The 70,812-nt window shown below is 48.7% G+C and overlaps 2 protein-coding genes and 1 long non-coding RNA gene across 6 annotated transcripts; 1 reads left to right on the plus strand and 2 right to left on the minus strand.

The window, feature by feature from the left end:
- Positions 1-1,786: 1,786 nt before the first annotated feature.
- On the minus strand, positions 1,787-28,172 carry UBE2V1 (ubiquitin conjugating enzyme E2 V1). Of its 4 annotated transcripts, none has more exons than XM_090286556.1 (4): positions 28,096-28,172; positions 13,034-13,182; positions 4,503-4,628; positions 1,787-3,274 (listed from the first exon to the last, which is right to left on the minus strand). In XM_090286556.1, the coding sequence occupies exons 1-4, from the start codon at positions 28,115-28,117 to the stop codon at positions 3,128-3,130; spliced, it is 444 nt and encodes a 147-aa protein (XP_090142682.1). In that variant the 5' UTR covers positions 28,118-28,172; the 3' UTR covers positions 1,787-3,127. The 4 variants fall into 4 exon arrangements, with proteins under 4 accessions (XP_090142682.1, XP_090142684.1, XP_090142683.1 ...); XM_090286558.1 differs by lacking the exon at positions 13,034-13,182 and adding an exon at positions 24,010-24,201 and having other exon boundaries at positions 28,096-28,150; XM_090286557.1 differs by lacking the exon at positions 13,034-13,182 and adding an exon at positions 24,010-24,204 and having other exon boundaries at positions 28,096-28,148.
- A 6,891-nt stretch (positions 28,173-35,063) lies between these two features.
- LOC150003697 (uncharacterized) lies at positions 35,064-43,955 on the plus strand. The gene is made up of 3 exons (XR_016512795.1): positions 35,064-35,230; positions 35,670-35,752; positions 43,671-43,955. It is a non-coding gene; the product is annotated as an uncharacterized LOC150003697 (long non-coding RNA).
- PEDS1 (plasmanylethanolamine desaturase 1) lies at positions 37,840-59,703 on the minus strand. Its single transcript, XM_090286555.1, has 6 exons — positions 59,464-59,703; positions 52,503-52,622; positions 43,833-43,924; positions 42,488-42,632; positions 40,916-41,128; positions 37,840-38,900 (listed from the first exon to the last, which is right to left on the minus strand). Exons 1-6 carry the CDS (start codon positions 59,585-59,587, stop codon positions 38,779-38,781), a joined length of 816 nt encoding a protein of 271 aa, XP_090142681.1. The 5' UTR covers positions 59,588-59,703; the 3' UTR covers positions 37,840-38,778.
- Between the last annotated feature and the right edge of the window lie 11,109 nt (positions 59,704-70,812).

Genomic DNA, 70,812 nt, shown 5'->3' on the forward strand with positions numbered 1-70,812 from the left:
TGATCATAGATACAGGGAGATACAAGCTCAAGGGACCTGCCCTCACTCCAAGAGCATGGTCAGAGGTCTCAGATGTCACAGGGCTGGGAGACCCATCACTGGTTTGCTATTGGTCAATAGAGAGGGAGCTTTACCCCTAACTTTGTCAGGTCACTAAGGAGACCTCTGCATCCTCACACCCCCTAGTTCTACAAGGAGTAGTAACAACAGCACAAGTATCTTCTCTCAGGAGCAGAAACTAGGGACTGGAGTGTGATCCAGGGAGGCCACCACCTTCTTCTCAACTCCCAGTTTCGGCCTAAACTTCAGCCATAAACTTTACCACCTGTGAACCACCACACGACCGTGGGAGACAGTAACCACAGCATGCACATTCAAATGGTTATCCCAGGGAAGTTGTAGTTGTGTTCTGAAACGCTAAGCCCAGGTCCCTGAAGCCCACTCGGACTGCAGATAGGACTTGCCTACTCTCCGAAGGTCACTCGACACAGAAGAGCTGCCACCTTTAGATTTAGCCAACTTGCTTTGGGGGTTTTCCAGCAGCATTTTGAAATAATTTTAGATCCTCTCTGTCCTTTCTCCCTTTGGAGAGTTGACTGAGGGTAAAGAACCCACAAATGTCCCTGGCCCAGTCCCCTTGCAGGGAAGCTGAAAGGCAGCGATTCACACCAGAGGGCTCAGAGAGAGGCCGTTGGGCAGAAATTCAGGCAGTGCTTTCTGGAGGGTGGCCTATTAGGAACAACCTGGCTCTTTCCAGACAGCCAGGTTCTGACATCTGAGCTGGATCCAACAGCCACAAGGGAATGGCCTGGCTCCTGCCACAGGACACCAAGGCGTGCCCGTTGGCGGTTGGGACCACAGCAGGAAGTTCAAATCCTGGGTACAAACAGCTGCAGATGTTTCCACCCCTCACATAGTGAATGGGGGACAAACTGTCAATCATCAGGTCGAAAGTCTCTTCACAGACCAGAAGTACGTGTGAAAACCCTTCCCGCCTTCCAATCCAGCCAACAGCTTCTAGTGGAGACTTACTGAGTCCCACAGTTACTTACATCAAAGGGCGCCACCTCCTTTGTTTATTACGATCTTTTACGACAGGGGTTGGCAAACTATGGTGCATGGGACAAATCTGGCCCACTGCCTGTTTTTGTATGATCCTTTGAATGAAGAGCGAGTTTTACAGATGAACACTTGCAATTCATTTGATAATAGGGACCACTTTGTATTCCAGGTAAGCAAAATGTTCTCCCCTAAAAAACACAATTCCCATTAGTAGGCCTGTAACATTACAAAAAAATTGTTCTCAATTATTACACTTTGAATTTCATCAATAAAAACTTTTGTGGAAATTTTCTGTCATTATAAATATCTATATACTACCTCCGATTTTGCCTTTTGGCAAAGAAAGCTCAATATTTACTCGGGCCCTTTGTATAGTTTGCCAACCCCAGCACCAGAACACCAACTGGAATCCCAAAGCATCTAAAACATTAAATTCCGTTCCTAAGTTACACGCCAAGAGGAAGAAGAGCACAGCTTCTTAAATATTAACGCACACTTTTTTTTTATTATATTAAAATCAGGCAACGGTCTGACAATAAAAAGGCTGCTTATGGAATACTGTTATGTTAAACTTTACTTACAGGATGTTAAATCCTTACAACTTAGGTTTTCCCCAGAAAAAGATTAATGGAAACATCAGATGCTTTTCAGACTTGATAGTTGCTGCTTTTAAAAGGTGATTTTACACAAACACTAAATTACAAAAACAAAACAAAAAAACCCCTTTAGAACACAATGAACTGCTTTTATTTCAGTATGCACCCACATCTCAGCGTTTAGTGGTCCTGAACAGAAAAGTGGAAAATCGTAGCAATTAGCTAGGAATCAAGCCCGCCAATTTTGGGGTTCTGCCGTGCACACCAAGTTCTTTCTCAATCCCTGCTGAGGACCGCGAGAGGCTGCAGCACCAAAACCAAAGTATGCACCGAATTCAAGGTTCTTTTTGTTCCAGTTGTCAGATTCCAAACTAGACCCAAATGGATTGCAAAGATGACCAAATAAGAGTCCTGTTTTAAACTTCAATTTGTAAAAGCACAAGCTATTAGAGGAACAGAAAGTAATTCATTCAGAGGGATCACGTGTGCTCACAATGTCTTCTGTGGCCTTCCTGAGCTAAAAAAAAACAACGCATCAGCTGACAATGACAGCAGGGGGCGGGCAGGGCTGAGGACCCATTTCCTAGGCTGGTGGAGAGGAAATCACTGTGGTTCCAAAACTGAACAAGGGAGATCAGAGACTCTTTCCAACCTTACCTGATGGCTTCTGGCCAAAGCAAGGGAGTGTCGTGGAAAGTGTTGGGTGGTGACGATGAAGAAAGGGACTTGAGGAGGAGTAAGGAGAAAGCAGCACCCCTCAATATAAAGGTGGGGGAGGGGGAAGAAGATATGGGGAAAGCCCTGAATTCCTCACCAAAGGCCAATTTCAGAGGGGAGCAGAGGGGGTTACAATCTATGCTTCGGCCAAGGGTGGTGGTGGAGAGCGGGGAAAGGATGATGGCTTGGAAGGGGGGAGGGACATCATTTAAGACTTAAAAAAAGAAACCAGGGGTGCAGACGAAGCACCCCCACACACCCAGCAGTAGTCCCACAGGCTGTGACCTGAAACCTTCACATCTACTCTAGTAAGCCACCCCAAGCTGGAGGGCTGTTGCAGGGAAGGAGGGCGGGGGGAGGGGAGGGGGAGAAGGCAGAGACCCCAGGCCATGTAATCAGCAGCAAGGTGATTGTGTGATGTGTCTTTTCACAGTTGAGTTAGATGTGCCCCACCGGTTATGATGGGAATCAATTTAAATATACTTTTTTGATCCCAGAAGTTCAACTATGTGGATAGTGGTTACACCTGACAGGATGATTTGTTATAGCACAACTTATATATTTCAAATGGACAAAATTAGTATCATTTACAGTATCTTAAGATAAATTGCCTTTGAATGGGAGCTTCCTTTCCAGTACTTTGAGGTCTACAAGACGTATCTAGAAAATTTACTACTGTGGAAAATGAAGACTGCTTAAATCGAACGGGGGAAAGGGTGGGCCTGTGGTTTTTTTTTTTTTTTTTTTTTTAATTAATTGCTGTAACACTGTCCTTCAGGTGGCTGAGGGAGTTTCATATTTTCTTTAGACATCATTAGGCGCCGAAGCTCCTGCAGGACAACTTTGATACTATATGAATTCTGCCATTTTGCTAGCACTGATATGGCTCTTGGGTCCACCTGTAAAAAGGCAAACAAAAACAAATCACAGTCAGGCTCGCAAACAAAGGGACAGCTGAGCGCTGGAGTTAAACTCCAGTATAAACTTGAGTAACATGCATTTTTCAAGTTGAACATGTTGATTACACAATGATATCTGACATGCAGAATACCTGCAAGATACTTCCTGCCCATCTACCTTGCCCTTTTAATGTCCCACACCCTCACTCTTTGGGAGTAGGAAATGATGGATAAGAGAAGCCATCTTTAGAGAAATGGCCCTGATACTTGGCAAGACCCAACCTAACCAGCTCTACAACAGTGATCTGCTCCTGGGCCAGCAGCTGCGCTGCTCAGGGCCTGTGCTTTCTGGACTCCACGCCCAGGTGGTGGATGACACACATGTGCAGGGTAGTCGGGAGAGCAAAGACAATGGGTGGCCTGGACCCAAGCTCTAGTGACAAGGGCCTGCCTCAGCATCATACTCCATCAAGTTAACACAGCACTCCCTAAAAGAAATTTCTCAAAGTGTGGGTTGAGTTCTGGGTTCTGGATCATAGATGGAACTCAAGACACAATATTAAACACTGAACATAGAGTAACAAGGCTCATCTCTTTTCACTTTCCCCCCCAAGTCTTCAGAATACCTCAAAATAAAGGCTTAGCTCCCATGATGCTAACATGAGCAATACCCTTGAACACCTGCTGATCCCTTGTGAACAGAGAACAGGCCCCAAAGACTCCATGCCTTTGGCAAGCAACAGGAGGAGGAAGAATTTATTAACTTTGCTCTGGCTTTGTGGTATCTCTTGTTGCCATTACTGCCTTATGACAAGGGAGACCGGTCTCCGTTTATGGTAGTAAAAATAAGTAAAAAAAAAATAGCAAAGCCATTAGATTAAAAGTATATATTGTATACCAGTGGCCCACGAGTCAGGCCCAAGAGGTAAAAGTGTGCCCCTGAGCAAGATCTACCTCTGCGCCTCGGTGTCCTTTCTCCCTCACGAGGACCGCGTGAGCTCCTGTCTCACAGTGCTGGTCCAGAGCAAGTGCTGGATGAGTGATGGTCAAAGACAATTGGGAAAGAGGCCCCCAACCCCAAATCTGCACATGTTTATGCTGCAATATATTTTATTTTACCATCAAAGAACCAAGGAACACATGGGTTCAGGCCGAAAGCGTCCCTGGTTAAAGTACAAAGTGTTTCTCAACCCCGAGGAACAAGCAGGGGCAGAAAAAAACAACTTACCACTCCATTAGAACTATTAACTCCATTCATATTAATTTTTGTTACAAATCTTACAAAGGGGGGTGCTTCCGGGTATTTAGGTCCACATTCTATTTTAAGGCTGTATATTCGGTTTTCATAAATTGTCTGGAAAAGAAGGGTACAGAGATGTCAGGTAATTACAAAGAATTTAAAAAGGCAGACCTTCTGAAACCCCATTACCCCTGACTGCAGAATGGGCACATCTGCTTCCATTACACAAAGTCTACCTATTATATTCGATAAGTCAGGGGTAATTAGTCCCTACACTACTCTCTGTGAATTCCGGCCTCGGGAGAATAAAGACAAAAAAATTAACATCGCTAAGATTTTAAGTTAGTATTATCAAGTCCAAGCAGATGAACCTGTTTTTATGTTAATTTCTCTACTTTACGGAGCTGCCCTACAATCTGGGGATGGTGTGTAAGAGGCATTTTCTATTCGGGGGAGCCACACTGAATGTCTGTGCACGCCAGGATCATCAGTCAATGCAACAGACGTCACTATGTCCAAAGCACAGAACAGGCATCTGATTAGAGAACTTCATAATTAAGCAGAAGGTAGGGATGGGGTGTAGTAGATATGGGAGCTGCTTCCCTCTTCATCACTCTGGGGCTGTGCACTGCGCAAGGGACCTCAGCAGGTGGGCACAACCCCCCTTGCTGTCTTTACGATGGCCCAAGACTGGCATCCAGTGTGTGAGGCGGGCATGGTGGGGCACCAAGGACAGCAGGCCCACATAAGATATATTCCTTCTTCAAACACCAGCTGTGCCCTTTTTGGGAAACACTGGAAAAGCCCGATCCCCATGTCAATGAACTTTTCACTGCAATGTCTACCCAATGAGAGCAAAGTGTGCCGCCGTTGCCAGGCTGAGCCTTCTGCCCCCAGGACGCCGCCCCCACCGGCACAGCCACACGACCTTTAAGACCACATTCAAACATCACCTCCGGTTCATATATTGTACAAGGCAGAAGACTGATCCACAGCTGCCCTATTATGAAATCGCCCTGTTATCACTTGTGTCTGAAGACCACACTGTGGTGGGTCTCCCCATCAGACCGGCATCCTCAGGGGCAGGGGCCCCCCTCCTGTGGTTCCCCTCACAGGCACCTGTGCCACTTCTCAGTGCGCGCTGCACAGATAACGGCTCCTTAGAGAACAGCGACATCTAGCGGTCGTTGGGGAAATAAATGACAGCATGTGACTTAAACCCCTGAAGACGCTAAATAGTGACCTGTCCCTAATAGTAAAACTGGAACATATTTTAAGATTCAGAGAAACCCTTCATATCCACTTAACAGAGGCCCCCAACTATAACAAAAGCAAAACTCAAATCTGGATTTCCACCTGCCCTCAACCTGCTCCACCATTTGGCAGCTAGAGCAGAAACCAGCAGCCAGCCACGATTCCCCTTCCCTGTACCCCCCCTTCTTCTGACCATCAAAGTCTTAGCTTCTACCTCCAAAAGAGACCCCACACCCACCCACTTTCCTCCACCACTGTACATCGTCTGAATCTCCCAAGTCTGCTCTCTCCAGAAACTGTCCCTCCAACAGCTTCCTAGCGACCTGAGAAGGAAGTCCAAGTTCCCGGATTGGACCCTGGGCACCTTGCCTTCCTATTTTACTGTTCTGCCTCCCCATCCAGATGCTCTGGTCTTCTTACTCGTCAAACACAAGTTCTCTCTATCCTGGGGCCCCTACGCCAGTCCCTCCTCTGCATCCTGCAGCTCACAAGTCCCCTCCGACCCCCGACCTTAAGACTGATACCCAGTCTGGTGTCAGACCTCCCCCACCAAACACAGAACAAGGAGGAAAAGGGCTCAACAGAATTGGCACTCAATGTTTGTTGAAAGAATGAATGGTGCCCTTCATGTTAATGTAAAATGAAGAGCTTGTTGCCACTGAGTTTCCTCAGAGGAAAAAAAATTGCTCAGTGAACATAACAAGCAGGAAGCAAACAGTGACACGATGTTCATACAGACTTAGGAAAAACGGAAAAGGTCTGTCCTCAAAACCCAGCAGCCTCCATAGCAGCCACACGCTAAGCGTCTGCTGACTGCGTGGACCCCAAATCCATTCCTGCGTGTGTCCTGCACCCATGCTCAATTATTTTGTCTGACACAAAATTTAAAGACAGAATTTTTCTTTTAAAAAAAATTATTTATTTTATTTTGAGAGAGAGAAGGGAGGGAGAAAGAAAGGGAGAGAAATATCTGTGTGTGATTGCCGCTTGCACGCCCTCAACTGGGGACCTGGCCTGCAACCCAGGCATGTGCCCTGAATGGGAATCAAACCGGTGACCTTTTGGTTAGCGGGCTGGGACTCAATCCCCTGAACCACAGCAGCCAGGACTAAAGACAGAATTTCTTACATAAAAAAGTCCCTGGGGTATGGGCTTGAAGTAATTGCCAGAAGCACAAAGCCTTTTAGAATATTTGATACCACATTTTGGAGGTATCACCTGCTGGTCTGTTCTGTGGCTTATCAGTGTTGATAAAAGTTCAATGATATCTATTAACAATAGCATAAATATGGTTAAGAAGGTGGGCAGCTTACTAATAGGATTCTGATTATTACGCAGATTAAGTCTTAACATTACTTTGACACTATGAAGTCTAATTTTTAAAAACATCCAAGGGATGACTAACTTCTTAGAAATAAAAAAATAAACAATAAATTCTGACCACTGATATCCAACTGGAAATTTCATTAGAACATAGTAAAAAAATGCCTCAAGTCAAATGAACAGAGACCCCTGAAGGGTCATTGAAAAGCCCAAAGTAGGACTTTTATAGAAAGCAGGGCTCTGGTCTTGTTTTATTTGTGAGTGCTCCAGGGATCTGATAAAAAGGTTTCATGGAGGAAAGGAAATGTGCCTGACGGAGAATTGCGAGAACATTCCGTCTCTGTAAAGAACACAATTCTTAAGATTCATTATTTGATCATGAAACAAACACTCCCCCCATTGCTGATGTGGCTGAGCTTCCCGGGACAGCCCGGCAGTGCCTATCCAAATAAATGTGAAGCAGGCATGCTCAGACCAGCAAGACCACGGCTAGGAATTCCCTGCAGGTGGACTCATGCTTGTACACAAAAACGCAAAAAGTACTGTCTGCCTCAGCAAAAGTAACTAAACTATCTAAATGTCTCTGCCTGCAAGGGACTGACTCAACAAACACGGCACATTCCTATAATTGGATACTCTGTAGCCTTTTCAAAGGCCGAGACAAATGCACACCCTGCCAACACAGAGCTGGTGTATAGCCAGCGAGTTGCAGTGTGTGTACGATCTATAGAAACGGATGCCTCCCTCCAACCCTGGGCACATTTCCGTGTACACAGGCTATTTCTCCACTAGGCGCAACAGGTCCAGAGCCTAGAGATTACAAGTTTTTCCTGGACCTAAAAATTATTTTTCATATGTATATATACATATGAGATAATCACAGCCTAATCATGGGGGAAAACATCAGTCAAATTCCAAGAGAGAGACATTCTGCAAAATATCCGACCAGTACTCCTCGAGGGCAACAAGAACAAGAAAAACCTGAAACTGTCACGGCCACAAGGAATCCAGGACATGAGGACAAAATATAATGTAGTATCTTGGGTAGGACTCTGGAAGGGAAAATAGATACAAAATAAAGACTAAGAACACCTGAACTATGGACATGAGTTAATAATAATGTATCAATATTTGTTCACTCGTTGTTACAAATGTACTATACTAATATAAAATATTAACAAGGGAAATGGGCGAGGGGGGGTGTAAGAAACTCTCCCTCTCTCCACCAGTGAGGGTACCCTTCCGAGTGAGCCGTCTAGGGACCACAGTAACAAAATAAAAAGCAGAAGGCACTTGCTCTGTTTCTGTCAGTGTCACCCCACCACGAGCCCCTCATCTCGGCAGCAAGAGCTGCATCTGGTCTCCAGAGCTCCCCCAACCAGTTCCTCAGTCCCTGGGGCGGGGGCGGGACCCCACCAGCCTCCAGGAGGAACAGCAGCAGAGGGCACCTGGCCTCCACCACTAGGTTCTAATGGCCCTAGCCTGTCCCCGCCCTCCCAGCCCCAAAAGGGGTGGCTGTTTTCTGTACTGTTATCTTTCCCATGGTGTACCTTTTTTGCTTTTGTCAGTCCAACATCTATTTGATCAACTTCCCATATTAAATTATTTTTGTTGAAATACCCAGTATAGTTTCTCTTTTCCTACCTGATCCCAAAGGTTAAGGGGAACAGAGTAAACTTCTTACTCCAGATACTCTGTATTGTTTTAAAAAAATTATAGAGAATATATCATACATGTAACTTAAAGCTTTTTAAAAAGATACAGGTCAATATGCCCTGATGTGGAAAGATGTCCACTATCTGTTAAGTGAAAAAAAAAAGTTGCAAAACATTATGCATAGGAAGGTCTCATTTATATTAAAAAGGGTATGTATTTGTTTATGTACCCACAGCAACAGCCAGCAAAAACACACCACACAGCAACTGACCAGTTTTCATTCTGTGGGGAATATAGTGAAATGGAGAAAGGCTCATTTTCCTTTTACTTCATACACTGCTGTAATTATCTCTTGTTCTTAAAGCACGCACACAGTACTTTTAGGTGTATGTATAATACACACCCAGGCTTTAACCCACACATACAAACACTATGTGGAGAACTCCAGAGGCATAAAAGTGCTTCTCAACCAAGATGATTTCTGCCCCTCCCCCCCCCCCCGTAGTGATGGGAATTAGGCAATATCTGGAGACATTTATGGCAGTCACAAATGGGGGAGGGGGGTGCTATTGGCATATAGCGAGTAGAGACCAGGGATGCTGCTAGACGTCCCGGTGTTCAGGGCAGCCCCACAACAAAGACTGATCCGGTCCAGTGCGTCCCTGCTGAGGCTGAGAAACCCTGCTCTCTAACCGGCTACTGCTGGCACCTCTGTGGTCAGAACAGAAAATACCCCACATCTAATGCTGTGGGACAGTTGGACACTTGCCCACATTTTGCAAGGGGTACTTGGATGGGTTTAGGTTTGGAGAACTTACTTTCCTCAAAAAAAAAAAAAAAAAAAAGAAAAAAAAAAAAGAATTCACATAGCTAACACACATAATGTATAATTAAATTATACTCAAGGAATACAAGAAGATGTATGGCAGCCCTGACCAGCGTGGCTCACTTGGTTGGGTGTCATCCCGCAAAGCTAAGGGTTGCCAGTTGGATTCCTGGGCGGGCTACATGCCTGGGCTCTGGGTTTGGTCCCCAGCTGGAACTTGTGCAGGGGGCAAATGATTGATGTTTCTCTCCCTCTCTTTTTTCCTCCCTTCCCCTCTCTCTAAAAATAAATACATAAATCTAAAAAAAACCCCAAAATGATATATATGTTAAAAAGGAAGTCTCCTGACCATCCTGGCCCCAGCCAAGCCAGCCAGCCAGCCAGATCCCTTTTGAAGGCAACCATTATCATCAATTTCTTTTATGTTCTTCCAAAAGTATTCTAAGCACACAAGAGCACAAGTATTATGTATGACTTCTTCCTTTCCCCCCACACCTTCCATCACATGTGGTAGCACATTTTGTATAATGTTTTGCACCTTACTTTTTTCACTTAAATATCATGGAGATCATCCCATTTTCAGCACACATAAATCTGTTTCATTCGTGTGGACAACTATATAATTTATATAATATCAACAATTATTATAGTATATAATACCGTCAACTGAAAGACCCCAAGGTGGTTTCCAATATTTTGCTACTATTAAAAACGCTGCATAAAAATAATTTTGTACAGATAGGGTTTTGGGCAATACATTCAAGAAAAGCTGAGTAAATTCCTAGCAGAATTTCTGGATCATATGGTACACGTCTTTTAAATGTTGATAGACCTCCTTCTGAATAATACAATAACAAAATAACAGGGAGATGAGTTACTTAAGCACTCTATTTAAATGCTTTAATAACGGCATACACCTTGTATGTTAATCTTAAAGCAGACTGGTCACGGGAAGCACCTAGAAGCAGATAGTTCCTTTAATGACTCGGCTTCTAACCTTGGGGAGCCAGGGCAATTGAACGACAGGGGTGAAAAGAGACAGACAACAGCAAGTTTGGTGAGGGTGCAGAGAAGCTGAAACCTGTTTGTGTTGCTGATGGGAATGTAAAATGGGGCAGCCACTTTGGAAAAGATTGGGCAGTTCTTTAAAATGTTAAATACAGAGTTACCAAATCATCCTATTCCATCCTAGGTATATAGACCCAGGGGAATTGAGAACGTATGTCCACACAAAACCTGTACACAAATGTTCATAGCATCTTTCATAATAGCCAAAAAGTAGAAAAAGTCCAAATGTCCATCAGCTAATTAATGGATAAACAAAATATGGTATACCACATAATGAAATGTTATTCAGTCATAAACCTTGAAAATATTATATCAAGTAAACACGACAGTCACGAAAGACTGCATATTATATGGTTCCATTTACATGAAGTGTTCAGGCAAATTCAGGGAGCTAGGAAGTAAATTATTGATTGTCAAGGGTAAGGAGTGGAGGCAGAATGGAAGTGACTGTCAGTGGCAATGGGGTTTCTTCTTCCAGGGTAATGAAAATGCTTTGAAATTAGTGATACTGCATAGTTCCGAGTATATTAAACACCATTAACTGTACATTTTAAAAGTGTATTCTATGGTAAGTGAATTCTACAGTATGTGAATTATATTTCAGTAAAGCTATTATTTTTTTTAAAAGGATGTATGGAAAGCACCTTGTATACTGAAGGTATTCATGAAAAGTTAGTCCCTTTTGGAAAGAGATAAGCTAAAACTCAAGGTGATCGAAAGTGTTTTTGGTAGAACAGAGCATTTTCAACAGAACCTCGTGGTTTATTTATTTGTTTGTTTGAGTGTGTAATTCAGTGGCATTCAGTGTATTCACAAAGTGTGCACTGGTTCATTGTTAAGCTGTCAGAACCTGAAAACCAGTCTGCTGATGAACAAATCTACTGCACAACTAACCCATTCATTCTTAGTCATTTCCAGGTGCTCTGGAGAGTAAGGAACAGGAAACAACAGTTCTCATCCTCAAGAAATCTAAACTACTCTTAGAAAGAGAAGAAAAGGAGTGAAGGAAGCCATCACCACACAATGGACTTTCAGAGACGGCAAGAAAATGATCTCCGTGAAGGAACGAGCTTTCTAGATCAGGTTTTCCCCAGTACTTAACAAATCCAGAAAATCCTAGTTTTCAGAGATTTAAAAAAAGATCAAAAAATGAGTAAAAGCAAATTAAATATGTATATATAAAAAAGCACACACCCTAAAACAAAATTATAGTGTTAAAAAAATGACTCAAGAAGTAACACTGAATGGCAAAGCCAGTTATTTGCCACGAGAGTTTATGACAGTCTAAGATCAACACTGGACTGTCCTAGCACTTTATGCACACACTTCCTGGTTTTAGGTGTGACTTGCTCCCTCCCAGAGGTGGTGCAGAGCCTCGTGTGCAGTGCGAAGAATGGACATCATCATCCTTAAGCATGAGCAGACATAGGAAAGGTACAGCTAGCTGTGTTGAGGGAGAATCTCCTACTGCTTGTCTGAAAAAAGTATCACAGTATGGGGATCTATTTCTTCATTCCTATATCACATTACTACTTAACACTGGGTAATTCTATAATGGGAACAGAGGGAAACTCAAAATATAAACAGGAAGGGACACAATGTAGCAGAGTGGTTAAGAGCACAGTTTCTGGAGTCAGACTTGGTTTGGGAATTATTAGCCGTGTGGCCAGTACTTTCACCTCTCTGAGTCAGTTTCCTCATCTGTAAAATGGAATGCGAGTACACAGTAATAACCTGACAAGAGGTTCCTGTGAGAATTAAATGTTTCTGGGGGTTTACTACGTGTCATCAAAAAAGGTTAGCTGGCATTATGAAGACCGGGAACTCTCACAAGTCACAAAGCTCTAAAAGAGGTCACTCTCCACTGTCACCTTCTTTGCAAAGGCCTCTGGGCCTAACAGTGCCTGGAACAGACCAGAGCTCATCAGGCAGGCAACGACCCTTCATCAGATGGCCCCCCAAGTTAGGATACAGATGCACAGCCAAACTGGGAAACAACGAATAAAATCCACAACCGTGAAGGCTTTCCAAGCTTTACCTGAACACTGTATTCAGGAAGGCTGGCTATAGCTGGAGTCTTGTTATTTGATAAGCCCGAGAGTTTGTTCTAAACTACATCCGAGGGTACAATTACCTCAAACCTCACTGTCTAATCTACATTGTCATGTAAATTCACACTATGAGTCTAAACAGGTTTTTGCTTACCATTTAGAGGGATTAAACTGCATCAGAGGAGGTTCAAATATATAAACTGAAACTGGTCAAAAAAGAATAGCCACATTTCAGAAAATATACCATTGGTGAGCTTTTTCCGTGACAAGGCTACTATTTTTTAAAAGGAGGCACAGTGAATTTAAGACATTGACATTTATAGCCGTAGCTCGACGCTTACTCTTGGAGGCCCAATTATCATCCCTGTCCATCTTGTAAGTGTCATGTCTTCGTCATCTTCTAGACCCCAGCTAACTGTGCCATCTCCTACTCCTTTCTGGCCTTCTTCGAGTTCTTCCAACAGTCGAAAATTGCGAGGGACTTTTACTCCTAAAATAAATGGAAAGAAATTCAAGATACTAGCAACTCCAGGGGAACGTGTGAACCTAGAGCTAGTCGCTCATTACAACTACCTGGGAATGAAGATGCTAACATGCAAATAATTTCTGAAAGTTGTACTTCAAGCTTGCTGCTTTCCAAACCTACTTGTAATTGACCAGCACAACCAGAAAGGAGCGTACGGTTTTGTTCCAGGGGAAGTGACGACCGAAGCAGGGCTACATGCCCAAACCTAGGAAGACACCCCACCCCACCCCCACAGCTTTCACAGACTCCACGTCCACTTCAGGTGGAAATGCTGATTAAGCTGAGGTGAAAACCGTCAATATCAAGTGCTAACAAAAGTGCCTTGCAAGAAAAGCAGCAATCCGTTTTGTTCTTAATGCACACTTCTGAGGAGAAGAGTGTGCTCTTTGTTGGAATTACTCTCAAACTACCTTAGGAGGAAGGGTCACCCTGGCTGTACCAGATAACAATGACGTCCTCTTGATCAAGTAGGAGTCAACCAAAGGCATCAAGGGTAATATTTTCAATTATTTCAGCCATAGTTTCTCTCTTGAGAGAGAAATCTAAAAGAGAGTAGCTGGTTCTCTGACTTACTTGTTTCCAAAAATCCCAAAGCCTGACAAGTAGCTCCTGAAAGCAAGGACCCAACCACATCTCACAGGTTTCAGGCTGCAGCCTGAGCTGCTCCTGGGTGTCTCCCAGAACAGAGGCCAGGTACTGGGGCCAGAGAGGAGACACCGCTGTGGGAGGGCACAGGGCAACTCTCCTAGGGTTGCTCTCCCAACCAGTTCTGCCTCCTCCCTCCTCCCACCTCTTTCCCTGGCAGTTGGACCACTTCCTCTGGACAAAGCTCAGGATCCAGGCAAGTTTCAAGCTTTCTTTGCCTTAGATGCTGAGCCCCCAGCTGGCTAGGATCTTGAAGGCAAGTAGCCCTTAACATATGCCTGTGAACAGAGACCCATTGGAGGCACTCAAGACTGTGGAAGGTGTTCCCAGTATATCTCAGCATTTCCCAGTGTGGGATGCATACTATTGTCAATTCAATTTGAACAAATATCTGAGCATCTGCTGTAAATACCAGGCACTTTCCTAAGCACTGGGGAATAAGCAGTGAAAAAACAAAAATGTCTTGCCCTCACGGAGCTTACATTCTAGAGGGACACACAAAATTGACAAAATAAATATGCAAACCATGTAGATAGATGGTGGTGTTCTGAAGTAGAAAGAAATGAGGGGAGGAGTTAAAATTCTAAATAGGGTGATCAAAAAAGGGTGTCATGACTAATGACCTACGAATTGCGGAGCCTGACTTATGGACAGCTGGGGGGTGGTGGTGGGGAGTCTTGCAGGCAGAGGAAACAGCTAGTGCAAGAGCGCTGAAGGGAGGACCTTGCCCACAGCGTCACAGCCCAGCAAAGACACCAATTCAGCTGCAGTAGGAAATTAGGGACTCCAACTGTTACTGAGTGACACAAAAAAGCCACTGGAGATCTAAACAGAGGAGTAACAGGACCTGACTTGTTTTTAACAAGATCCCTCTGACTACTGTGTGAAGGGAGCTGGGGCAGAAACAGCTAGGAGGCTATTGCAAGAACCCTGCAGAAGATAATACTGGCTTGGACCAGGGTGATGGCAGTGAACAGTAGCACAATTCTAGATATTGGGAGGTCTGAGCTGGTGAGATTTGCTGTCAGACTGCCTTTGAAGCATGGGAGAAAGAGAAATCAACCATGGCTCCCAGGCTTTTGGTCTGGGCATGGCATTAGATGATTTTAGGTGGCACATGAGTGAACACGTGCTTTTAGTCTGTATTTATTTTTAAGAATAACTTATTTAGGGCAAGAAATATTATACTAACTGCACATTTATGCTAATGGTAAAACTTTCCTTTTAAAATAAATGTAGGCCCGGGCTGGTGTGGCTCAGTTGGTTGGAGCATCATCCCTTAAACCATAAAGTTGTGGGTTCGATTCCTGATCAGGGAACCTAGGATGTGAGTTCGGTCTCCAGTTGGGGTGCATACGAGAGGCAGACGATTGACATTTCTCTCCTCCTCTCTAAAATCAACAAGCATGTCCTCAGGTGAGGAAATAAAGTAAAATAACTGTAAGCAAGGAAGTCAGCTGATAGAAAAAAAATCAAATAGTACAGCAGAAACCTGAAAGCATACTTGAAAGGCTTGTCTGGGAAACACCGGCATTGCTTATCCACAGAACAGCCAACTGGATTACTCAGCTATTCCAAACTCAGCTTTCACAAACACAAAACTGAAGGATGTTTGTGACATGATGAGCAAAAAGCCAGAGAGTACATCTTTTGTTCAGAAAGAGATAAGTCTACGTCTTTAATAATCCTAACTAATTTGGCTTAGGGAAAAAAATCACTGTGCACCACTATTAGTTAATTTATAAACCTAAACTAGTAAGACAGAATACTCACAGAGCACAGAGTCAGACTGACAGGAAGACTGATAAATAGGAGGCACCTGTTCGTAGACAGTGCAACGGCTGAATTGTGTTCTCTCAAATTCAAGTTGAAGCCCTAACTCCCAGCACCTTAGAATGTGACTATATTTGGAAAGAGTGCTTTCTTTCTTTCTTTTTTTTAAAGTATATTTTATTGATTATATTGTTACAATAGTTCCAAATTTTTTCCCCTTTGCTCTCCTCTGCCCAGAACCCTCCTCCCCCAGAAATCCACACCCCAAGTCTGTGCCCATGGGTCGTACATACAAGCTCTCCTGCTTCACCTTTTCATATATTTTTCTTCTTCTTTTTTAAATAATTTTTTTTAACAATAAAAAATAACAATCCCCCCTCTCAGACTTAAGACCCTTTATAATCTTATTGGAAAGAGTGCTTTCAAAGAGGTGATTAAGTTAAAGTGAGACCGTTAGGGTGGGGCCTAATCCAATTGACTGCGGTCCTCATAAAAAGAGGAAACTGGACAATTCCTGGATACACAGAACTGACAGTCGTCAGAGGGGAGGGGGTTTGGGCTAGGTGAGAAGGGTGAAGGAATTAAGCAAAGAAATTAAAAAAAAAAAGGACTCATGGACACAGACAAACAGTATGGAAACTGCCAAGAGGGACGGGGTTCAGGGGAGGTAGGAGAAGGTAAAGGGGGATAAATGGTGACTTGACATGAGATGGGGAACACACAATACAACATACAGATGATGTATTGTAGAATCGTACACCTGAAACCTATGTAATTTTATTAGCTAATGTCACCCCAATACATTCAATAAAATAATAAAATTAAGTTTAATAAAAAGAAGAGGAAATCGAGACACACAAGAGACAACAGGGATGCACACTTGCAGGGAGGAAAGACCATGTGAAGACACAGTGAGAAGGCAGCCATCTGCACTTGGATTTTTTGACTTCTAGGCTCCAGAACTCTGAGCAAATAAATTGCTGTTGTTTAAGCCACCCAGTCTGGTATTTTGTTATGGCAGCCATAGTAAACTAATACAGATGCTAAGTGACATCTTAAATTTAGGCTGGAATGGACAGAGATCATCTCTGGGTACAAAGATTATGTATAATTCTTTCTCCTTTTCTATATTTTTCTGATTTATTTTACCTCTTGTTATTTGCACAGCAAACAAAACAGTAACAACACACTTAGGACCCACATCAACCACATGATAGGGAAGGCCCTACTTCTGGGCCTTTGCTCTTGCTATTCCCTCTGCCCACTCTTCCCCCAGATACCCATCAGCCACGCTCCCTCACCTTCTCCAGGGCTTCAGCTGTATGACCCCTGATTGCAATAAGGATCACAGATTCTCTGAGAGTGGGAATCTCATGAAAGGCATTCCCTAAGTGGTTGTGTGTTTTAACTTGTTCAACTTGAATGAACAATAGCAAAGTACAATAGCTTCCAAAGCTAAGTCTTTTATTACTGAATGGAAGTTGCTCTTTTGGGCAAGATAGATGTGCTACTTTCTTGTGTCAGATAAACTGTAAGGTAGGCTCGATCAACTATTTCTGGTATGCCTATTCCTCTCGGAAACTTTGGCAAAGAGTGTCCTCATGGCTAAAGATGTTACCTCTTCATCTAACAACCAGATCTGATTAGGACACCCTAATCCAAATATCACAAGCTCATTGCTATTAGTTTCAAAACAGGTGATGAATTCAAGTGATATCTTTCTAATGTCTGATTCCTACTGGTGAAGAAGGGGAAAATATATCAGTAATGAATCCTACACTTCCAACAGACATTTTCATGGGATTAGAAATTCACTATCTATTAGGCAGTCTTGAAATATTCCAAGCAAGGGTCGGAGTATACATTTAAATATCAGAATAACTGTACTATATACTGATTAATTACAATAAGCATTTATTCCATTTCAACAATAATTCTCAAACTTTTTTTTGGTTTCCATACCCCTTTATACTCTTAAAAATACTGAAGACTTCATAGAGCCTTTGTTTATGTGGGTTATAGCTATAGATACATACTGAATTAGAAATTAGAAGACTTTTTAAGTATTTAATTCATTTAAACTAACCACAACACACCATTACGTGTTAAATAATGTATCTTATAAGGTAACTATTTTCCAAAGAACAAAGTAAAATCAGTGAAAGAGTGGTATGACTGCAAATTTCTTTCATGTCTGGCTTCAAACATGTTTAAGAACTGAGGTGAGCTGGAGAATACATGTCCTCTCCCAAGGGGACAGTCACTCCTTTGCTCTGTCCAAGTGTCTGTGGGTCAGATTCCACTTATGGTCCAACACTCTGCAACATCTGGGGTCATCTAATAATGTTCTCAAAATCCCTTTGAATCCTAACATCCTAGATTTAGCTCAGCAGATATTTTTAAATCCTTTCTTTTGTTAGAGGGTACATAAAGATTGATAGATGTTGTGCTAGTTAGGCACCAGGCAGGTAACCTTTATTTAGCTAAATCTTAAATTTAAGTCCACATACTGGGAAGCATTAAGAAGACTGATTTTTTAATTCATTTTTTTCTAAGTCATAAACTTTTATTTTCATTGAAATATTCATTAGAAGCAAAGTTTGGGGAATAAACATCTGGCAGAAATCAGGAATTACAAAAAAATTTACAAAGTATGAAGTGATTCATTTAGTCTTTTCTGATATTTAAATAGAAGTTGCTAATTAGCACCAGGTTAGCTGGTACACTGAACTCTATCTGGTAAGGGACCATTTGGGGGCTCACCGTGTTTAATCCCATAAATCTGAGCTCACTTCACATTTACAGGTAAAAATTCCACACATTTTCAGGACTGCAATTTAAAAAAGCTTTGCTAGGCTTTTTAATCTGCTTGTCAAAATTTCCCTTTACATAAATGTCAGTAACGTGCACGCGTACACACACACACACACTCCCTCTTCTTCCAGTCCAGTGTCCAACACCATCCTAGAGCTTATAGGGGCTATGAATAAAAACCAGGGGCCTCCCAATCAGAGCATTAATTCTCACTATGGAAACAAGATATACACATACCTAGTTCAATAAAATAAAAGTATTAAAATATATGAGAAATATAATCTATCACAGGACAGTGTTTCTTAACCTTTGGGGGGGTAATAGACCCCTTTGAATCGAAGGTTAAAGAGATGGGGCCACGACCCTAGGGAGGACTGGCCTTCATCCGGAGGGTAATTAGTGGGGAGCTGCGAAAGGCTCTGGGTAAAACGACAGAGAAGGCGGACCTCCTGGGAAGGGCCAGGTGGGCTGGAAGGCTTAGAAGCCGTGCTAGGAAAGTGCTGCTGTAACACTAAGAGTCTCCAAAGCCAGAGGCACTGCTTAGAGCAGATACTGTGGATGGGACATGGCGTCCAACTTCCTTGTTTGGCCTACTAGGTAGATAACAGGAGGAATATCAAGAGATTTAAGGCAGGGCATATTAGTTTGCATGACTGTGGTGGTAGGTGCCATTTTTACAATATGACATAGGCTTCGGATAAATATTTGTTGAAAATTTTTTAAAACACTGAGCAAAGGATAAAAAAGTATGCAAACTCCATTTTAATAAAGATGGAGTATTTTATACGAAGTCTATACAAAGTCAACCCAGGCTTCTGTGTAAGTGTGTACTCACTCAAATGATCTTTAGATACTTTTTAAAAAATCCTCACCTGAGGACACTTTCCCCACTGTTTTTTAGAGAGAAGAAGGGAGAGAGAGAAACACTGATGTGAGAGAGAAGCACTGACTGGTTGCCTCCTGGACGTGCCAGATCGGGGCTCTAGGCACCTGGATTTGGGACCAAACTGCAATCTAAGCACGTGCCCTGATAGGGAATCAAACCTGCAGCTTTCTGGTTATCGGATGATGCTCCAACCAACTGAGCCACACCAGTCAGGGCGATCTTTAGATAGTTTTATGACCACAAATCAGATACCTCATCTACCACTCCATTTTAAAAAGGCTGATCAGGATAATGGCTAAGTTATCTTCCATAAATAAGACTCAGAATATAGTATACTTTAGAGAAAAGTCTTTAACTTCTCAGCAGAGGATTAAAAGCACAGGCTTAGATCAAATCCCTGCTCCACAACTTTCTAGCAATCTAGCTGCGTGACGGTGCAAATTACTCTGAGCCTCAGCAATACTGAGGATCTCAATGCTCCCTGCCTCTGTAGGTGGAGGGCTGAGTAAATGAAGTAAAACCTACAAAGCATCTTGTGTAATACCTGGCACAGACTGCTGAATCACCTTCATCAGCACTATATTATCCATCATAAAATTAAAAAAATCCTCCCTTGATGCTGTATCTCCTTCTAGCTACCATCTCATTTCTTTGTTCCTTCTCGGCCAAAAACCTCCTAAAGGTTGTCTAGATTCCTTGTCTGCAATTCCTCATCTTACTTGCCTCTCCTTCAGCCAGGCTTTTCTACCTAGTCACTCACCAAGGCTGCTTGTCAGGGGTACCGAGGCAGCACCCTCTAGCCAAAGGCAGAGGTCAATTCTCAGTCCCCACTCCCAGTTCCTGGAGCTCCCAGCAGCACCCAATCACTCCCTCCTCTAACTCTTTCTTCCCTTAGCCTCAGGTTCTCTTCCTGCATCCAGATTGCCTCTGCCTCCCTAACCTCCCCACACCTGCTGCCAGGCCTCAGGGCACAGCCCACAGACCTAAGCTGTTGTCTGCTCTATTACCCAAGGAAGCTGAGGACTCTCCGATTTAATTTCCAATTAACTGCTCCCAGGCATCCCCATTTAGATGCCTAGCAGGTCTCTAAACTTAAAACACTTGCCAAAACCCTTCCATGCCTCAAAAACCAAAACCTACCCACTCCTCAGTCTCGGGGTATCACACATTTACCAGATTGCTCTAGCCAAAAATCTTGGAGTCATAGTAAGAAATCTTTCCCTTGCATCCCATACCCAACCCACTTCCAAATATATCCCAAAGATGATCATTTTCACCATCTCCACTGTGACCACCATAGTCCACGCTACCCTCAGCTTCTTACCCGGATTCTTAGTCTACCTGGTCTCTACCTACAGCCCGTTCTCCACAGCGAGCCTTTTAAAGGTAAGTCAGATCCGTCACTCCCGCACTCAAAGCCCTCCCCACTGGCCCCCTCTGGCCGGCAGCAAACGTCCAAACTCCTGACCGCCTCTACAGAGATGCACCTGCTTCTCCAACATCACTTCCTGCCGGCCCTTCCCTTGCTCCTCGCCCTTCGTCAGCCATACGACCCTTCTTTACATCCCGAATGAGCAAAATGACTTCCTGTCTTTGCACTTGCTGTTCCCTCACCCTAGAATTCTCGGTCCCAGAGCTGTACATAGCTGGCTGGCCCCCTTAATCCTCATGGAGGTCTAACTTCTCATTTCCTGTCTTGCTTTATGTTTCTTCACAGCACCCACTACCACCTGACATTAATTTGTCTGCCCCATCTGAACAGAAACTTCATGAGGGTAAAACTTCACGTTTTGTTTACTGTTGCCTTCAATACCGTGAGGAGTGCTTTGCTCCGAGTACGCACTCCAACACCTGTTGAATGAATGAATGAATGAATGAATGGTGGCTGGGTTGTTGGGCTAGGGAGATTATTTCAGAATGAATGATGTTCAATGTCACAAAATTCTAAATGGTTTATTCCTGAAAATACAGCAGCGAAACATTCATAGTACTATTAAAAGGAAGTCTAACATTGTAAAGATCATCAAAGGGCTTCGTACGGATTTTAATTAGCCCAAGAAAAGTTATACATTAAATTTTGAATATAATGGTATCAAGAAGAAACACAAATCCTAGTCACAGTCTGCAGAGGCCCTCTCAGCGCCCCCCCTCACCTTCACCCTCACACAAATGATGTCTGTGCTGTACTTTCTTTTCTTTAAATTTTATTTTCTTCCTTTTGTATTGTCTGACTCACTCTCTGAGCTTCTCGAGTTAGAGCTGTGACTCATTCAGTCCTGCCTCCCCAGGATCTGGTATGCAGCCTGGCATATAATGGTACTCAATAAATGTCCCCTGATTAAACAGTACCTCTTCTGTTCCTCCTGTAAATTCTAATATGGTCTACTGTGGACAAAATGTTGGACACTAATACTGTTTTCTATTTTGAGATAACTATTACATGACAATTAGTTTTAATCTTTTTTAGTTTTGTTTGATTTTTTAAATGAAATGTAGTCGAGACTTTTAGGGAAACTTTTTTAATGAGGGAAAAATGGCTTTTTATTCAAACTATAAAACAAAGGATTCTTCACTATAAAATGAACTTTGTTTCACAAAATACATATGAAAGTATGCTACTGATATTCCAAAGCATTTAGAACCTGTATGTAAAATTAATACATCAATATTTTCTACAAAGCAAGAGCATTTCACTCCAAATGGCCGGACCACATCCTAGTTTGGGGACCCCAAACACATAAATCCAAATATTGGTGGAATTCAGAGATCCTGTAAACCAAGATCCTGTGAGTGTATTAGTCACAAGTGAAGACTTTATCCCATTTCAAATGAGAGTAAAAGCTCAAAATTGTGATATATTAATTTTAACAAGACTTCAGTGAATATATTAAATAATTAAATACATAGATGCCAAAACCCCCAGAAGCACAGCAGATCAAAAAACTCAAGAACACTCTAACATACTTTTCTTCCTACAGCACTTTAACCCATTGACTCAACCTAAATTTTAAGATTCCTACCACTTTAAGATTCCAAAAGGCAGCTGGAAAAACAGCTTTGAGTGACAATACAGAGGAGGTCAAGGAGACTGTTGGTAATCTTAATAGACTAGAACTATTAAAAAGTTAACCATGAAAATGTTAAGATAACTTCACCAAGGTGCTAAAATATCACAGAAATCCAAGATAATATTTTAAAAAGAAAACATTTGTTCCTGTTACTTCAGAATTCTTCTTTCCAGAAGAATTTTTCCTGGATCTGTGTCAGTATCAAAAGTCAGCCAGTTATTCTCTTGGCTAAAATATAAACCGAAAAGTCAGCAGCTGCAGGATATTATAAAGAAAATACATGTATGATAAGTAGGTTGAAAGAGCACGAATATTTGACAGGGTTTCACACCATGTCATAGTAAAACACTGAATGCAGTGATCTGCAACACAGCCACACAGTCAAATACTTGTTACAAAAAGGATTTTGAAACATCCTTTGGGAAAATCATGACTACAGAACAGCAGCTGTTACAGCATGCCAATCTTTTTTTCCTAAATTATATTTTATGGATTACGCTATTACAGTTGTCCCAACTTTTCCCCTTTTGCCCCCCTCCACCCAGCACCCCCCTCCCATTGCTCCTGCCCATGGGTCATGCATATAAGCTCTTTGGCTGCTCCATTTCCTACACTGTCCTTGACACCCCCGTGGCTATTCTGTAACTACCTATTTGTACTTCTTAATCCCCTCACCTCTTCACCCATCCCCCACAACCCTGGCTTGGCCCAGGTCTTGGTTTAAAATGGCAGAGCCTCACAGGTTTCTCCTGAAAAGAAAGCTGCTAATTAAAACTGGCTTGGTTGCCCATTCAGGAAAGACAGTGCATAGAGCTAGGAGTCTGGTTGGAAAATAAGGAGGCCTGGAGGGTGAGGGACCTGGATTCAATGCTCCTGAAAAGTGGATATAAAGTTAGGGCAAGTTAACTTCTATTTCTGAGCAACTGGCAAGTGCAGTCCAGCTGCCGAGCTAGTGCCTGCCAGGAACGTATTTTTTCTCTCCTTCTCGACAGCAATGGTTCTCCAAGCATGGTCCCCAGACCTGCAGCCTACCAATCACCTGGGACCTGACTAGAAATGCAAATTCTCAGGCCACACACCAGACTACTTGCACCACAGAACTACTGAGTCTGAAACTGAGGGCGGGGCCAGGCGAGCCACAAACTCCAGGTGATTCTGAGGCACATTTGTTTGGGAGCCACTGACCTAAGGGGAAGAAGCAGCGGCAACCATTCTTTATAGTCCAATGTCACAACAAACAGCCAATGACAGAATGCAAGGCCTTGTGCTTTTTTTTTTTTTGCTGCTAGGGAGACCAAGGCCAAAGATGCCATTTTCTCTTACAGGGTGGAGACGAAGAATAAGATGTGGGAAGTGGGTCAGGGCCGTACGGGAAGGAGGGGACAGGGCTAAATCTATGCTCAGTCACTTGGGAAAGGGCAAGACTGGAAGCAGGAGGCTTCCGCAGTCCCCCAGGCAGGAGAAGATGGTTCTGGTAGGACAAGAATGCCAGTGAGGGAGGAGGGGCGGGCTTGGCATCTACTGTGCGGTTACACCCACTGGGTCTGTGACGGGGAGGACGTAAGGACAGAGAAAGAACCCTACGTGACAGTCACCATGACCTACCCATGAAAGAATCAGCCAAGGCAGAAACGCTGACAGACCTGCCGCTGGCTGAAGGAGCTTGGGAGGCCTCGCCGGAGAACAGGCGACGGGCTGGAAGGGCGATGCCACAGCCAAGAGCACGTGTCCTGGAACAGAACTGTCCCGGTTCTGTGCCCCGGCTCCGCACATTCACAAGTTACCTGCTTCAAAGGGCTGCTGAGAAATGAGATCGTGTACGTGATACAGCATCTAGCACAGCGTAGGCCTTGGGGGTGCAGCTCAGAGAGAAATCTGAAGGGCTCGCAGGTAAATGAAGATGAGGACCTACCCTGCACATGACCGGAGGGGGGAGGACCCAAGCCTGACGGGTATGAGGTACTGAGTATAAGGTATAAGCAACGGCTTCCTTAGAAATGGACTTCACATTACTCAGAACGGGACAACAGGGGCCAGGAATGCATTCTGTATTCCACTTTTATTAAATTACTGCAAAGCAACAGTCAAGGGAAAGAGAGAGGAAGGAAGGAAGAAAGAACGTGGCAGGTAGAAAAGGGTGCTTTTAAAGTTACTGTGAAGGGGAGAAGCAAGAGCACTAGAATTAACCTCGCAGTCCCCGAGGAGAGCAGGAGGTGGTACTGACCCAGCACAGAGGGCCCCCCCCCCCAACACCGGAGCACGTGGCCGGCTCTTCAGCTGAGCCCCGCACGGGGCAGTTCTCCGGAACGCAAGGCTCATGCCGACAAAAGGCACTCAGCTATGACAGGCACGACGAGATGCTCGCCCAGGGAGGCACTCGGGAACGAGACCAACCAAGGGCCTACAGGTTCTCACGGGGCACGCCACCTCTCCAGGCAACACCCCTGAATGGAATGGGAGACTATTGAACCTCCACTGCCCAGACGGCTCGGTTTCCCCAGGCTGAGTGCGTGTGTACGAGGCCACGCCAACGAATGCAGATTTAAAGTCATGCCCAGCCAGGGCCTGCTCCCGGCGCCCAGTGTCTGCTTATCTGTCAGGGGCGCCTGTGGGATGCTGGGTGAGCAGAAGGACCTGGCAGCCAAGGGCCAGCGTGTGAGGTCCCGCAGTCCTGGGCAAGGCAGGAGGCAGTCACCTGTCACAGCACGGGCATATGGGCTTTCCGCAGTTCCACCCTCTAGGATCTAGGCAGAAATCGCACCTCGCAGAGGCAAGGGAGGCGGGAAGGTGCTGCAACCAAGTGTGAAAGCAGTGACCAAAAAAACCAAGTTCAGCCCTTACAGGAGCTCAAAGGCTTCACAGCTGTTTCCTGGCAACCAGGGGCAGACTGATCGAGGGGCCTGTTCTAACCTTGACTAAGGGAGGTCTCTGGTCCCCTGACCACACCTCCAAGACTTCCCAGGGCTAGAAAGGAAAGAGGTCAGTACACTTGCTGTAGTTTAGCCCAGTTAAGGCCCTCCTGCTTCCACTCTTAGCACTCTGGACTCCTTTCACTGCCCAGGGGCACTGGCCAGATCCTGCCATTCCTGTCTTTTCCAGACTCTTATTCATTCAACAAATATTTACTGAATATCTACTTCATACCACGCACTTGTGCAATGGTTTCCCTTTACAATGAACAAAACCCAAAGCCACATCTCTCCAACTCATCATCTTCAATAAGCCTCTCTTGCACACTAAGGCCTTTATTTTCTCCCTTCAACGTGCCAAGCTCGGTCCTGCCACAGTGCCTTTGCGCTGCTCCCCCATCGCCTGCCTGTGACACAGGCTGTGGGGTTGGTTCCTTCCATCAAACGCCCCCTCCCAGAGAAGTCTTCCCTGCCACTTCTCCAGACACCCCTGCCACATTGCACAATTTCCCTCCTAGCATTTACTGTGATCTGAACCGGTCTTTATTATTTGCTCCTGAATGGCCTTCTCCCCGACTAAAACAGAAGCGCCTCGAGGCCAGGGGCTACGCCCAGCTTGCTCACTGCTGACTGTGAGACACAGCAGGCCCTCAGTAAACCGCTGCTGACTACACCGGCAACGGAGCGGGAACCCATTCTAAGGCACCTGGGAACCTGTTCCAGGCCACGCGACCCGGGCCACGTGCTCCTGTGCTCTGCACCTGCGAGCGCTCCCGCTCGGGCAGGACCTCAAGAACTCGCGATCCGGAGTTCCTGCAGGCAGCCCACGTGAAGTGAGGCCGGCAGGGCTGAGCCTCAGCGCTCGGCACCCCGTCCCCCCAGTTCAGCGCGGCCTGGCACGGGGGACATTCTGCGAGAGCGTTTCTGCGGCAGCCCGGCCTGACGCAGCCTCTCTCCTGACCGTGTCTGGGGTGGCATCTCGGCAACCGAAAGGACTCAGCACTGCTCTACCCGAAACCCAGGTCCGGGAAGGCTGTGGCCTCCTCTATCCTCCAGCAAGACCCCACTGCTTTCCGTGTAAAAGGCCACTTGCGGTCGGTCCCTTTGGTCAGATGCCCCGCGTCCATCTCCTGTTCCACCCCCACATCAGGCCAGGGGGCCCCCTGGGACACAACGCACCCCTCTGCGCTGTTCACTCAGGTCGCGACCCTCCTAGCAGCGCTGCTGCTGCTGCGAGTCAACAGCGTCAACAGCCCGAGGATGTCACCCCAGCCAGCAGCCCTGTTCCCTCCCCGTCAGAGCTCCCTCGTTTCCTGGGACGGCCTCCTCGGCCACCCGCACTGGCAGGCACTTCAGGGGACAGCCTCCTCAACAGAAGGGGGGCGCTGTCGCCCCCAAAGCCTGCACTTCCAGAATCTGACTCTCGCCTCATCAGCACCCCCCTCCCCCGGGGATCCTCCGCCAGCCGATCCGTACCCCTTCTCCCCAGGAAGGCCAGTGCGAGTCCACCCGCGGGACGTTAAGTCGCAAACAGATCCTTCGGGATCCCATCCTCCATCCTCGGGCCGATCTTAGGTGTGCGGAGCAGGGAACCCAGTCTCAAAATAAGCGCTGCTTCTCTTAACCTACCGGGGCCTGGAAGGACCCCCCTCCCCCAAAGCGGAGCCCCCCACCCCCGGCTGCCTCAGCCTCCCCTCCCCAAGCAGTCAGGCAGGAAGTCCCGCCGCTCTGGTTCCTCTCCTCACGCCCACCCAGCCACCAGGGGGTGCGGGGGATGCGGCTTCTGACCTGACTCCCCATATGTTAAGATCAACGCCGGAAGGAATCTCCATTAAACAGACACTCCAGGGTGTGCTGCCCTCACCCCCGGAAGGAGGAGATTTCCCTTCAACAGGAACATCGCGGACAGCTACACGGCTCCCAATTCACCTGCTCCCCCCCCCCCCCCAACGGCAAGTTCCCAGCTCCCGTCCCTTCGGAGCCTGCCTCCTGAAATCTAACATCTGTGTCCTCAACAGGCGCTGGTGACGACGGGGTCATTTCCCGATCGGCCGCGCCAACCCGCACGCTCAGAAATCTGAGATCCTTTCCCCCTTCACTTACGTGCGGAGACGCCCCGCATCCCCTCGAGAAGCAGCCAGCCCAAGGCTCCCCTTTTCCTGGTTAAAACAGAGCTTTCCTTAGCTGACCCCATCCCCAAAACTAGCGCCGGAGCCGTCCCCGCAGCCCCTGGGACATCCTCTCCGCCATCCCTCGGGATCTCGTCCCCTCCTCCCATCCATCCTGACGGGCTTCTCTGGAGCCCCAGCCGAACGGACATCCCAAGGCTCCCCTCTCCCCCGGACCCACAGCACCCAGTAAAGGATTTCTATCAGCTTTGGGGCGCCTCCTCCTCCTCCTCCTCTAGGGAACCCCTCGACCTCCCCCAAAGAGCCGCCGGCCCCGATCTCCTCCGGAGTGCCTCCGGGCTCGCCACTCGCCCGCTCAGGCCCGGCAGGAGCGCCGCGGGGCCCGGCCCTTCCTCTCAGCTGGGCCCTCACGCCGCCCGGGGGAGCTTCTGGGCCTCGCCGCGCCGCCCACAGGCCCCTCAGTCCCCCGCCCGTGCTTCCGGCCGCCGCCTGCTCCTCCTCCCCACTCCAGGGCGGCCGGGTCGCTGCCGCGGAGCCCGGCGGACAGGGGCAGCGCCGAGGCCCTGGTCACGCTGCAAGGGCCTTTGCGAGTCCCCGACCCTCGGCCCGAGCCCGCGCTCCCTCAGCCCGCCGGGCCCGGCACCCCCGCTCACCCGAGCCCGTGGTGGCTGCCATCTTGCGTCGCTGTCGCTCGAAGGCCGGCCCCTTCTTCACCCCCCACCCGGTCCCGGGCCCTTCTGCGCAGGCGTGCGCGAACGCGCCGACGCCGCCGCTGACGCCGCTCCGCGGGCCACGAGACCCGACGCGGGGACGGTTTTTTTTCCTGCCTTTTGACGGTTTTTTTTTTTCCTGCCTTTTGAGCAAGAGGAGCCGCTTGCGTGCGTAAGGGCCCAGCAACCTTCAGGTCCCTCCGGGGTTGGGTGCCTGGTGAGAAGAGCAGGGCTGATCAGTCTTGGGAGGGCGCAATTGTAAAAGAATAAGAAGGAAAGGAAGCTGTGAAAAGCGCTTATTTCGCTTCGGGCATTTTCCTATCTCGTTGGATCCACACAACGTCCCTACCAGGTCGGAGTTAATGTGAAAAATGAAGCCGAGAGGGTTTAAACCCAGCTGTTAAGTAAATGAGTCGGAATTTGAACCCAGGCCAGATATTCTTGCTTCCTGAGTTGATGCTTCCGGGCCAGAGGAGGCTTGTTACAGCGGGGCAGATAAATGATTGGAGGGCATTAAGGGGGCAGGGAAAACATTCATTCATTCACTCACCAATCCATTTGTTCATCCAAAATAATTAAATAAGCATCTAGTATGTGCCAGGCACTGTGCTAGGTGCTGGGGATGGATACATATCCCTGAAGAAACTGATGTCCGCTCTTAACGGGCTTGAATTCCAGTTGGAGGCAGAGCATGTAAACAAATGAGTAGGAAAAAAAAAAAAAAAACATACTTAGGATAGAAAGTAAACCAGGCAAGGAGCAGCAGGGTGAGGTCAGAGATTCCTGGGGTGGTCACATTTCAAGGGAGACCTGAAGGATGAGAAGGAGGTCTGAACGATGAGGAGGCAGAGGAACCGGTTTGATGACAGGCCCTGAGTACATATCTCCTCCTCGACTGTAAAGGGTCTGAGAAGCCCTTAATATGGTTGTGGAAACAGGCTGTGAGAAGTGAAGGGATCGCTTCAAGGTCACACAGCTAAACATGGGCGGAGGGAGGACTAGAACTTTCAGTACAGAGGAACAAGAAAGCCGGGAGCCCTTTCCCAGCACATCCGGTTCACCTTGTTCTAACAGCTATGCCCCCTGAGCATTTCTCGACTCCATCTACTTTTCCTGGGTAGGGTAGGCTGCCTTGTCTTCCACTCGGATGACCCCAGCAGCTTTTATTCCTGTCTCCATGGTCCATTCTTTACATGGTAGCAGAGTCTGTCCAAAAACCCTTCCGCTAAGATTTTCAGTGGTTCCCTACTCCCTCGGGATAAAAATACAGACTATAAATTAAGTGACCATAGAATGATCATCCAGCAAAGACAATCAGAATGAAAGGGGGCCTAGTATCATCTTGTCGGGACAAGAAAAAACTAGGATTTTCCAGCGCAAACCAGGATGGGTGGCCACCCTATTTCACAACCCTGCACGTAGGGCCAGGACTAGGATGGGGCCAGTGAGGTGTCTATGGCACCAAATTTAAGGAGGCTTTCACTCCGAAGTCCCAGCTCGACAATTGCACAACCCTGGGAGTGCCTCCCTAAAATTTGCACCCTGGGTACTTCACTTCCCCCCCCTCCATGGCACTGCCTGCACTTCTGAGACTTGCTCTCTGTCTCCAGTTATATTGGCCCCTTTCAAGGCCTCGGAATACGTTCTTTCCCGCAGGGCCTTGGACTGTGCTGTTCCTACTGTTCAGTTCTCACAGCCAGCATCATCCCGTGAACTTGACCTGGATGGCTAAATTTGACCATCAAATTCAGCCATAATCGATTCTCAAAGTGCTACATGTATCTCCTTCCCTCACTGGCCACACGCCATTATCTTGACATTATTCCATGTACCACATGATTCAAGCTTATCTTGAAGAGGACAGAAAATATTTGCCCCGGACTTTGGGTCACTATATAGCGTCGGGTAGCAAGTGGGGAACATTTAGGCTCCTAAGGTGAATCTCGCTCTGAAGTGTAATTTTCTGGGTTCGAGCCCTTCACCACTCCCTTTGCTGTGCAACTTCAGGCAAGAGGCTTGAACCTCTCTGGTGTTAGTTTTCCCTTCTGAAAAGTAGGATGAGCAAATCAACCTCATAGGGTGGCTGTGGTGATAAAAATGCTTTGATAAAACCCTTTGGCGTGTTGGGAAGAGGGGACGCTAGAAGGACTGACATTTACCAAGATAATATCCAGCTTTTTTAATCCTCCCAACTCAAGGTGGCAACTCCTAGGAATATCCCCATTTTAGAGATGAGGAAACCGAGTCTTTGAGCTAAGAGATGGAAGAGTAAGGATTAAAACACAAGCCTCTGATCCACGATGCTCACAACTGTTTACTTGTATAGATGCCTTGGTTCTCGTAAAGAATTCCTGGCAAGCAAAATCTACAATAAAGGGTATTCCTATGCAAAGAACCTCGCAGGAGGGAATAGATTAAAGCAGGACGTCCGGCCCGGGGCGGGCTGGTTATTGTAGTCCCGCGGTGTTGCAGAGCCTGCTGGGAATTGTAGTCGCCCCTTGCTCACGCTCTGTCGGAGAGGCTCCGCCCCTTCCCCGGAGGTCACAGCCAGTCTCCAGTACAAGATTCCTCTAGCGTGCCTGAGCTGGCTCTCAGCGCTCCTTGAGCCGGGAGCTTCAGGTGATGCGGATAAGAGTCCAGTTTCATCGGATCGTTGGGAAAACTAAAAGGGTTAATAGGACTAAAGAATTTAAAAAGGGCTTGGCACAGAGTGAGCGCTATATAAATATTAGCTGCCATTATATTATTTAATCCGTACTGACCCTTGGAAAGTAGCTAGTATCATCTCCATTTGTCATATGAAGAAACTGAGGCTCTGAGGGGTTAGATGGCTTTTTCAGAGTCACACAACAAGGAGTGAAATCAGGTTTGGAATTCAGTTCTCTTAATCCTGGGGCACCTGCCTCTGTAGCCAGGAAGCTGGCGCCTGGGAGGTTTGAAGTAAAACGTAGGCAGGTTTGCATTTTTACCAAGTGCTGCCGGCTGCCTCCAGGAGATTGAATTGGGCAGCAGCAAGAATGGAGGTGGGGAGTTTGGAGAGGTGTGTTGGACACCACCGATGGTCAGTCCCGTCACCATGTCCTTTCGTGCTCACAGTAGCTCAGTTTTGTTTAGGAGGCAAGAAGGTCCAGTGTCTAGGTGTGAATCCAAGCCAGAACTGGGCACTGCTGTTTCTTTTGCCATTGATCGATCCAGTCCTGTGCCTGTGACCTAGTTCTTTCTGGCCAATGAGTTGGGGAGGGGGCGTTTTTGGAGTCTTCCTCCCCTGATAATAGCCTTTTTTGTCCCCTTTCTTCCTGTGATACAGCGATTTTTCTCATGGCACATATAAATTATTACTAAAATTCTGCAGTGCACCAAAAAATTTTTTTTGGCTGATCTGACAAAAAATATGTGTAATTTTGATTCATTCACATCGGATGGGAATAGAGGTTAGTGCTCCTGACTAAATAGTCAGGTATTGCATACTTTAAAAATTCTTTCTTTTTAAAAAGATTTTATTTATTTTTAGAGAGAGGGGAAGGGAGGGAGAAAGAGAGAGAGAAACATCAATGTGTGGTTGCTTCTCATGTGCCCCCAACTGGGGACCTGGCCCACAACCCAGGCGTGTGCCCTGACTGGGAATTGAACCAGTGACCCTTTGGTTCTCAGGGCAGCTCTCAAACCACCGAGCCTCACCAGCCAGGGCTAAAGATTCTTGTGGTATATCAGTGTGCCTCTTGCAACACACCAGTTGACAATCTCTGCTATAATGAGGTTGTGATGGTTGGAGCTGTCACAATCATAATGAAACCACGAGGCACAATCCTAAGGCCAAAAAGCTGACACACTAAAGATGACGGCACAGAAAGATGACAAGAGCTGGAACCTGGAAGATGTACTTGAGCTGCTGAATGAACCCTGGGGCTCCCTATCTATAGGCTTCTTAAGACATGAGATAATAAGTGTTTTATTGCTTAAGTTGCTGTTTTTAATTTATTTATTTTAAAGAGAGAAACATTGATTTGTTGTTCCACTTTTATTTATTTATGTATTTATTGAGAGAGGGGAAAGGAAGGAGAAAGGGAGAGAAACCTCAACGTATGGTTGCCTCCCGCATACCCCCAACTGGGGACCTGGCCTGCAACCCAGGCATGTGCCCGGACTGAGAATCGAACCACTGACCCTTTGGTTCACAGGCTGGCTCTCAATCCACTGAACCATACCAGCCAGGGCTGTTGTTCTGCTTATTGATGCATTCATCGGTTGATTCTTGCATGTGCCCTGACTGGGGATCCAACCCTCAACCTTGGCTTATAGGGATGATACTCTAACCAACTGAGCTACCCAGCCAGGGCAGGTTGTTCTTAAAGGTAAGCTTTTGTTGTATGTAGCCAAAAGTATACCTAATGGTTACTAAGCTGGCACCGTACTCCAGTCAAGAGATAGCTAGATATAGATTGTCCCACAGCATTTATTCCAAAACACTGTTCTCAACAAGGTGGGAAAATATGGGCAGTTTTGGAACCCTTGGGATTAGAAAGGCGTGAATAGTTTGAAAAACTATATTCAAGATATAAAAAATGCAATATACTTTAAAAAACGTGCAGTATTATTTTTTGCATAATTCTCAAACTCTAATGTGCACAAAATTCACTAGGAATCTTCTTAAAATGCAGATTCTGGTTTCATAGGGGTGGAGGATCTCAAGATTCTGCATTTCTAACAAGCTCCTAGGGGCTGCCAGTGCTCACCTGCAGACCACACTTTGAGTAGTAGCAAGATTGTGGATAACATTATATAATTTTATTTGTATTTCCAATTTATAGTTAAGAAAAAACCCCAACCTCATGCTATAGCTTTTTTTTTTTTTTAAGATTTTATTTATTTTCAGAGAGTGGGAAAGGGAGGGAGAAAGAGAGGGAGAGAAACATCAATGTGTGGTTGCCTCTTGCATGCCCCCAGCTGGAGCCCTGGCCTGCAACCCAGGCATGTCATGCTATAGCTTTTATAATACAAACTACAGAAGGTAAAGCTGATGAACCGTTGACTGGAGGTGTCATGGGTACCCAGAAGACAGAGAGTAGAATACCTGGGGGGGGGGGTGTCTGTAGTTGGTGGGGTATGTGACACATTTGCTAGTGGCATTTCATGGCATACACATGGAGTTATGTCCCCTGGGGTGTGTGTGAAGTATGGGATAAAGATACTCTATTTAATGTTTTATGTATTTGCTAAAATATATGGCCAGAAAGGGATTGGAGTAGGTGGGTAAGAGGTCATTCACTCACTCCTCTACTGCTGGGCATCTGGGTTGTTCCCATGGGCTTCCTCCTATACAATTTATTTCTGTAATATCACAGTTTTTGTATCATGTGTTACTTTTGTGGTCAGGGGAAAAGGAATAAAAACCAGGGATCTGGAGTTGGGGGGAAACAAAAAGGATGCAGTTCATAAATGTATAGAGCCCTTGCAACTCATTAAGAAAAAGAGATAAACAACCCCGAAGAAAGATGATAGTCATAGCAAACATTTATGGAGCATTTGGTATGTTCCAGAAATGTAGTGCTTTGCTTGTATTAATTCATTTAATTTTCACAACTACCTAGTGAGGTAGGTACCATTATCATCCCATCTTACAGAGCAGTAAACTGAGACAGAAAGGTTAAGTAACTTGCCCAAAGTCACAAGCTTGTAAGTGGCAGAGCTGGGATTTGAACCCCAACCCTTAACCACCACTGTCCTGCCTCCCAAGAAAAATAGGAAAAAGACATCTACAGGGTAAGGAAATGAGATAAGATACCCAGTCTCATTCAACATACTGTATTTCAGTGATTCTAAAAGGCAAATTTTACATTCAAACATCCGTGAAATCAGGATGCATCTGACGATCAATGATATCTTAGATTCAATGAAATACAGTAAGAGAAATGCAAATTAAAACCACCTATCAGATTGGCAAAGAACAAAACACTCGATCACACACTGTGTTGGCAAGGGTGTGAGGAAACTGGCACTCTTCAAAGTTGCGAGAGTTTAAATGGGCATCACCTTGATGGAAGGCAACAAATGTGGCCTGAACGGTCAAAACCTAACACACACCCTTCAGGATTGACCGTTCAGGTCCACGGGTCCTTATGGGCCAAGACTTCAGTTCTCCAGTGCACGTAATAGTAGTCTGCATTACCCAAGACCGAAAATGACCCAACATCCGATAAGAGATGAGTTATAAAGGGCAGGTCCATCCTGAAGTTGGAATGCTACACAGAATAAGGAAGCACTGATATAACACATCTCCAAAACAGTGAGTGGAAAAAGGCACAGTGCAGAACTCTGTATGTAATATTCTACCTATTTTGTGAAAAGGGGGGACAGACATGCCTCTGTGCCTATATAAGGGACTTGCAAGAGTCTTGTTAAAATGATGGCCTCTGAGGAGGGGAACTGGGGGCTTGGGGGGACGTGAATGGGGAGCAGTTTATTCTTCCCTCTAGACCAGGAGTCGGTTAAGTTTTTCTGTAAAGGGCCAGATTGTAAATATTTTAGGCTTTGCGGGCCACTTGGTCTCTTAACCTGCTTCTGTATTGAACAAGCAGCCAGCTAATATGCAAGTGGATGAGTGTGGCTGTGTGCCAATACAAGGTTACAATCCATACTAAAACTTGCATTTCACGTGTTAGGGTGTCTTTTTTCCTCCAACTTAAAAAGCTGCTCATGGGCCTAGAAAAACAGGTTGGTCCAATTTGGCCTACTGGCCGCAGTCAGCTGACCTCTGCGCTAGACCCTTTTGTATTGTTTGATTCTAATTCTTTATCTTATGCCTGCATTACTATTCCAAAATAATGTTGAAGAGGGGAAGTGGAGATTTTAGGTTTATGAAAAGGAGGGGGTGTTAAAGTTGGGGGCACATGCCCTGGCCAGACCCCCTCTAAGAAGTGATGCACCACATTCCCTTGAGCTGGAGATCCCTGTTTGCCCTGCACTGCCACCTGCTTCACCACCAGGTAGCACAAATCCACCGAAAACCCGGCCATCCCCACACCGGCTGGGAAGTCGAAGGCAGAAGTCAATGCACACGTACCTGTTTTGTTTGCCCAAGGTATGTTTAAAAGCTGGGAACAGCTTTTATTTTATTTTTTCTAGGTTTATTGGGGGAAGGAAGGGAAAGGGATTACAGGTAAGAGGAAAACTCCCACTCCACCTCTGAGGGCCTGTTGAAGTCTCCTGGGACCGGCATTTTAAAAATCTGGATTTCCAGCTCCTCGTTCATCAGCTGATAGGAGTAGCAGCTGACCTTTGCGCCTGATGTCTCCATCAGTGCCAGCTGCTGCTTCTCATCCTGCTGTGCTGTTTCTCATCGGGCACATGTCTCACTGGCCACCTCCTCCAGTCCCTCTCCCCACTGGGGCTGCAGGCGGGTGTTAAGAGCACAGTGGCTCTGGGTCAGATCAAGGCTCAGATTCCAGCCCTGCCTCCTACCAGTTTTGTGACCTTCGGCATGTTACATGACCTCTGCGCCTTGGTTTCCCCATTTGCAGATGGGTCTAAGTGTATCCTCTCGGAGCTGTGAGGACTGCCTGATGGGTCCCCACGCAGAGGGGTCTTCACAGTCTGGCACGTGGTAAGTGCTCGGCAGACACTAGCTCTCCCCCCTGTGCTGCTCCCATAGGCACGTGTTTGTAACACCCCCCGTCTCACAAATGACCCTCATGCTCTCGGACCTGATGATGTAAAACATACCTCCTTCTGGTTTTGAAATGTATCCTCCCAGCCCCTGGGATTCAAGAGCAGGGAGAACGTCTGAGTGTGAGGCAAGGCTCTGCCGTCCTAGCTGTGGGCAAGTCACTTCACCTCTTTGGATTCAGGCCGTTTTTTTTGGCTGGCTCAGGGGGACACACATCGGTTGCTAGGGTCTAGAAAATCTGCCTGGCGGGCCTGGGAGTGGGAAACCAACCCTTGCAGCCCCAAGGCTGCTTATTGGGCCCCTCCAAAAGGTTTGGCTGGCTGCCCATTCCACCACAGACCTCTTTTGATAAAGCCTTTTCTTTTGGGAACCATCCCTCTTCTCACATCCTGTGGCTTGGGACGCGCTGATCTTGCCTCTGCAAGTCCAGGTGGACATGTTTCAGCCCTGGCCAATCACAACCCTTCTCTACCAGTCTACCACCTCCACCAAAGCGATTGGTTCAAGGACAGACACATGCTCCAATCCAGGCCAATGAGAACCGGCCCTGGGGCTTTTGCTGTAACTACTGGGAAAGGGGACTGTCCCACTGACATTGCTGATCTGGTCCAATGTCAACTCAGAGAAAAACAAGAGCTAGTAAGAGACCAAGTTCTGAGGAATCATGTGAGCCCCTGGGTTCTGCCCAAAGCTTAAGTCAAAACCACCTCTGAATTTTTCAGTTATATAAACTTATAAAATTATTTTTGCTAAAGTTTTAGTTTTCTATAACTTATGAGTTGATGAATTCTACTGCCCCTGCCCCCCTTTTTTGGATCCCTTCAGTCACAAATCAAGTCTAGCAGTGGACAAACTTTAAGGAAAATGAAGTTATGGGTCACATTTTAAAAAAAGTGTTTCATCTGTGACTGCTCTAAGTCTTTTGTCATTTTCCTGTCCTCAACAGGCTTTTTCTTCTAATATTGTAGACATTCTCTAGCCCAGACTATATATATAAAACATATTTTATTTAAGATTTGATTTTTTAGAGAGAGGGAAGGGAGGAAGAGATACATTGATTGGTTGCCTCTTGCACGCCCCCAACTGGGGACCTGGCTTGCAACTCAGGCATGTGCCCTAACTAAGAATCGAACCAGTGACCTTTTGGTTCACAGGCCGGCGCTCAATCCACTGAGCCATACCAACTGAGGGTCAGACTAGATATTGACTGTAACACCTGTAGTGTTCACTACTGAATCCCAGTGCCTAGCGCATAGGAGGTGCCTTATAATTATTTGTTCAATGAATAAATGAACAAGAGACTCATTTGTCCAAAATGTCCAGTGTCTCTTCACTTGCCTCAGCATGTGAGGTCCTGTATAACAAGTCCCTACTTCTCCGACCCCGCCTTCCACCTTCCCCTGGCTCACTTCAGTCCAATCACACCGTCCAAGCTTGTTCCAGCCTCAGGGCCTTCCCGTTTGCTGTCCCTCAAGATGCCTTTTCCCCTAGTTCTCTCCCCAGGTGGCTCCATCTCTTCCTGCAGGTCTCAGCTCAAATGTCACTTCTCAGACAGGCCCTCCCAGGCCACCCAGCCAAACAACCCCACCCTTTTCCAGGTTCCACACTGTTTGGTTTTCTTTACAAATCAACACCTGAATGCCCAGGTGCATTTACTTATGGTTATCGTCCATAAGTAAATCTTGTTGATTTGCTCACTGCTGCGCCCCAGGGTGCAGGTCAGACCCTGGCACACACTAGGTGCCAATAAAGATTTGCTAAAGGAATTCACTAATGGGGATCAGCCTTCATTACTCTATCAGCAGGATCTCTTGCAAAAGGGCCATTCCTTACCAAATCATGGGTCCCCTCTCCAAGTGTTTGGAACAGACATCAACATTAATTAACTATCTCAGGTGACAAGGCCCCCATTCCTAAGCCCAGGGTTGCCGGGGAAGCTGGGAATAGGCTAGGGGTGGGGCCTTACCCTCCAGACTCCTCACCCCTCCTTCCCCAGCCAACCAGGAAACACGAGGCAGCCGAGGTTAAGTAGACTCTTGCTGCTTTGTTATAAATATATTATGTACATCCAAAACATGACATTAAAATATTACTCCGTGTTACAGAAAAGATATTAAGGCTTTCTATTATTTACATTAAACAAGCAAGCACCTTTAAAAAAAACAAACCAAAACATAAAAGCCCCACTCTTCCTCTGACAGACCCCTGGCCAGAGTGGACACTGTGTCCCATTCCAAATGATTAAGACCCACTGCAGGGGCTGTGCCCTGTGAAGTCATCCTTCCTTCACTTAAAAATATTAGCTCTGGCTGGGATCACGTGGGCTGATGGGAGAGGGGCAGGAGAGGAGGAGGGTCCAGACTTGGGCAGGGGATTCCGGTGGATTCTGGCCACTGCCCCCAGACCCTTGCTGCACTTTGCTACCCTTGAATGGACAGGCTGGGCTGGGGCTGTCCGCCAAAGTCTTTGGGGTCAGTTTGCAGGGCTATGGCAGGGCAATGCTCCAGGGACACTTAGGTGTGCCTGGGGGCTCCCAGACCGCTGCGGGCAGACAAGGAGGGACAAATCAGACAACTTAGTCGCCCCAACACCAGCCACGCTGAAGGGCTGCCCGGTGGGGCGAGGGAAGGGAGGCTGCAGTGTAGGGAGTGGGTGAGCTTCCCCTCTGCCCAAGGGGTTCCTTTTTCTGCAGAGTCAGGCTTGGCAGACAGACAGCCCAGGTAGCGAGGGAAGGGCCAAGGAAAGGGGGAAAAAAAAAAAAAAGAAAAGAAAAGAAGAGAAAATTAAAAATCAGTGGCTCAAGTATTCTGTGTCACAAAGGGTGGGCTGGGGGTGCCCAGGCCCAGCCCAGGAGGCGTCCTCTCCACCTGGAGGGGCCAGCGTGAGGAAGGCTGGAATTTGGCAGATGGCTTCGGTTTGGGGAGGCTGGGGAAGGTTGGCAACGAGGCAGCAGGCTGGAGGAGTTATTTGATCTTCTGGGCCCATTTCATATCATCTGCCCGTGGCTTCTCACCCGTCAGGCCCTGGATGAGGTCCTCTAGGCGTCGCCAGAAGCCCATCTTCTCCAGAGGATAGTTGAGCCAGCCTGCAGCGGAAACAGGGCACCAGGGGGTTGAATGGGGGCGCAGCAGTTGAGGGAATATAAGGAGAGAGCTGGGACTGCCTGGGCAGAAGAAACAGGGAGTGGGTCTGCAGAGGAGGAGACAAAGAGTGATCAAAGAATTTGGGAAGGGGGGCCACCCACCAGTGGGCTCAGGGGCTTCTTAGACATGCCTTCATACCCTCACTTGTTCACTTTTTTTACTGAGCATTTACTACATGCTAGGTATGGTGGCAGCGTTTCTTATTACTTGGCTCAAATGCCACCTCTACCAGGAAGCTTTCCCTGACCACCAGTTAAACCATACTCCAGGCCTGTCATGTCCCCCTCTTTTATTTTTTTATAGCCTTTAGGATACTGTATCTATTCTCATTAATTTAGCACTTCCCTGTATTTTATTGGTTTTTCTCCCCAACCTCCAACTAGAATGTCAGCTCTGATCAGCAGAACCTCATATCCTTTCACAGTTGATCCCCAGTGCCTAGAACGGTACCCAGCACATAGTAGGTACTCAATTCACATTGCTTATTTCATATATTTATTACAGTTTCCCACCCAAAGCAGGCAGATACTATTATCAGTCCCCTTCTCCACACAAGAAGACTGACTTAGAAGGGAGTTTCCCAATTAGTAGGTGGCCAGACCAGGATGGATCCCAGGTGTGGCTGAGCAGTGAACTGAACTGAACAGCCTAAATTCTAGCCCTTTCCACCTGCTCTCAAAGACCATGACTTTACAACGTGCAAAAAAATATTGTTCTGTGGCTCTCAGTTCTGCCTTCAGAAAAACAAAATGACCCCCCGCAAACCGCAGTAGCTTACTGAGTACCTACTACGTGCCAAGCACTTTGCACCTGCCACTGTGCCAGTCGCACCCCTGCCCTGTGAAGGCGGTAGGTGAAGGAAGTGGCTGCAGCCCCATCTGTGGACGAGAAGCACGATATCCGGGGCAGGGGGCTTGAGCCTTCTGAAGGCACACATGGAGGGGAGGTCAGGTGAGCCTAGGCCGGCCTGACTTCATAGCGCCTTACATACTTAACCCTGAAAGACCCCCAGCCGGCCCTGGAAAACCTGCTCACCTGACCCTTCTGGCACTGGCCCATCACCGGTGGCATGTGTGCCTCCTCACTGTTCTTCGGGCAGATTCTAGGCCTCTTTTTGCCTCAGGACATTTGTGCTTGATGTTCTCTTTGCTTGGCCTGATCCTTCCCTATTTATTTATAAGGTTCCCTCCTACACGTATTTCAGCTTTCAGACCTTAGATAAACGGCCACTCTCTGTCCTTCACCCTGCTTTGCTTTCCCCCATAGGATTTCTCAGACCTGGGCTTGGTCACCTTTCCTATCACTCTGTCCCTCAAGCCCACCACTGCAGCCACACTAGCCTCCTTGCTGCCCGTAAAACAGAAGTGTGTGCTCCTGCCTCAGGGCCTTTGCACCCACTCACTGTTCCTGCTACCTGCAGCGCTCTTCTTTCAGATCTGCACGACTGTCTCCCTCAGCTGAAATGTCACCTTCTCAGTGAAGCCTTCTCTCCAACACCCTATTTAAAAAGTGGGGCTCCCCATTTCGTTCTCCTATCCCCTGCTTTATTTTCCTCCACAGCAGTTAGCACTATCAGATGTGGCACTTGCTTATTGTCTGGAATACCCCTATTGGAATGTAAATGCCTTGAAGGCAGGATTTTTGCCTGATTCGTTCAGTGCTATGTCCTAAGTCCAGAGCAGTGACTGCACATAGTAGGTGCTTATATGCATTTGCTAGAAAGATGGGTGGTTGGAATCGTAACTCCATGAGGTGGGGAGGGTGGTTTCTGTCTTGTTTACAACTGTGTCCTTAGTACCTAGAAGAGTGCCTGGCATGTAGTAGGTACTTAATAAATGTATTCTGAGAGAATGTTCCCACAGGGCAAGGACTATATGACCTCCCACCATGACCTGTGCCCTTCTGACCCTGAGGATGGAGTGGTAGCTGGGGGTGGGGAGTGGCCTATTCTACGCACCTGTGGTGATGCAGAAGTAGGTCTCGTGGGGCGAGACGTGGTGGATGCGATGGTGTTTACGCGGCAGGATGACATGCCAGTCCTGCAGGAGGGTGACCCAGCGCGGTAGCCCAAAGTATGTGTGCGACCACTTGTGGATCTGGTTAGTGAAGGTGCCGAAGATGATCAGGCAGAAGACGAAGCATTCCCAGGGGTACAGCTGCTCCAGGGCTTCTGCAGGGTGGGGAGAGGGTGGGTCCCCATAGGGCCCACATAACTGTCACCTGGGGTGGGGGTCCCCCACCAACCTGGCCCTCACCACCTGCCCTAGGCAGTTCCCATCCCAGGCTAGTACCCAGGTTCCAGCCTCCCATGAGGCCTCAGGCAAGCTCAGACTCCCCTTTTGCTCAGCAGGCAGAAAACGAATAAGCATAAGTGATAGTTAAGAACATGGGCTCTGGAGTCTCAGCACTGGGTTTGGATCCCTGCTATGACATTTCTTGGCTGTATGAGTCTGGGTCAGCAACGGCCTCTAAGCCTTAACTTCCTCATCAATAAAATGAGAATAAGTCTTTCTCCAGGATCCCTAGAAGCACAGCCTGAGATAAGGGTTCATGCACATGTGATTTATCGGGGGGTAGGGTAGAGGGGGGAATCCTCTCTTCTGAAGAAACATCTGAGGGAGTGAGGGAAGCAGGACAGGGTAAGCGCTAAGCAAAGATGGGGTGGGGGGAGTCTTGCCTTAGCCCGATCCTGAGGGAAAACTCTGGAGTGTTAATGGCTCCATAGAGTCAGACCCACTCAGAAATGAGGGGGCTGGTCTTACGTATGTGTTTCCTGTCACTGGCTTCAGGCTTATCCCTGGGGGAGAGATGGGACCTGTGCTAGCAGTTCTCAGAAGGGGCAGCTGGGAGGCGCCTCTCCCAGCAGCCAGGGGAGGGTTCTACCCCCCGGGAAGAGGATGTGGGTGGGTGGGGCACCACAGCACCCACTATACCACAGATACTCATCACATCTACCCACAAGGATCAACGAGGTGTCAAGTACTTACAATACCGGGAAGAGGAAGGACTCATTTCCCCACCTGACAGATAAGGCTCAGAGAGGTGAAGTAATTTGCTTTGGGACACATTCCCTCCCAAAAATAGGTAGGTCAGAGGTCTGAACACAGGACTGAGTTCACAGCTGATTTTCCACTAAGTCAGCGCAGCAAAACCAACTCTCACGGCTGGAGAGGTAATTCAAAAGAGGGGGGCTGGCTGTAGGACATCAGGGAGTAGTGGGGACTGTGGCAAATTGGAGAGTGTGTTTCCTGTCTAAAGGCAGCTGCCACAGCTCAGCTCCAGCCCAGTGAAGAAGCCAAGTGGGAACAAGAACCCAGGGTGGCCAGATCAAATTATTTATGAGAAGCTGGAAACACAGAGCTTTAGGTCAAATATCCCAATTTTACATGAAGGTAACTACAAATTTTTTTTGTAACATTGTGAGGGGCCAAACATATACACACACAAGTCACAGGAGGCTCATGGGGGCTGGGAGGAGTGTTTGTCCCCGATGGTCCCCTGAGGGCCCACCACCAGCTGGCATGCTCACCAGGGCTCTGGGTGTGGAACGTGTAGGCCATGTTCAACAGTGGCAGCAGTGTCACCAGGCAGTTATCTCCATTGGTCTCGATGAAGTCATGACGGGTAATGGCTGTTGGGTCAATGTGATGCTCCCGGAATGGTCGGATGAAAGCCTGCGTAGGACGGGGAGGCAGGAGTGGGGACAGATCCAGTCAGCCAGCCTATGGTGGTCAGACACTCCCCACAACTTCCTGCACACACTTAATTTGAGCTCCCCTCCTTGGTTTTGAGATGCCAGAACATTCCATCATGCCACTGATATAGATCCCACCAGCCTTCAGTGTCTAGTCTAGGTCTAGCAGCTCTAGCAGAAGATAGGTCGAAATGACCTGGAGGGGACCTTGGGCTGGTACTGCCCCCCTTTGGGCCTCAGTCTCCCCACTTGGGCTGTGAGGAGTCTTGGAGACAATCTCTGCCCTTCTTTCCCACACTAAGACAGCTGAGGAAGCCCTCCCAGTGACAGGCAGGACTCTCTCTTTCTGCCCAGCATCTAAGCCCTTCCTTCTGGTAATTCCCTCCCCATCTTAGAATTATTCTGGTGGGACTAACCCCACCATTCCCTAGTTGAGAGTGAGCATGTGACCCCAGCTGGGCCAGTCAGACCATTCCTTCCCTCTGGCCACAGCGACTGGCTGAGGGGTAGGCCTATGACCCATGCGGGGCCAATGGGAGTGAGCCATGGGACTTCGGCTATGACTCTGGGAAAGGAAGAATTTCCCTTCCACTGGGGGTGGCTGCTGAGCTGGGTGGATGGAAGTCTGGGAAGCTGGGAGACAGCTTTGGGGAAAACCCATGAGAGTGAAGCCAACAGAGAAGGCAGAGACAGTCATTGAGAGAGACTGAGTCCGAAGAATATGTATGGTCGGTCTGGCTATAGGACCCACCCATGCCTTCATTTGGCTCTACTCCTGAGATTTTCAGTACACGAATCAGTACCTTTGCTTGGTTAGGCCAGCTGGCACTGGATTTTCTGTGACTTACAACCAAAAAGGTCTGACTGGTACAAGATAAAGTTCAATGAAAACAAACAGTGAGGCCCAGCAGGGCAGGCAAAGGAGGACAAGATGTGGCCCTAAAGTCAGGGGATTCCGGTGAGGTGGACACATATCAAAGCTCTCTGACTGTCCCATGCCTGATGCTTTTGCTTCCAGAAATCCCAGGGGATTCCTGTTCTAGTCCTGGAGGAGGGGCACGTAGGTCACGCTGGAAGGATGGCTTCCGTCTTTCACATGGAGAAACAGAGGCTCAGACGTCAGAGAGCCTAACCTCCTTCCAGAGGAGACAGGCCAGGCTGGGTCAAGAATCGCACGCACCTTCCCCACGATGGGCAGCTCCACGGAACCCCAAGTGTCGGCTCCCCAGTGCACCAGGCCAGACAAGAAGTCAGCAATGAGAGCCCCTGCAACTGTGTACAAGAACAGGGTGAGCGGTGGTGGTGGTGGTGGGGACACAAGAGGGACATCTTCCCCATTGGCCCACCCCAAACCAGGGAGTCACACGTTCACCCAGTGGGTGTTAAGGGGAAAGGCTGTCCCTTCTCTACTTGGGAGGCTTCCTTTCCTGTGAGTGGGGCCTCAGGCATAATACTCCTGGCTTCAATCTGGATCTGTCCCTTTACTTGTTCTGCCCCAGGGGAGAGGCAGGGACGGAGAGAATAAACTGGGCAGGCCAGATCGCTCAACGTTTCCCTATTAGGAGCTGACTGTCCCCTTCTCTGACCTCCAGTCGCCCCTCATAGGGAAGCCCACTCTGCTACAGCATTGCCAGTGACTAGATGGAAATGTCCTTTTGGGGTCTGGTGTCAAGAGAGTACCTTAGCTGCAGATAGACTCCATGCTCCCCAACCCTACCTGGCTTTGATCATCAATAAATGTGATAATTTGGCACCCAGCAGCATTTTCCTTGTCTTTGTTCCCAACTGGTTCAGAACCAAAGTGGGTTCCCTTTGGAGACCCCAACACCATTCACTCGAGGGTTCAGTATGATACAGAGGCTAAGAGCTGTTAAATCTGGACTTAAATCCCAGTTGTCGCTCACCAGCTGTGTGATACTGGGCATCTTACTTAACCTCTCTGTGCCCGAGTTTCCTCTAGATAGACGGGAATGGTGATGATTTAAAAAAAAGAAAAAAAGCAGCTACCATTTATTGAGCATTTTCTTAGAGTCAGACGCAAGTGCTTTACATGCTTGAGTTCAATACGTTCTCATAATCTGTTAGAAGTTGGCCCCATTTTTATTCTCACTTTACAGAGCAGGGAACAGGTTTGGAGAACAGAAGAACTAGACCAAAGTGGCAGAGATGGCAAGGGGCAGAGCTGGGCTCCTAACCTGCCTTGAGGTCCAAATCTAACACAGCAGGATGCACCATCTCCTTGTACACGTGGGGAAACTAAGGCAGGGAGGCGCCCACCTGTCCAAAGGAACAGCACAGTGCCACCCCCCACCGCACTCCCCTCTCCCTGCACCTCTGCCTTCTTGGCGTGTCCCCTACGTGTCTCTGGGTTTTCGCACTTGCTTTTCCCTCTGCCTGGGACGTTCTCGGCTGAGATGTGACACAGTTCGCTCCTTCACTTCCTTCAGGTCTTTACTCCAAGTCCTCCTGATCTAAAGTCGGACCCCCACACACCTGCCGGCATTTTCTATCTCCCGTTGCCTTGGACTTCCTTTTCCTGTGTTTGCTGTGTCCCTCACAGGACTGTCAGCCCCACAAAGGCAGGGATTTCAGTCTTTTGCTTATGGCTGTATCCCAGTTTCTGGCACGAATCAGGGGTTCAGTAAACACTCACGGAATTAGCCAATGTACACACTAAGTGCAGTACCTGGCGCGCAGTAAGTCCTTAATGCCCATTACAGTTGTCGCTGTTGCTCATTTAGCCTGTCAGACAGCCTTCGGTGGGAACCTGTGCTGCACCGGACATCGGGCTCACGGTCAAAGCGACATAAGGCAGGGAACAAAGGCGGTTTCCAGTGATGGTAAGTGTAGCCCCCGGGGTCATGTGACTTCAGGCAAACCCTTTCCCTCCCCTCCCCAGACTCAGTTTCTCTGTGTGAACTTGGTCAAGGTCCAGCTAGGCCATTTAAAGGTCCTTTGAGTTCTGCTAGGGCCCTCAGCCCCTCGGTGACAAGATGCCAGGGCACTGGGGCACTGTGAAGGCTATAGAAAAGTCCCCTGGAGAACGAGGGTCATGAGTGAGGGGGCAAGAGTGGGCATGCGGGTCACTGGACATGCAGTTTGATGCCTGGGCTCATGCTAAGGGGTAGCCGGAGACAAAGCTTTTTAGAGGTCCTGAAGCCTCCGCCCCATGGATACCAAACATGGAACAGGCGGTGAAGGCAGGGGAGACACAGCTCTCTGCAGGCACCTGCAAGTTCTTGGTGACAAGGACAGGTGGGGACAAGCACCACCTCCCGGAGTGCAGAAGCCGAAGGATAAGCCGTGGGGTGACTGCACAGGTGGGGCCCTCTGGGGCTGTGTACCCAGGCCCCGCCCAGCGCCTGGCAGTCCTCCTCCTCAGTGACAAAGCTGGGAGGGTGGACCCAGGTAAGAGTGTGGGAGGCCAGGGAGGCAGAAGCCAAGGGCTTCTGCACTTGCTTTTCCTCTAGCGGGCACCCCACCCCTCCCTGCAGATCCCCGAGTGGCTGGCCCCTCCTCAGCCTTCCAGTTCAGGGCAAACAGCAGCCAACCCCCCTGGCGAAAGCCAACCTCTCCTCTCAGCCAGGTGCTCCTGATCACACCTCTGTGCTCTATTTCTATCCTGGCGTTTGTCACCGCCTGAGATGGTGTCATTTATTACCCCCATTTCTTGGATGAGGTAGGGGGCTCTGAGAAGCTGACCCCCGACCCCCAGTCCCATGGCGTGGACGTGGCGGCCATGGGATGGCAAGAGGTAGGTCTACCTGCCTCTAAAAGCAGCACGCTTTCAGGCCCTTAACCTGTATCTCAGCAGGTCCAGGAGCTTTAAGAGAGCTGCTGCTGCATACTGCAGGGGGCTCGGTACACACTACCTTGTGTCTACCAGGAGGCACCAGAGGCTATGGGGCCAAGAGCTAAGGTGAATCTAGATCAAGAAGCGGGGCCTCATCCCTTGCTACCATACTGCTGCGTGACCCTCTGGGCCTTAGCGTCTGAGGTGCCCCCGGAGGCTCTACCCTGACCGCTCTAACAACGCCTCTAGGTGCTGCCTACATGCAAAGGCAGCCTCCCAGTGGGTGACCCTGTGCCTCCTAATTTTCCTCTCACCCCTGATCCATGCAACCACCGATCTGCTTCTTATCATAGACTGGTTTTGCCTCTTCTAGAACTTCACGTAAATGGATTCGTATAGCACGTGCTCTACTGGGTCTTGCTTCTGCCAGTAGCATAATGCTTCTGGAGTCATCCATGCAGCTGATGTAGCAGCAACTCATCGTTTTAATTGCTGAGTTATATTCCAAAGTCTGGATGTCCCACCGCGTGTTCATCCATGTTGCTGCTGGATGCTGGTTGTTTGCAGGTAGGCTGTTATGGCTCACCTTCCACGGAAACGTTCGGATACAGGCCTGTGTGTAGACAGGTGCCCTCATTTCCTTTGGGTAAAGATGTCGGCCATTTATTTATTTAGCTTTTTACGTGACATTTACTGGGCACTTCAGGTGCCAGGCCCTCTGTCCGCACCTGATTATGTTTTATCTCTTTTAATCCCCACACTGCACCAAGGCCAGTCCTAAGCCGGTTACTCGTCTTATCTCTGTACCATCCTAAGCATTTAATCCTTACAGATGACAGGAACAGCAATAAAAACAATATAGACAGGCCCCAACTTACGATGACTCAACTTACGACTTTTCAACTTTATGATGGTACGAAAGCAATACACATAATAAATTACACGTGATATTTAATAGTTTATTATAAAACAAGCTCTGTGCATTGATTCTGCCCAACTGTAGACGGACAGTAAGTGTTCTGAGCATGTTTAAGGTAGGCTAGGCTAGGCTGCAGTGTTCAGTAGGTTAGGCGTATTAAATGCATCTCTGACTTGTGATGCTTTACCAGGACGTAACCCCACCCTAAGTCGAGGAGCACCTGTATTAGAAAAACAACGTCTGTGGTAATGGCTAACGTTGTAGCACGTCCTGCGTGCCTGATCCTACACAGAGGTTGTTAAAAAGTGCGTTATCGGGGGCCATAGCTCCCCGCACCTCAAATACAGGCTGTGCACAGTGACTTCCAGAGGGGGTGCAGTATGGAAAGTTGGGGGGGGGTCACTCTGCAGTGCAGAAAGCTGACGAACACTAGCTGGGCCATGTGGTCACGCTGATAGCACATGTCCTTGCTATGACATGACGAAAATGACACTACCTCTGAGCGCTTCCTCTCCAAAACACGTGACCTTGTCTAAGAAAAGCACCAAATCCCAGTAGAGGGACAGCCAACGAAATACGGTTCTCCTCAAAACTGTCAAGGTCACCGAAAACAAGGAGAATCTGAGAAACTGCCAGAGCCAAGAGGAGCCTAAAGGGACAGGACCACTAAATGTGATGGGGAATCCTGGAACAGAAAGGGGACAGTAGGTAAAAGCTAAGGCGAACCGAATACACTATATGGGCTTTAGTTCCTAATAACGCATCCATACTGGAGCACTCATCATAACCAGTGTATGATGCTACGTGAGCTCTCAGGTGCCAATAATAGATGAACTGGAAGCAGGGGTATATGGGAACTCTCTGTACGATCTGCTGGTTTTCTGTAAATCTGTTCTAAAAATAATGTCTAAAAATTGTGTATTACCTCCCTTCATGTGTACTGGGATGCCCCCCCCCCCCCCTATCCCGACTTCCACAGGCGGAAATGAGATGCAGGGGCTGAGGACCGGCCAGGGTCGCATGGCGGCTGGACAGTCAGGGCTCCTAGCATGTGGCCGGAGACCACTGTGAGGTGTTCAGGATGACACTGAGCCTCCCTGTCCAAGTCTGGGAAATGGGGATTTTAATAGCACCCACTTCACCTAAAATCAAGTTAATAATGAGGGCTAATGCAGGTCAAGTGCTCAGCATGGTCCCCAGGACAGAGTGAGTGCTAAGTGCTCCCCAAATGTAGCTATAGCAAGTAGTTTAAATGTTACTCCTCTCTCAAAGCCTCAGTCTTGTCACCTGTTAAATGACCAGCACCTGGCCTTTTCAAGCTGTGGAGCAGGGCGGGATGTATACTTGGACAGAGGTCAGGAATTATTTTGGGGGAGAATGAGCTCTTCCCTCCTTCTGGGAGGAAATGGCCCTGTGATCCCAGGCCTCTGTGGGAGGCTGTTTTTAGACTCCAGGCCTGCTGCCCGAGGCCGCTTTAATGGGGACAGGGGTGGCAGAGGCGGGCGCACAGAAGCTTCTCTGTCCTAGCGGGTGGCAGTTGTTGGAGGATGGCTCACCCTGGGGACTGCTTCAGCCCGACTGCCTGCCTGTCTGCAGGATACTGGGGCGGGGGTAGGGAACGGGAATGACTCACTCCAGGCTACCATGACTCACTGGATGACCTTGAGACACTCTCTGGGCCTCTTGGTGGGGCTCAGTTCCCCACAGGTCACCCAGCGGGGACTTCTTTGTTCCTGCCTAACTCAAGGCCTGGGGTGGAAACTGAGACAGCCCAGACACTGCTGAAGACTGGTTCATAAGGTCCTGGGGCCAAACCCTGGCTTTCAGCTAAGAATCACAGGGGGACACTCTGCTTGACTCACCAGGCCAGCCATGACCTGAGGCCATGTGACCTCTGACCTCACTGCCCAGCACGCACTCACTCCTACCTGGAACACCCTCTCCTCTGTTTGTCTGCCAGAATCTCCTACTCTCTCAAGGACCAACTCACAAGCCCCACACTCTTCCTCACTTTCCCCAAGCGCAGCACACAGCTCGGGGCTCCCAGGGATGTCTATTAGTTCCCTCATTCATTCACGACAATAGTCCTGGTGGGGTAGCTAATAACCTACACATGGCCAAAGCCAGTGGTCCCCTGCTGCCCCCCGAGCCTGCTGGAGACACATCCTTTTCACGCCATGCCCGCACCTCTTGGCTGGCTCTTCCTCCTCTTCCCAACCCGGATGTACCAGCAGCCTTCGGCTCTGCTCCCGGGCAGCCCATGGGGACTCCCTGCCAGCACCTGATCTTCAAACACTGTCTCTCCCCACCAGATTATGATCTCTAGCTGCCTGGCTGATTCTAGACTGGGATTTAACTTCTTGCTAGACAGACAGTCTCCCTTTGGCTCTCAGGCAGGCATTGCAAGCATCTATCCTCAAGCCAGCTCTTTCAGCTTCACCGCTTCCATCACTCGGGCCCAAAGCCCTGAGCAGCCGCTGACCCCTGCTGACCCCTCCCTCTCTCACCTCCACAGCCAATCTGGCAGCATTTGGGTGGCTCACCTTTCATAGCTCAGCTGGAATTTGACAACTTCTCACTACCTTCACCACCCTACCCAGGTCTGGGCCACTGTCTCTGCTTCCTCGGGCCCTCACCTCCTCCCCAACCCTGATTTTCCCTGCAGCATCAGCTGATATCTGTTCTCTGGCGGAAACTCACAAATGGCTGCTCACTACCTTGGGAATAAAAACCCTGGTCTCCTCTCTATTCCCCAAAGCACTGAGCATACACCAGCCTCCCGGCCTTTGCACTTGCTGCTCCCTTTGCCTAGAATACCCCTCCCAGAGATAACTGCCAGTGCCCTCCCTCACCCCTTTTAGGTCTCTACAGAAATGTCACTTTTACAGAGCAACCTTCCCTGACCTCTCCCATCTTCCCTGCCTACACCCTTATCTTGATCGTATTGCTGGCATTGCGCCATCTGTTTGCCTTTATTAACTGGGTACCTTTTCATGCCACTGCCTCCCCTCATTTCAAAGGCCTTGCAGAGGCACCGAGACCTCTGGGGAGATAATGCCGGGCAGGGGGTGGGTGCTGTAGGCTGGCACAGTGCCCTTACCTCCTGCATGTTAACACACAAATCAGTGCAGCTACTTAAATTGATTAGGGACTGTGTAAACACTGCTATCAGGGGATTGTCTGCTCTTATCTGCTCAGAGGCAAAGGTACCAGATTGGGAAGCTGGAATCAGATGCTCAGTTGGGACAGTCAGAGATCTCCTGAGCCCAAGGCTGAAAGCTGCCTGGTCCCAGCCACAGAATGGAGTGGTGACATGCCTGGGATGCCCACTGTCCCGGCTCATACAACACGCACCTAGACTCGGAGGCTGCTGATCCTCTGCCTAAGCTGGGCCCGCTGCCTGAACACCCTCTCCTCCCAGTGCTAACTGCAGGCTGTGCAGTCCACGGTTCAGGAGCCAGGCAGGTCTGAAAATGTGATCCCACACTCTGCTGCTGCCCGGTGAGGGCCAAGGGGCAAGTCACCTGGCCACTCAAGAGGATGGTGATCAGAGCCTTCCCGCTAGGTTGCCACCAAGAATTAAAAGTGCCCAGCCTGGGGCCTGGCACATAGTAGGCACTCAGGAAACACCCACTGACCACCGAGGCAGAAGGCCTAAGCCCCAAAGAGTGGCATGTTGGGTGGTGGCCCCTCTATACCTCTGTTCAGTCCCTGGTCCGCTCAGCAGTTAGGCACACCTGCGTTTTGCCCTCTCACTAGCCCTAGGAGGCAGGTGTCGTGAGCCATTTTGCTTAAAAATGAGGCTCAGAAATGTGAGGATACTTGCCCAAGGCCACACAGCCCAGACATGGTGGAGCTGGGACTGCACCCAGGTCTGCAGGGGCCTGCTCATAACCATCCCAGATGGGGCTTTAGGGCTCACACTGTCTGTATTACTGCCCTTGAATGAGAGGCTGGAAGTGCAGGTCCCTCTCACTCCTGGGCAGAGGGGGCACATCTGGCTTGAGATGTGACTCTGAGCCAGTCCCTTCTCCGAGCCTCAGTTTCCCCATCTGAAAAATGATGCTAACTGGGCATCTAGCTCCCAGGCTGTGGATCGGTGAGGACAGATTGGGGGAAAACACTCAGCAGGTGCTAATAAGTTGCAGTGTGTGCATTTGTTCATTCAATAAATATTTATCGTGCACCTACTATGTGTCAGGCCCTGTTCTTGGGGCTGGGGACATAGCAGTGAACAGAGAGAAATCTCTACTCTCAGGAAGCTAACATTTGAGTAGGGGAAATATATAATAAACAGATAAAGAAATATATTGTATAAAAGAGTGGGGTGAGGGGATAGTGTTTGACAGCGCTGCCGCCTTTGAAGGCTAATTGTGGGGGGGAAATCCTAGAGTAGGCAACCTTTGAGCAGAGAACTGGATGAGGTAGTGGACTATGTCGGTATCTGTAGGAAGTGTTCCAGGCATAGGGGAAAGCATATGCAAAGGCCCTGTGGTTAGGAGCGGGTGCAGCACGAGACGGGGCACAGTGAGGAGGCCAGTGTGGCGGGAGCAAGGTGAGCCAGAGACAAGTGCAGAGGAATGAGGTCTGAGAAGGAGCGGGGCCGGGCCATGCGGAGGAGCTGGGGTTTCATTCTAAGTGAACAGGGGAGACACGGGAGTGGCCTGACCCGACTGAGGTTCTAGCAGGATCCCTGTGGTCACGCGTGGAGAATGGAGGTGAAGGTGGAAGTGGGGAGACCAGGGAAGAGGCTCCTCCGATGGTCCAGCAGGGAGAGGATGGTGGCTGGACCAGGGTGGGGCAGTGGAGGTGAAGAGTAATGGTTGGATTCTGGATGCATTTTGAAAGTGGAGCCAAGATCACTTGCTGATGTTTGGGATACGGAATGTGAAAGAGAGCAGCTGAGGATGACACCCAGGTTTCTTGCACAAGTCACAAGAAGGACACAGATGTCATTGACTGAAACGAGAGGTGGAGTTCCCATAGCACGTACCGCACTTGTGTGCACACACACAAGCACTCATACGGGTCCACACGTGTAAACATGTGTGCAAGTCGCCATCAGAGGGGCACAGACTCTAGGCGTGTCCCTGGCCGCCGTGGAAACGGAGGCAGGTGGCAGAGCCATGGGCACTCACCGACACCCAGCATCACGAGGGGCGTGTGCTCCCAGCGGGCCAGCAGCAGCAGGTGGACCAAGTTGTGGGCGAGGAGGCCGAAGCACAGGACCACGCAGCACCACTCCTGGAAGCGCTTGCCTGCGGGGAGGGGGGTGAGAGGTGAGCACGGAGGGTGGCCTCTAAATCTCAGAAGAGCCAGAAGTGAGGACGTGGGTGTGAAATCTTCTCTTTACATGTTGCCAGGTATTTTTAATAGGCAATGAGTTTGGACAAGCCGAGACTCACTGCAGCCTTGTTTGAGGCGTCAAACCACTGAAATAACTTAGGTGTTCATGGCCTGGGGGATCAGCCAAATTAATTTGGTCCACGGTATCTCTGTAGCTAGGAATAAGCCAGAGTGTTAGAATATCCAGGGCAAACTGGCAAGTGCAAACAGCAGCCATTTATGCAAAAAACAAACAAGAAAACTACGTGGGTGACACAGAATGTGTGACGGGGCCCCCAAGAAAATTGCTTTCCCAGGCAGCTGGTCCCAAGGGCGTGAAAGACCCTTAATGATAATAATTTTCTTATCATTAGCGGCTAGCATCTACTGAGCAATTACTATGTGCCAGCTACCAGCTGAGGCGATGCTATTTTGCAAATGAGAAATGTGAGGGTCAGAGTGGTCCCAAGGAAGTAACCCAGGGCCACCCAGCTAGTCAGCTATAGACCAGGATCCTGTGGCCAGAGGGTCTGGCTCCTGAGACCCTGCTCTTACCTGTCCTGCTGTCCTTGGTCCCTCCCTATCACACTTAATGGCCTTGACCACATTCTGGGACAGGATCATTTTAAACAACAGGGCCAGGCAGGCTCCTGTGAGTGATTAACCACCGAAGGGGGGGGCCAGGGCACATAAAGATGTTTCCTCCACAAAAAAAAAAATTAAAAAAGTTTCCTCCTGCATCTGTCTTCTCCTCCCTTTGGTGCCTTGTATGTGTTGTTTCCTTCATCCCTCTATATCAGGCTGACTTTGGCAATGCCCTTGCAAATCTTGACCTGGAACCTCTGCCTCCAGGAAGCTGTCCATGATTTCTCCTCTGACCCCTGGGCTCCTCCATGGGGTCCATCACGTGGGACTATCACTGCCTGTATAATATCTGTCTTCCCCTACCCAAATGTGAACTCAGGAGGCCTGGGACTGTCTGGTTTGCTCACCAGGACCCTGGCACACAGGAGGTGCTCAATAAATGCTTGTGGAATAAAATTCCCAATGATGATCCTAAGGGAAAAACTGCCAGGCTGTGTCCCTGGGCTCCACTCCCCAAAGCACTTGAGAAGGAAACATGCCATTGCTCCTGGCAGGGAAACAGGCTCAGACAGAGAAAGGGCCTTGTCCAGGTCACACAACAGCAGGCTGCGCCCTGAGCCAGACTCACAGCAGCTGCCCTCTTCTGGGCCTGTGAAAAGACCAAGACTCAGAGTGGGAAGGAACATGCCCAGACTTACATTCTCTGGCCCCTTCTCATATGGATGAGGATACTGAGGCCCAGAAATAGCAAGGACCCTAACAGGGATCACAGAGCAGCGGAAGAGGGCCCAGAACCCCTCACTTCCTGCTTCTCAGTCAGGGGCTGTTTCCTTTGGGTCACATGGCCCTGTCACCCCAGCAGCCCCCAGCTGAGGTCACCATGATCTGGTCCTGCAGGGCCTTTCCCGTCTGGTTCCTCTTTGTGGCCAAGGCCTGTGACTCAGAAGCAGGAAGCCTGGGGAAGGGAGTTGGGGGGCGGGGGGCGGTGCGGGGAGAGACAGGTGATTCCTCAGTGCCAATAACAATGTCAATAACAACGAAGGACACCCACTGAGGCCCACCCCAGCTGGGGTGCCAGGGTCATCCCATGTCAGAGATACCACAGACCCACTGCCTCTGGCAGATTTTGCTCTCATTTTAAAAAAAGAAGCTACGCACACACACAATCACATAAAATTCCTATTTCCTGCTTCCCTTGAGACCATAGGATTCTGGCTACTCTGGAGTCTGAGCAGCAGGGGCTGCCCCCCCCCCCCCCCCCAGAAGGGAGCAAGAGCTCCCAGTTCACCTTGGTCTCCTCCCCGACCGGTCGCCTCACACTGGGTGGCTTCCCTTGGTGGCAGTCCTGGCCAGTCATCTGAGATTCTGAGCCTGAGGCATCGTCTGTCATTCAGTCTCAGTCCCTCCAGGTAGGAATTGTGTGACCCCATTTCCCAGATAAGGAAACTGAGGCTCAGTGGGTAAAAATGTAGCACTTGATTTGGATCCTGGACTCATAAATGGGTCATGATAGCCTGAATGTTCGGGGCTGTTCCAATTCCAAAGACTGGTCTGGTCAGCTCTCTTCCCACGCCACGGAGAAGGCCCGTGAAATCTGAATGTATGAGGTCTGTCCAGAAGGTATCCAGCCATTAATATAAAAAATAGAGACACTTATTGAAAAAGATACAAGATACAAGAAACATTATACAGCCCTGGCTGATGTAGCTCAGTGGATTGAGCATTGGCCTATGAACTGAAAGATTGCTGGTTCAGTTCCTGGTCAGAGCACGTGCCTGGGTTGTGGGCAAGGTCCCCAGCTGGGGGCGTGCAAGAGGCAACCAGTCACACATCGATATTTCTCTCCCTCTATTTTTCACTCCCTCCTCTCTCTCTAAAAGTAAATAAAATCTTAAAAAAAAAGAGAGGCACTGCACAAAGGACAATGACACCTCAGTCCCTGTCAAAGCAGGCACCTTGGGACCTCACACAGTTATCCCAATCACCACCAGCTGCCCTGTCGTATTTTCCGGAATCTCATCAATGGTCTGAAATCTCCTCCCTTTCAAAGGTGAGTTTAGTTTCAGGAAAAGCCAGAAATCACAGGGCGCCAAATCTAGGCTGTAGGGGGGCTGAGTCCCCTGGGTGATTTGATGTTTTGCCAAAAAACTCTGCATAAGATGTGATGCATGAGTGGGTGTGTTGTCTTAATGAAGTTGCCAGTCACTGGTTGCCCAAAGCTGTGGCCTTCTGAATCATCTGAATAGTTTCCATGGAGGAATGTTCAAGCTTAAGGCAAAAATTGATGTAGGTTTATTGCTCTACTTCCTCAGTCATTTTGAATGCAATGGCCACACAGCACACATGCTCACTCAATGGTGTCTACCGCCCCCACTGACTAGTGCAGTGAAGTCATTATTGTTCATGCATGTGCATTCCAGTCCACTCTCCATGGCTGCCAGGTTACATCAATGTCACGCAAACCATTCTCATTATATTAACAATTGCTGGACTTTTTCCAGACAGACCTTGTATTCCTATCTAAACTCTCTCTGGCCTCTGGAATCTGGATTCTTTTGCAGACCAAAGGCTTCAACTTTGACTCATAAAATATATCTACAATAATAAATGGCCTTCATTAAGTAGCTCCTACGTGCCAGGTAGAATGCCAGGAATAACCTCAGCCAACCCTCATCATACTCCGTGGACCCCTGCCCCATCCTTCAGAGGAAGAGATTAGGCCTGGAGAGTGGCTCCTGGGACCAGCAGGACTCATTGTCCAGACACTTGGGGCCCATGGGATGAGCCCGAGGGTCCCTTACCCCTTGCTGTTCCCTCCATCCCATGCCTCAATGATCAGATGACTCCCAACTCCCAGCAGACACCAGGCCCACTCTCTCTGCTCTGCTGACCTGGAACATTGGTCCCCTTCCCGCATGCCCACCTTCGGCTGGCTCACTGCTTACAGTGAAGACTAAGAACTCGGAACCTAGAATGCCCCCCACCAGAGTTCTGGTTCTAGCCCTGCTGATGGGCAGGTCACGATTCTTCGCTAAGCCTCAGGAAATGTCGTCAAGGTGGATGGGGTACTTGCAAAGGGCTGGCACTTTAGGAAAACCAAACAGGTGCAATCCCTGGCCTAGCCAACTTCCCCTCTGACGCGGCCAGGTCCAAGCCCAATCCAGGCAGGACAAGTGTAGGGAGAACACGTTCTTCTCCATGAGGAGGGTGGGGATGGGGACCTCAGCTTCCTTTCCTGTAAATGGAGTTAATACCAAGGTGTTCCTCAGACAACTGCAGGGAGGGTGACATGAGAGCATGTGAAGAAAGTGCCCAGCACACGACAGGGCTCAATAAATTGTCTTTGCTTTGTTATTGCTGCCAACCGTCACAGTGCCAACCCACCACTGGCCCCAAGAATCCCTAGAATCTAGCTCAGTAGGTTGGGCATTGTCCCACAGAACGAAAGGTCACCGGTTTGATTCCCAGTCAGGGCACATGCCTGGGTTGCAGGCCAGGTCCTTGGTTGGGGGCCTGCGAGAGGCAAGCGATCGGTATTTCTCTCGCATACTGGGATTTCTCTCCCTCTATTTCTCCTTCCCTTCCCTGCTCTAAAATAAATAGATAAAATCTTTAAAAAAAAAAAAAAGCATCTAGTCTTGCAAGACAGAAACATCTCCTCCTCTCCCTTCACTCACTGTGCTCCAGCCCACAAGCCGCCTTACTATTCCACAGCCACTCCAGGTACCCTCCTACCTCAGGGCTTTTGCACTTGCTGTGTCCCTGGTCTGCACTGATCTTTTCTCAAATATCCTCATGCCTCCCTCTCTTCAGGTCTCTGTTCACATGTCACCTGCTCAGTGAGGCCTTAGCTGTCTCCTCTAAAATGTCACTGCCCCCAATATTTCATTTCTCCCTTTTCTGTCTGTATGTTTGTCCTACAGGACTTGCCGCCACTGGGCAAGCGAGGCATTTCCCTTCTGTATTGGGCTTACTATAATACCAGCCCCGCTTTTCTTGTCTTGGTCACCCTCTGCCCCCAGGGTCTAGAACAGGGACTAGAACGAAGCTGTTAATATGTAGTGAGCCTGGCTGCTCATTTTATAGGTCAGGTCCAGGGAGGCCAAGGTATTCCCTCAAGGCCACAGGAAAGGGACAGAGGGAGGCCTATGAAATTTGGAGAAACCAGTCTGGCCAGTTTCCCTCCCTCCACTCCTCACCCCTAGGCTCCACATCAGGAGTTAGGCCTTGATGACAGGTTTGGGTATCAGGAGGCTGTCTGCAGCCTCACATCCCAGCGTGGCTATTCTTCAGAAAGGGGCACCTGGGGAGATCAGAACCAGACAAAGATGCCATCGTGGTGGAATGGCGAGATGGTAGTCCTTAGGGGAGGCGCAAAACGCCCAGGTATGCTTTGGTTGGAAGCAGGTAGGGTTTACTCGAGTGGGCAGGGCTGAACACCAAAGGAGGAGGCCCCTGAATCCTTTCCCTCTGTTCTCAGGTGCCGGATCTGAGGACCAGAGAAGTGAGGCAGCTTACTCCAAGATTCACAGAAGAGGTCAGACTATTGGGTTAACAATTGGGTGCCCCTACTGTATGCCAGGCACTGTGCCACCAAAGTGGATGATCTCATTTCCTATTCCTAATGACACTAAAGAACAAATAAGATTTACTTTGTATCTATTTCAGAGGTGAGGAAACGGAGGCTTAAGAGAGGGAAAATGGCTTGGCCCAGGGCACAACTAGGTAGCAGAGTCAGGATGCCAAGCCCAGGCTGTCCTAGGAAGTGCAGGAGTTAGTCCCTACGCTGGGTGTTCTAGGAAAAGGCTGAAGAAACCGTGACAGCAATGGGCCAGGTGCCTAAGTCAGGCCAGGAAAAAAATCACACACAGAGCATGGACTTGCAGGTCCAGAAAGGTCTCTGGTGATCCTCCATGAGAAAGCAAATGGCCCCAGTTGTGGCACAGTTGGTATGTATGTGTAAACCTAGGCCAGTCAAGCCGAAGGTGGTAGTAGACCGATGTCCACCCCAGGCTAGGGCTGTGCATGGTGGCAAACGTTAAGATGTCAGAACCCCTGACAAACAAAGCTTGGTGTGATGCCCACGTTCAGCAGAGGAGCTTGTGGCAGCTTCCAGTTACCTGGCTCTGGAGTCCTCAAAGGCACTTCCTTATGGCCTGGGGATACCTGGCCTTCTTGGGGCCAGGCAAGGAGATTCCTGGGGCTTAGGAGGAAGTCAGAGAAGGAGTTGGGGGTTGGTGCTTTCTGGAGCATAAATGGCAGGTGCCCCTGAAAGAAGCCAGGGGCCTTGGCCTGAGGGCAGAAGGGAAGCAAGGCTCTTTAAGTTGTGGTCTGGTTTGGGCAATATGGATGGGGGCTCCACACCTAAGTTCTAATGGAGGGACTAATATATCCACACAGGGAAGGGGCAAGGGACAGGGTTGTGGCTTGTGTTGGGAGGAGTTTAAACTGGAGGATTTGGAATGCTCTCCCCACTGGGAATTCTGGAATACTAGGTGAAGGGCTGAGGGGTGGGCAGGGCAGGGAGTTGGTGGGGGCGGGGGCGGTGGTGATGGAGGGGAGGGAGAGAATGGTGGTCTGTAGTTTCAGCCACTGAAACTATAACTAGAATGGGGGTTTGGGGGAAGGGCTCAGTCACACACTTTTACTACCTGGGTAGCTGGGAGCTCCTGAATTGGGATGCTCAGATTTATGGGCTGAGGTCACTGTTTCCAGCCCAGGACCCTAGGGTGTGAATTCAGGATCTGGGGAACCTACGATGAGGTGTGACTTTTAGGGGGCCGGGGGCAGTGCATGTAGCTGAGGAGCTCCCTTCAGCTTCTACTGGGTTCGGGGGTCGGGGGTCTCTAAATCCAACGGCGCTCTTTGCAGCCGCCGGTGCCCCGGGGCTAGGATCCAAATTTGAGAGTGCGATGGGAGCGCTTTTTGTAGTCCCAGGAGCTGATACTGCAGTACTTTGATATCGGTAGTCGTAGCATCCTGAAATCCTCGAGGCTGGGTATCTGGCTTGGGATTGGAAGTGGCGCTGGGATGGGGTCTCCAAACTTGGGGGCATTATTTGCAAAGAGAAGCCTAGGCTGGAGCTCTGCATCGGGGCCTGAGGCTGAGGTTCCGACCGGGGAACCCGGGATCGCTGTCCGCAGCCCCGGCTGGTGACTGCAGGCCTGGAGGGGGGCCCAAAGGTCCTACCTGGAGAGTAGAGCGCGGCCAGCTCGCGGGCCCCGGCGTGCTGCGCGCCCCAGCGCCGGCAATACGCTGCTTCGTCCTCATCGAGCTCCGGCTGCTGGCCCGGCCCGTCCTCGGGGCCCGCCATGGCCACTCGCCCGGCCCACCCGGTGCGTTCTGCTGGCAGCGGCAGCAGCGGCGGCAGCGGCGGCAGCTGCTGCTGCAGGGCCGCGGGACCGCGGCTTTATCACACCGCCCAATGACTGCCCTGCGCCGGGGGTGGTGGCGGCGCCGCCGGGGGCCTCGCCCGGTCGCGCGTCACAGCCAATCAGAGCCCGCGCCGGGGCCGCGCCGACCAATCAGCGGCCTCCGAGCCTCAGCCAACCGGAGCGCGCGGGGGGTAGGTCCGCAGCTGGGCGCAGCTGGGCGCGGAAGCGAGGGGCGTTGGCAAGTGCCTGCCAGCCTTGCTCCGCCCTGGGCTGTGCCCGGTGACCGCCTCGCGGAAGCGCGTGCTGCTGCACCTCTTATGTCAGTTTTGTTTTGCCGTCCTGTGTAGTGGGCTGAGGTCTTGCGCCACCGCCGGATCCCAAAACGGGCCTTTCTTCAGCACGCGCCGTTAAGGGCCTACTGTGTGCAAGGAACGCGAGGGCGCCAGGCCAGGGAGCCAGCGCTTGGTGGACACTTGGACAGTGCTCCCTAGTTGGGACCTGTTTACACTGGGCCAGCTTTCACAGCCCTCCCGCGTGCGAAGGCTCCGAAGACCGTGCGTACACCTGCTGAGTGCCAGCTCGCGCTGTGCGCCCGGGAGGAGAACCGCCTGACTCCCAGGAGCTCCCGTTCTCCCGAGGGAGAGGACACTAAACTGATGACAGTGACCCTAGGAGTCACTGTAAGATTTGGTGAGCACTTAATATCTGTTAAGCGCCGGGCTAGAAGTTAGCCGACAGCATTTTATTTACTCATAATAACCAATGATGTGGTCTCTTCAGAACCCCTAGTGACCACCCCACTCAAAGTCTCCCCTTCCTCCAGTCACTGTGACATCACCCTGGTTTGTCTTCACAGTGCTGGTCCTGGGCAATGAACTTGCAGCCCAGACCGCCCCCCCACCCCCCCTACAGAAAACAAGCTCCTGAGGGCCAGGACTTGCTTTGTTCACAGCTGAGCCTCACGTCTGTCTGGAGCAGAGTAGGGCACATGGTAAGCTCAGCAAATGGTTGCTGAGTGGATTAAGGCTCAGGCACACACTTTTACTACCTTGCAGGTAAATGACAGGGACATGGTTTTACCGGGGTCTAGCTGGCTATAAAGTACACAATTATTCACATAAATCCACACAGTGTCACCAAATGAGAGCCACCCTAGAGGCCATGGAAGGACCCAAGAGGTGCCTGACGGGAGCCTGGAAGGGAGGTTGACTCACAGCCTTTGGAGGCTCCATTCTGCCCTGGTTCTCTGGAGGCTTAAGCCCTGGATTGCTCAGCTGCTAGTTACCCCAGGGACCTTAGGTCTATTTCCTCCGTGTTCCTGCTGTGGGCAGCCCCTGTCCCCAGCCAGGCCCACGCTCCCTCCCTACTTATTTATCCACCTAACGTCAAGGAAAGAAAAGTTCATTTTGATGACAGGGACAGGTTGCAGCCCAAGTCCTGGTGAATTCTGGAGGAACTGGCTGTCCTGGCTGTCATTTATTGACACATTTGGATATTCAACCCAGGAGCTTAAGAGCCGCTTGCTTTGATGGGGGCTGGATCTCAGATTTCAGAGAAACACCCTCCAAAGTTCTCTGCATGTGTCCCAGACCTCCAAGCAGTCTGGGATGGCTGGTTACCACTGGTGTCTGGTGTCTGGAGCCCTCCTAGTGGCCAGCACCATGGGTGATGGACTAACAGACAGCCTGAGATCATTCATTCATTCACTCAACACATGTTTATCAAGTACCAACCTAGCCCAGACACTGTTCCACGGAAATAGCAGGGGACCTGACAGAGCCTCCTGGGAGGTGGAGGCCAGGGTCAGGGAAGGCCTGATCAAGAAAGTGACATTTGAGCCAAGACCTAAAGAAGGTGATGGAGCCAGTTGGGCAAATATCTTGGGACAAATTGTTCCGAGCAAAGGGAACAGCAAGAACAAAGTCCCTGAGGCAGAAACATGCAAGGAGTCCAGTGAGACAGAAGTTAGCTAAGGGAGAGGGAGGTGGGAGGAGGTAAGGTCAGAGACCAAGGGAGAAAGGTGAGGGGCCAGGGCCTTGAAAGGGACTAGATAGCCTTTGGTCTTTACTTAAAGTGAAAAGTGAGCTGAGAAGTTTCTTTCCTCTAGAGTTTTGAATACAGGAATTATAGGACTTGGTTTATATTTGAAAAATAATTTTATTTTTAATATATAGGACATTCACATGCTTTGAAAATCAAAATTATATATCTTATTTCATATAATATAATTGAATCATTATCTTCTGTCTAGCTTCTTTTACTTAACATAGTGTCTTCAAGTTTCATCCTGGTTGTAGTACTTCATTGCTTTTTATTGTTGAACAACATTCCATTGTACGGATAGGCCACATTTAGTTTATACATTCAGTTGACAGACATTTGAGTTGTTTTCACTTTTTGGCTGTTATAAATATGGCTGCTACGAACATTCATGTGCAGATTTTTGCGTGGACATCCATATTCATTTCTCTTGGGTATATACCTAGGAGTGGAATTGCTGGATCATATGGTAACTGTGTTTAGTTTTTGGAGGAACTGCTCAAGTTTTTCCATGGCAGCTGCACTGTTGACATCCCCACTAGCAATTCACGAGGGTTCCAATTGCTCCGTATCCTCACCAATATTTGCCATTTTTCACGTTTTGGGGTTATACCACCCTAATGAGTGTGAACTGATATCTCATTGTGGTTTTAATTTACACTTTTCTAATGATTAATAATGTTGAGCATCTTTTCATGTGCTAATTGGTCATTAGTATACATTTTTGGAGAATTCCTTTGGCCATTTAAAAATGGAACTATTCATATTAATCTTTTTTGTTGAATTGTAAGGGTTCTTTATATATCCCGGATACTAGACCCTTATCAGATATATGATCTGCAAATTTTTTCTCTCGTTCTTTTGGTTGTCTTTTCACTTTCTTGTCCTTTTCTTTTCACTTTCTTGATATTGTCCTTTGATAACTCAAAAAGTTTCACTTTTGTTAAAGTCCAATTTGTTTCTCTTTTTTCTTTGTGCTTTATATTTCCTCATTCTTTTTACAACTTCATTGTATGCTACTATGTGGCTGGACCTTAGTTCATTTAACTAGTTAATGGAGGCACTTGGGTTGTTACCTGTCTCTGGGTGTTATCAACTTTTACATAATGTCATTTGGCATGTGCCAGTAGATTCCTGGGACACACCCTGGAAGTGGGATTGCTGTGACAAATGTTGAATGCCTTTGTTATTTGGGCAGATATAGACAAAACTATAGGTAGGTAAGTAGGTATCACCATTGGAATTAAATGCTAATTTATACTCTCACCAGCTGTGTTGAAGAGTGTCTGTTTCCCACGGCCTTGCCCGCAGAGTGTGGCTCTAAAGTAAGATAAAAAATTCAGTCCTTCAGTTACACTAAGGCCACTTCAAGTGCTCATTAGTCACATGTGTCTGGTGCATAATGAGTTGGACCACATAGCTAGAGAACGTTTCCACCATTGTAGTCTTACCGGCAGTTCTGGTAAAGAATTGTACAGTGACCTTGACTTTACATTTTAATAGGATTCCTCTGGCTGTGTGTGGGGAACAGACTCAGGGACCACGCTGAGGCAGGAGACCAGGAAGGAGATGACTTCAGTAGTCGAGGTAGGAGGGGACGGAGGGTCAGACGAGGGTGGCTGTGGAGGTGGGCGAAGTGGTTGATTCTGGATGTGCTTGGGAGGTGGGGCAGCCAGGACTCACTGGTCGCGGAGATGTGGGAGTGAGGGAAAGTGAAGTGATGGGCAGTGCAAGAAGCCCAGCCTTTGCAGCTTGGAATCTCGCAGCTGTGTCTGAGCCTATGTATGTGCCTTTTCCTTCTGCTCCATGGGTTATAGCCAGGTTCACAGTGATCATACCGAGAGGCAGGGTACCTGGCAGGCAGGAGACACTGCAGAGATGAGTGTCACCTCCCCTGGCTGTTACACTGGACTAGGAGCGGGGTGGGATGAGATCCACACCTTCACCTGACATTCAGGGCCCAGCGGATCGGGCCCTGCTGACTCTCTAGTTTCCTCTCTTGACATCTCCTACTGTCTTGACAGCAGTTCATTAGCTGGGGGAAAACGGAGGGAGTGATCCGCACAGGAGGTGAGATGAGAGCAGAAATGGATGGTCAACAATAATGACAATCTCTTGAACACTTTTTGTGTGCCAGGTCATGTTATAACCTCAGTGAGTCTTCACACCCCTCCCCCAAACTGTTGCTTCACACAGCACTGACTTATTGCTTCTCAGAGGGCCTTTGCGCTCACTACACCTTCTTCCTGGTTCATACTCTCCCCACAGAGTCAGGAAGCTTGCCTCTTCTCCTCCTTCGGGCTTCTGTTCTCCAGCTCCTCCTAGCTCTGAGACTCAGGCTGCAAAGCTGCCCGAGATGGACACCCCCAGGTGTCACAGTGTTTGAGGGATGGAGCCTTCCAGGACTTGCTTCATGGTGGATTGCCCCATTCAATTAATTACCAAATCTTGACTGAGACCTGCGTGGGCCAGAAGCTGTGAAAAATGCTGGCACTACAGCTGTGAACAAGGCAGATGAGGACCCTGCCCTCACATTTGGCGGGGGGACAGACAGTAAATAGGTAAAAAGGCAGTCTAATGTCAGGTGATGTGGACAGGTGATGTGGAGAATGAAGCAGGGTGCAGAGAGGCTTGGAGAAGGATAGGGAGCCCTTCATTAGCTGGGGGAAAATGGAGGGAGTGATCCACACAGGGGTTGAGAGCAGAAATGGATGGTCAACAATAATGCCAACTTATTGAACACTTTTTGCGTGCCAGGTCTTGTTACAATCTCAATGAATCTTCACATCCCTCCCCCAAACCGTTGCTTAACAAAGCATTGACTTATTGCTTCTCACAACTCTGTGTATTGGCTGGTGGTTTTACCTGGGTTCATTCATGCAGCTTCGTTCAGCGTCCGGCTATGTGCCTGAAGGTCCAACGTGGCCTTATGCACACATCCGGCAGCGGGTGCTGGTTGTTAGCTGGGGTGTCTCAATTCTGTTCGCAGCCTCTCATCTTCCAGGACTGGCTTCTTAACATGGCGTCCTCAGGGCAGCATCCAAGAATCCTGGGCTCAGAAGTCTCCTAAGTCACTTGCTCACATTTTATTGATCAAAGCAGGTCAGAGACCAGCCTGGAGCCCTCTTGGTCCCTATTGGCTCTCTTGCGTCACATTCCGATCCCTGGACCAATCACTAGCAGGGGGATAAGAGTACCCATAGACCCATCAGGGTGTCACAAGGATCTGGGGCTGAGGTCACTTCCCTGGGGCATCTGGGCTGACTCGGGGAGTGGTGGACCCTGGACATGGGAACAAAGCTGAGGGCAGAGGCGGGCCATTGCTAACCACTCTTAATATTGGGTGACATTTCTTTCTAAGTATTTTACAGACCTGAATAAATGCAAAAGGTCTTCCTGCCTGCCACACTTTTCTGGGAGACTCTGGGGCCCATGGCCTGAATGGGGCCTGGTTCCTGGGCATAATCATGAAGTGATTTTTCTTTTTAATGGGAGCAAATGGGAACAGCGCATTAAAACCATGTTTTAAAAACTAAAATAAGACATAGGCGATATTTTAAAAACCTTTAAAAATAATTTCTGGGATAATTTCAAATTTACAGAAAAGTTGCAAGCATAGTACAGTAAACTTCCATATCTCCTTTACTCAGCTCCCCTAATTGTCAGCATTTTGCTACACTTGATTTGTCATTCTTTCTTTGCATAATCTTTCTGAACCATTTAAGAGTCAATTGTAACAGCTACACAGTCCTTTTACGCCAAAAACTTCAGTGTGTACCTCCTAAGAACGAGGGCATTCTCTTATGTGACCACTGTACAGTTTTCAAAATCAGAAACTTTAATGTTGATGCAATGTTATAGTTAATTTCTACTGTCCATATTTAAAGCCCTCTAATTGTTTCAATGATGAAATCCTTAAACTAGTGACCATCAAGGTCATCGTACCATCTTCTAAGGAGATACAACATGCACCTGCCCAAAGAGAAGAAAATCAATGATATTTGCCTATCTGCTTAAAGAATATGTGCTTAGAAATCCTCACAGGCTGGGGATGATTTGGGCCCCCAGGGGACATCTGGCAGTGTCTGGAGACTTGTGGTTGTCACACTAGGGGTCGGGATATGCTACTGGCATCTTGTGGGTAGAGGCCTGGGATGCTGCTAAACGTTCTACCATGCACAGGACAGCCCCCACCACAGAGAATTCTCCCACTCAGAATGTTGGTAGTGCCGAGGTTCAGAAACTCTGATCTCTTAAGTGGTTTGGGGAGAGATGCTTTCCTCTGTTGCAATGGGAGCATCCTGTGGATTTATAATGCACCCCTGTGTCTATAGGCATAGGGGGCCCAGCCAAGTCTGTTCATGATTGTTTTAAACTGGAACCAACCTCCATGCCCCACTGGGAGGAGACTGATATAATAAAACAGTGTCATCACGCTGTGCTCATGGCGCTTGCCTTGGCTTTGTTTGCTCTTCCATAAAATGAGGCTGGGGAGGGGGGACTGGACGGATGCCAGTTCTCTTGGGCCTAGCTGCTACTCAGTGATTTATGGTCATAACTGCTTCTGACTCAGGCATCGAGGTTATGTGCTGACACGTCTCCTGGCTTTTATTGACAGGAGGCTACCCTGGAATGTGTCCGCATTGGTGTCCAGGCAGGGCCCCTGCTGAGTCACCTCTGGCTCAGGGTCTGGCTCGTTTTAAAAGCAGCTGCCATTTCTTTAGTGCCAACTGTACATTAGGCTCAGTGTTGAGTCTACATTGTAACTCTCACAGCTCCCACATGGGATGAGCACACTTATTGTCCTGTCTCCATTTTCTAAATGAGGAAACTGAGGCTCAGGGAAAGAGAATCAGGATTCAACCCTCAGAGGGGTCAAATTCCAAAGTCCACAGTATTTCCAGTCTCCTGCACCTTCTCCCACAGATGGGAGGTGCTCAGAAAATGTATGCGTGACAGAGAATGTACAACATGCCCATGCAGAAAACATGTTAGCTAACAATTTACTGTTCCCAGCTTCCCTTGCAGTACTATAGGACATATGACTAGCTCTGGCCAATAGAATGAGAATGGAAGTGGCAGAAAAGTCTGGTTTGTGCCCTTAAAGAGGCTGAATTCTACTTCCTTTTCCCAACTTCCTACCGGCAGGATTGTAGATACAATGGCAGTGCTAGAGCAGCCACCTTGGACCATGAGAAGGAAAGTGCTGGATGAAGATGGAAGAGCTATAAATAGAAAGAGCCCAGGTGCCTGACACCATAAAGCCACCGTCCTAACTTGGACTGCTTTTATTCCAAGGACGTCTGTTTTCTTGTCTAGGAGACATTTGTTATTTGAGCCTTGCTTACAGCACTGAGCCTGGATGTCACCAATGCACTTCTTAAGTGATTGAATGGATGATTAAGTGATGGAGGGAGCATTCAGATGCTGGCCCACATGCATATAAAAATGTACGAAGACTGAACTTGAGCTGAGGGCAGAGGCATAGTCCAACTACAGTAGAAAGATTCATGGCTGGAGGTAGCCATTTCGAAACCTGGCCCTTCTATTCGCTTGCTGTGCTTCCTGGATGACATGTGTTCTGACTGGGCCCCCCCACTACCCGGTTGTAAACCAGCCTTGGAGAGTTCATGGAATCCACGCAGTTTAAAGATGTTCAATGCTCTTTACAGTTCCACTTCTAGGAATCCATTCCCAGAGAAATTGTCACCTTAGAGCCCATAAACACAGGTGCAAGGATGTAGCTGGGTTTGTGGAGCAAAACCCTGGAAATAGCCTTAGAGGTGATTTAAATAAGCTATGGCACATCCATGTTTGGGAGCATTAAACTGCTGACTGTGGCCATGAGGAATTCTCTCGTGACGCTTGCTGGCACAAAAGGATACTGCAGCCCAGCAGCCAGGCAGTGGGAATTTCCAGAACAAGAGAGGTTCCAGGTAGCTATGAGGGGAGATTGGGAAGCCACAGAGCAGGGAGAGGTGGGGAAGAAAGGCCAAGGCCAGGAGGTTGGCCTGTGTTTGAATACCAGCTTCACTACTTCCTAGCTGCGTGAGTGTAGGCAGAGTTTGGACTTGCCCTGAGCCTCAGTTTCTTTTTCTATAAAATAAGGGTCCTAGGGCCCAACTTGTAGATGTCTGGTGAGGAGTCGAGTGACTTGATTTACCTGATTATTTATTGAACCAACACTGGGTACCAGTGATGTCGGCGATTGATTGGGAATCTCGTCTAGGTACTAAGGGTACCCAGGACCTGGATCCTGCCTTCATGGAGCCTGCAGTCTAGCGGGGGGACCACAATCAAGAAGTAAACATGCAAATAAGAAGCTTTCAGCCCTGGCAGGTGTGACTCAGTTGGTTGGAGCACTGTCCCATAGAGCATAAAGGTTGCAGGTTCAATCCCCAGTCAGGGCACTTACCTAGGTTGTCGGTTCAATCCCCAGTAGGGGTGCCTATGAGAAGACCAGACAATTGCGAGAAGACAAGACAATCAAATCTGGTTCTCTCTTTCTCTCTCTCTTCCTCTCTTTCTAAAGGCAATGAAAAAACATCCTTGGGTAAGGATTGAAAAAAAAAAAAAGAAAAAGAAAAGACAATTTCAGGTATTGGTGACACTCTGAAGGGAAATAAAGCAGGAGCTGGGCCTGCGTGGGTAGAGGCATTGTTACAAATGCTTGGGGGGTTGAGCGGAGGCCTGAAGGAGCTGCACCTTGTGTATGTAGCGCACATAAAATGGGGGGGGGGCTGGCTCGTCGTAAATGCACAGTACGTGGTCTTAGCCTGCAAAGGAATTAAATGGGAGATTGGAATCTATGTCCCAGGCTCTGGTGCAGTCACAGGGAGTCAGAGAAGATTCCTGGGGCCTGGCGGGTGGAGAAGTAGCTGTTCTCTGAGCAGACCCAGTAATGGGAGGTCTTGGGCAAATCACTGTCTGGGCCTCCATCCCCTCATTTGGAATACAGGGTGCTAATGCCCACTTTGTGAGAGTAGAGGATGCAATGGGCTCGCTATGTCCCCCCACAATTTATATGTTGAGGTCCTGACTCCCAGTATCTCAGAAGGCGACTGTATTTGGAAATAAGGTCTTTAAAGAGGTGATTTAGAATGAGGTCATTGGCAGAGCCCTAATTTAAAATGATGGTGTCCTTATAAGAAGAGGAGATTAGGTTACAGACACACAGGGAAGACCATGTGAAGAGAGAAGACGCTCTACCAGCCAAGGAGAGAGGCCTCAGAAGAAGACCCTGTGGACGCCCTGGTCTCTCACTTCCAGCCTCTAGAACTGTGAGCAAATGCATCCCTGTGGTTTAAGCCACCCAGCCTGGGGTACTCGCTTATGGCCGCCCTAGCAAACTAATGCAGGGAGATGCATGCAGGGTGATGAACACAGGCAGGCACACAGGGCTGCTTGGTGGGGCCCGGTTCCCTTGGCCCAGCCCCATGGAGCTTCTCAGCTGAGCCCGGGCCCAGCTCGGCCATCCTCAGCATCTCTGGTGACTGAGGTGGCTCTGCAGCGTGGCCCACACTGTGCCTTGGGATTGGCCCTGACTTGGGGACCCAGCTCGCTTAATTTCTGCCCTCCCCTCTGGCTCATTACTCAGTTGATCCACAAACTTCACATGGTACCTCTGTGGCTATTCCGTAAGCTGCGGCGTGGCTGGTGTACCAGCTAGGGTCTGGAGAGTGGAGGCCACTCTGGGAACGTCAGCCAGAAGGGATGGGATACAGGGCATTGTGCATACAGATGCTGGAAGAGCTGCGATGCCGAAGGGCAGACTGGAGCGCCCAGCGTGAGCTACAGCGGGAGGCAAAAGGGACAGAAGGAGGAGGTTTTATCAAGAGATCTCAGAAGCTATGGCTAGAACCCGAGTGGGGGCTTCCTGGGGGAGCTGGAACCAGGTAGGGAGGGCCTTCTGGGGAGGGACTGGTCATCTTTGCTCTCAGACCCATTTCCTGCCTTTTCCCTGTTCTCTGAATTACAGAGGAGCTGAGCTCAGCAGGCTGCCTTTCCCAGGCTCCAGGTCAGCTGACCCCCGCCCCCCCCCCCCCCCAGTGGTCATGATAGGTCCTTAGGGGGAGACTGGAGGCCAGGAGGGGAGAAGCCAGAGTATTTCTCCCTTTCTCCTTACATTGTGGGCTGCACCCCCACCAATGACAGCCCCCTCCATGGCTCCCGCTCCGGCAGGACAGTCCACTGTGCTTCTTGCGTTGCTGGGTGACCAAAAGTCCCAGGGTGCGGTAACGTCACTTCCTCCCTCAGTCCCTCCAGCTTACAGGTGGCAATGGCTTTCTCTTGCTGCAAATCTCTGAGCTTCTCTTCAGTCTCTTGCTTGGCTTCTGGGTGATTCCATGATCTCTGTAACCACTTCCCTGCTGGAAAATCTCTCTGTTGGAATGCTCAGTGGTTTCCAGGCTAAACAGTGATTGATACCAGGAAAGGATATGAGAGAAAACCGGCAGGTGGCCAGCGCACCGGGCCTGTCCAGCTCCCTCCCCTTTCTTATCGATGAAAATCCGGCAGCCTGCGGTTGGGGAGAGGCATCTGGGTGCTGGGGGATCAATAAGTGGCCCTTGAATCAGACAGGCCTCGTTTTGTTCTCTCTGCCACTTGTCAGCTTTGTAAACTTCGCCGAGTTACTTCCCTCCCCTCCATGACCTCAATTTCCTTACCGGGCAGGTGGGGGGGATAAGGGTCATCCCCTTTGACTCAGTACAGTTCTGAGGGTTTGATGAGATGTGGCCACAACCTTTAACAAAGAATAGGAAAAAGGACTCCCCTATCAGCCGCTAAAAGGCACACGCCATTATAATGAGAAGCGGGGTGCTGGTATGATGGGGGGGGTGGGGGCGGGGCAGCGCATGTGCACATGAGAAGTGAAGACAATGAAGACCACCCCAGCCCCACTCCCCCTTCCCCCGGGGAAAGAGTGCTGTTCAGAAGGTGGTGTTGGAAAATTGGCCCCAAATAAAGCTGGATCCTCACCTCACACTGCAAAGGGAGCCTCTAGATGGATTAAAACTTAACATGAAGTGCAAACCTGGAAAACTGGGAGGAGTTATGCATACATACAAGGGAATACTATTCAGCCATGAAAAGGAAAAATTCTGACACATGCTACAACATGGAT

This window comes from Furipterus horrens, unplaced genomic scaffold (genome assembly GCF_987537825.1).
Source record: "Furipterus horrens unplaced genomic scaffold, mFurHor1.1.pri manual_scaffold_8, whole genome shotgun sequence".
Taxonomy (NCBI): domain Eukaryota; kingdom Metazoa; phylum Chordata; class Mammalia; order Chiroptera; family Furipteridae; genus Furipterus; species Furipterus horrens.

Coding starts and splice junctions, on each gene's coding strand:
- UBE2V1 (XM_090286556.1), bottom strand. CDS start 28,117: ATGGCAGCCACCACGGGCTCGG. Junction 4,629..13,033: donor TGATAATTGGGCCTCCAAGA/GTAAGCGTCGAG, acceptor CTTCTTTTCCAG/ACAATTTATGAAAACCGAAT. Junction 3,275..4,502: donor TTAATAGTTCTAATGGAGTG/GTAAGTTGTTTT, acceptor GCCTTTTTACAG/GTGGACCCAAGAGCCATATC.
- PEDS1 (XM_090286555.1), bottom strand. CDS start 59,587: ATGGCGGGCCCCGAGGACGGGCCGGGCCAGCAGCCGGAGCTCGATGAG. Junction 42,633..43,832: donor AGCTGCCCATCGTGGGGAAG/GTGCGTGCGATT, acceptor CGTCCTACGCAG/GCTTTCATCCGACCATTCCG. Junction 38,901..40,915: donor CTACTTCTGCATCACCACAG/GTGCGTAGAATA, acceptor TTTCCGCTGCAG/GCTGGCTCAACTATCCTCTG.